Source organism: Haliotis rufescens, unplaced genomic scaffold (assembly GCF_023055435.1).
Source record: "Haliotis rufescens isolate VD_foot unplaced genomic scaffold, xgHalRufe1.0.p SCAF_1, whole genome shotgun sequence".
Lineage (NCBI taxonomy): Eukaryota > Metazoa > Mollusca > Gastropoda > Lepetellida > Haliotidae > Haliotis > Haliotis rufescens.
The window spans coordinates 48,820,955-48,881,902 of record NW_025963779.1 but is presented as its reverse complement, the minus strand read 5'-3'; the positions used below and the strand labels follow the sequence as shown (position 1 = coordinate 48,881,902).

The following is a 60,948-nucleotide window of genomic DNA, read 5'->3' as shown; positions in this document are numbered from 1 at the left end:
CTCTCTCTCTCTCTCTCTCTCTCTCCATCGGATTGTGTTTAAAACAACGCCTTTATTGTGACCCTGTCTCTGAAGTCTAGATCATGCCTCTGCCATTAACGTTGATGACTGAAATCGTGATGCTGATGGCGACTTGGTTTCTCATGACATTGATAGGGGTTGTGGTCCTACTGCTATTGCCTCGAGTTGAGCTCTGGGGGAAAATCTGGGAACAGGATTGCCCAGAAACTGTTTGTTGGGTGTTATGTTTCTAGTGAATGCTGTAACGGTCCTTGCGAATATCCAATGATTACCATCTGGCATTAACGGCTTGGCAAATGGCCATTCGTCCTCGTCGTCAAACCGAGACGGTAACCTGTTGAAAAAGAACTGCGTGATTGGAAACCTCATTAAGTTGTAAAAGTGATAGCAGGACCTATGTAAAGCTAGACAGTCAGGTCAGTACTAACAAAGTATAATGTCAGCTTAAGGGCTCCCCTCACTCAATCAGATGCATTCAATGCTTATATTGTCATTTTGACCAAATTAATTACATCCATTATTTAAGCAAAACTATACAATAGATAAGCCTGAACTTGAGGACAGAGAAAACTAACCGTGCCGTAAAAGGTCGATGGTGAACCAGCATGTTGCGAACATGGCTACCACTGAGTCAGCCCCCCTACCCCACATAAAGTCAAACTTAGGTTTCTTTCCGCTTTGACAGCCTGGATTTAGTTATTTCCTGCTGCTCATGTTCATCCTCCTCAGCAGTTTAGAGTGGCTGGTTTCCAGTGTTAAGCGTTCCCTTTCCAAAGCCCGTGTGTGAGTTTCTGTAAAATAATGTACGTGTATAACATGCATAAGCATGTTGTTTGAATCAAGATAATTAGAACAGTCAGGTGTGATGGTTGAATGCCAATTAAGGCTGCAGTCAACCTATTTATTGCACGTGGATATGTTGTTGGAACTTCGAGTCGACGGACATGGTGGACACGGGGTCATTGTATATTTTGTTTAAAGTTATGAGTCTGAATTTGTTTAAGATAGACACCTTGCAACAATGTCATCTTTGTGGCATCAGTCCGGATAAGTACAAGCAGCCACGCACGTGCTTGCTCGTCGCTATATATATAAGGGCAACAATCTTGACGTTAAATCCCATTGCAACTAGCCCCCTACCCCAAATGAAATTTCAGGGCACCAAATACACGACAACACCAGCAATTCTGAAAACATGTCTATCTCATAAATGGCACATTTAATGGATGTAATACATACAGTAGAAACGTAACGACGTCCAAAGTTCGCAGGTTACAATTACATACAATCAGAACATCGACAGTTCACATGCACATCCATCGGGGATACCTAAACTTTCAGGTTTTGTATACTGATAGAAATATTAACTGTTAGAAGGAACACATAGCCAGTCTTCATCGACCGATTTGTTGTTTAACTTTGCGTCGAACTTTGATGTGGTGAGAATATAGGTCCCAAGCAAACCATGCATGTCGTAAGAGGCGACAAAGTGAACAATGTGGTATGCTTCGGTCACTTCGTTGATTGCGTATCGAATCCCAATTCCAGACTTGTCGATTATTGACAGCACGCTAGAATATTGCTTAAGTACGGCGTTAAACAACAAACAAACAAACTAAGGACCTTGATTATCTGAAACATTTCAACCGAAATTACGTTCTGTACATTGTATAAATTAAGTTATCACATAATGTCTCCCTGTGATCTCGAGACTTGCAACATGTACCCAAATAACACGAAAATGTTACAAAACATTTTCCGAAATGTTCCATTTTTAAATATCTTTTAAATATCTTTTTTTTAATGGTTCCATCAACGTGTTCTGTTAACATTTGATAATATTTTTTTAAATATTTCGAAACGGGTGCCTGATATCACTGTTCAAGTTTTAAGAACATTTCAAAAACATTTCTTTTTTTACATTTTTATCGGACATCACTTTTCAACAACGTTTTAAAAGATTTGAACACCATGTCATGTAACAGAAACATAAGCTTGTAAATAAGCGCGAGGTTGTTTGACAGACGATTTATTGAAGACTATTACTGATTTATCCAATAGGTAAACATTTTTTGTGAAAAAAAATTATTGGTTGATTAGGTTTCTCATTTTCATCGAAGCAATTGCGCCATATTTGAACGGGCTGGCATATATCTGCATTCACAATGTTTTCACAAAATGAAAATTACATTTCGTAACAGCAATCGTTTTCATTATAATGACGTTATGCAATGGTTTATAACGTGTTATACAATGATGGCCTTGAATAACATTTTAAAAACATCTCAAAACCATTTTGCATAGAAGTGAAATATTTCTAGAACATTTAGCAACGTAAGGGCGACATTGCTATAGAATTCTATACTGGAAACTAAGGAAATACTTGGAAATGTTAAGGATGTATTTGTTTCTGGGATCTTTTTTAATAAAGTAATCTGTTCCCGAAATGCTGAAAATAAATGTCCTTACGTTTTACAAAATAAAAGAGTTCGTGACACATGACATGTTTTGAAAATTAATGCGAATATTTGTCCAAAACATGTTTTGTTCACCATTCAGAAAAAAAGAGTGTTTGAATTGAATTTCCTATTGAAGTAATGGGTGGTTCGTACCATTGACATATCTGAACTCGCAGTTTTCTTTTAAAACATGGCAATAACATTTCATGAAACATCTGAAATTACAGCTCAGCGACCTTTACAAAACATTTTAATAACATGATATGAAATAGTTTTGAACATGTTTTGGTGTGATGATCAGGAATAACATTTAATGATATTTTGAAACATTTTTGTGGCGATTATGATTTCGAAAAAAACAACTATATGAAACCTCAGTTAAATGTTCTTTAGAATTTATTCAATAGCTGAACATTAAAAAAATCGTCCCCTTTTGGGGCATTTGCGTCTTAGTTTAGGTAACTATATTAGTTTTCGCAACCACGACGACAGCATTTCATAAAATATGACGTCGTTTCAATGAACGTTTTCAAAACATATTTATTACTAATGAAATTTGTTTCGAAAATATTTAAGTTATAATATGATCTTTTATAACATTTAAAAATATTTCAATTACATTTTGCAAAGAAGTAAAACATTTTTAAAAGTCATGAAAATTATTGTTATGGCGAAACTGTTATGAAACCTAAGCACACAAAATGTTTTGAAAATGTGTTACAAGGGGTATACCTAAGCATACTTTTAATGTCTGTGTTTATGAAATAATGCATGCACACTTGTGCAATTTAGTCATGAAGGAAGTGAATAATGTCTTAACTATTTGAGTTGCATTTTATTGCTCGCGTTTCCTGGTCAACAGGGCGGCCCGATCATCTAATTTGCTGTGCAGAGTTGCGTCCCTTAGCAACGCCAGAAACCAATGATTGTGTGTTCGAATCCCGGTTCGCCCCGATTACGTTTCTAGGTGTGTCAGCACCATACCCGTGCTCGTGGGTTTCGTCGAAGTGGTAAACGTCTAAGACCTGCATTACTTCGGGCTTTCCTCCCACATTAAGCAGACATGCATGCCTTGAAATAACTGGAATACTTGTAACAGTGGCGTTAAACCCATCTCACGCACTGACTCCTGCTCAATACCCGTGAAGATCCGGGTTAGAATAGGTCTTCAGCAACCCATGCTTGCCGTAAAAGGCGACCACCGTATTTCCTCTATTAGACGCCCGGGCTTCTATTTATTTCGGACAAGCCTTTGACCCGGCGTCAATTAGAGGCCCGGCTTCTATTAATACCCCCATTTCACTATGACCACGAATGTCCCGAATCGTCACGAAATGGAAATATTTGGTGTTCGTAGATATCCGTAGATATATCGACCCGGCGTCTATTACAGGCCCGGGGCGGTCGGGTAGCCTAGTGGTTAAAGCGTTCGCTCGTCACGCCGAAGACCCGGGTTCGATTCCCGCCATGGGTACAATGTGTGAAGCCCATTTCTGGTGTCCCCCGCCGTGATATTGCTGGAATATTGCTAAAAGCGGCGTAAAACCAAACTCACTCACTCACTCACTATTACAGGCCCGGTTTCTATTTTTTGCACTGAACAATTGACCCGGCTTCTATTAGAGGCCGGCGTCTATTAGAGGAAATACGGTATGCTTGTCGTAAGAGGCGACTAACAGGATCGGGTGGTCAGGCTCGCTGACTTGGTTGATGCAAGTCATCGATCCCAATTGCGTGGATAGATGCTTATGTTATCAATCACTGGATTGTCTGGTCCAGACTCGATTATTTACAGACCGCCGTCATATAGCTGGAATATTGCTGAGTGCAGCGTTAAACAACAACAAAAATCAAATCACACCTGGTGTGGCGCCAAGTCGACGCAGTGTCCGTCAGCGTGTTTGTACAAAGCTCCACAGCGTGACAACGCACAGTTACGCTGTAAGGAGGAGGAGTAGGGACAGATAACTCTGATGACTGAGGCGCACAAATACAGACTGATACAAACTTGACAACAATGTACGATAGATGTGGTAATAGTTAAAGGATGTAAATTTGTCTACTCATATCTAACGACAAGTAGAGTTAATGCATGCTGGTGCTATACTGATTACGAAACTAGAACTGACTATGTCAAATTATGCTTAGAATTTAATCTTTCAATTAATGTTTACTCGCCGGTTGACGGCATATGTTCATCGAAGCACTTTGCAACGGCACAATAAACAATGCTGATATGTTATGACTGTCAAACTTCAACTTGAATATAATTAGCTAACATTTTGTCAAAATTGTTGATTGTGCGAAATTGGCCTTGTGACCTACGCTGACGAGTCGACTCCTTGAATTTGCTTGGCCAGTTGACTGATGCACGAGTGCTACATGAACTAGGCTATATGGACTGTGTAACGTGTGTTCATTCTTTGTATTTACCGCAGCATCTGTATTAGAAAGTATTGTCAGAACGGATACCTCTGTAGTGGAAGTAGCCCATGGTCTGAATGAGACAGACACATTACAGATAGCGGATAGCTGTGTGACGGTAGCAATCAACACGATGGATCATGTTTGTCTGCAGTGGTTGTTAAGATGACTTGAATATAGATAAAATCATGAACTTCGGGCATGAAGACTGGGGGTAGGATTTGCATCAAGGAACTTACACGTGAAGCCCTTTCTTGATGTTACCCACCATGGTATGGTATGAATATTGCCCATAGACAATTACAAATTGTTAGCTAGCAGTATTGTCTTATTATAAGACAATACTGTAAGCTCATGCTTTGGAGGAGAACATGCTGCCTTGGTGAAACACCTAGATGTTTCTGAGAGCATACTGTCTTGATCAATTTCCTAATTTGGGCAGAGAGGTTGCTGTCATGATCAAAGATGAAGCACCTAGATTTGGAGGACACTAAGCTGTTTTGATCATTTGACGAAACACCTAGGTTTGGTAAAGAGCATGCTGTCTTGACCAAACACCTAGATTTGGAGGAGAGCATGCTGTCTTGATCAAACACCTAGATTTGGAGGATAGCATGCTGTCTTGATCAAACACCTAGATTTGGAGGAGAGCATGCTGTTGTGATCAAACACCTAGATTTGGAGGAGAGCATACTGTCTTGATCAAACACCTAGATTTGGAGGAGAGCATACTGTTGTGGTCAAACACCTAGATTTGGAGGAGAGCATACTGTTGTGATCAAACACCTAGATTTGGAGGAGAGCATGCTGTCTTGACCAAACACCTAGATTTGGAGGAGAGCATACTGTCTTTGTCAAACACCTGGATTTGGAGGAGAGCATAATGTTGTGATCAAACACCTAGATTTGGAGGAGAGCATGCTGTTGTGATCAAACACCTAGGTTTGGAGGAGAGCATGCTGTTGTGATTAAACACCTAGATTTGGAGGAGAGCATGCTGTCTTGATCAAACACCTAGATTTGGAGGAGAGCATGCTGTTGTGATCAAACACCTAGATTTGGAGGAGAGCATACTGTCTTGATCAAACACCTAGATTTGGAGGAGAGCATACTGTTGTGATCAAACACCTAGATTTGGAGGAGAGCATTCTGTCTTGACCAAACACCTAGATTTGGAGGAGAGCATACTGTCTTTGTCAAACACCTGAATTTGGAGGAGAGCATACTGTTGTGATCAAACACCTAGATTTGGAGGAGGGCATGCTGTTGTGATCAAACACCTAGATTTGGAGGAGAGCATGCTGTCTTGATCAAACACATGGATTTGGAGGAGAGCATGCTGTCTTGATCAAACACCTAGATTTGGAGGAGAGCATGCTGTTGTGATCAAACACCTAGATTTGGAGGAGAGCATACTGTCTTGATCAAACACCTAGATTTGGAGGAGAGCATACTGTTGTGGTCAAACACCTAGATTTGGAGGAGAGCATACTGTTGTGATCAAACACCTAGATTTGGAGGAGAGCATGCTGTCTTGACCAAACACCTAGATTTGGAGGAGAGCATACTGTCTTTGTCAAACACCTGGATTTGGAGGAGAGCATACTGTTGTGATCAAACACCTAGATTTGGAGGAGAGCATGCTGTTGTGATCAAACACCTAGGTTTGGAGGAGAGCATGCTGTTGTGATTAAACACCTAGATTTGGAGGAGAGCATGCTGTCTTGATCAAACACCTAGATTTGGAGGAGAGCATGCTGTTGTGATCAAACACCTAGATTTGGAGGAGAGCATACTGTCTTGATCAAACACCTAGATTTGGAGGAGAGCATACTGTTGTGATCAAACACCTAGATTTGGAGGAGAGCATGCTGTCTTGACCAAACACCTAGATTTGGAGGAGAGCATACTGTCTTTGTCAAACACCTGAATTTGGAGGAGAGCATACTGTTGTGATCAAACACCTAGATTTGGAGGAGGGCATGCTGTTGTGACCAAACACCTAGATTTGGAGGAGAGCATGCTGTCTTGATCAAACACATGGATTTGGAGGAGAGCATGCTGTCTTGATCAAACACCTAGATTTGGAGGAGAGCATGCTGTTGTGATCAAACACCTAGATTTGGAGGAGAGCATACTGTCTTGATCAAACACCTAGATTTGGAGGAGAGCATACTGTTGTGATCAAACACCTAGATTTGGAGGAGAGCATACTGTTGTGATCAAACACCTAGATTTGGAGGAGAGCATGCTGTCTTGACCAAACACCTAGATTTGGAGGAGAGCATACTGTCTTTGTCAAACACCTGAATTTGGAGGAGAGCATACTGTTGTGATCAAACACCTAGATTTGGAGGAGGGCATGCTGTTGTGATCAAACACCTAGATTTGGAGGAGAGCATGCTGTCTTGATCAAACACCTAGATTTGGAGGAGAGCATGCTGTTGTGATCAAACACCTAGATTTGGAGGAGAGCATGCTGGATTGATCAAACACCTAGATTTGGAGGAGAGCATGCTGTTGTGATCAAACACCTAGATTTGGAGGAGAGCATGCTGGATTGATCAAACACCTAGATTTGGAGGAGGGCATGCTGTCTTGACCAAACACCTAGATTTGGAGGAGAGCATGCTGTCTTGATCAAACACCTAGATTTGGAGGAGAGCATGCTGTTGTGATCAAATACCTAGATTTGGAGGAGAGCATGCTGTTGTGATCAAACACCTAGATTTGGAGGAGGGCATGCTGTCTTGACCAAACACCTAGATTTGAAGGAGAGCATGCTGTTATGATCAACCACTGAGGTTTGGAGGAGAGCTAGCTGTCATGTTTTTCTTACAGGAACAATGTTCAGCAGCTTCTGCAAGTCTTTTCTCATATGATTCTGTACACGCGCTATGCATATGTGAGTTTGATATTAATATAAAGATATTAACAAAATATAATACTACAATAATTGTCTTATACATTTTCACTGATACACATTATTATGATTATACAATAATATTTGCTTCTTAATCATTTTGCACAGATTTCCATCCCGATACATTCATTTCATCATGGATGCAGAATCTGATGAAGTAAAGAAATATGTGGACAAGGTGTTCTCCGAGGATCCAGAAAGGTTTGCTGAATTTGAAGAAGACATCAGAAGGAAGACGGAGCTGTGTAAGGGACAGGAGGAGAAGATAGCGGCATTGCCAATGGAAGACACAATCTGGTTTATTAAAGAAATGGAAACAGGTACAGTAACAATCTTAGGATGATGACTAAACTCACAAGATTTAGATAAGCTATGAATTATTTCTTTACTGTATGTTAATAAGGAAAGAGTCAGTGTAAATCTGCAATGTTTTAGAAAAGAAATGTGTATGAAGCAGGGGGTGCAGTGTATTAAAGGACTCCAACATTTCCAAACTGGGCTTCAGTTACCTTGGTTATGTTAGAGTCCTCTGGAATGTTCAACCTGTAGTCTTAATATGAGTTGTCTTTAAAATTTGAAATCAGTTCTGAACCTTACATTTTGAATAATTGGTATCATTAAGTCAGGTGGATAAAGTGTGACATGCACCCAAGTTCTACTGGGGACCATGCTTAGGAAATACACGACAAGTGGGGGTTGTTTATCTTACAATAAAACACTGCTAGGAGAATAAACCATAAGGGCGCAGCCCCTAGTTAATAAAATGTACAAGCCTTAAAAATATTTACCCGTATTTAAAAAAAGTCCATTTTATGAACACAGGGGTTAAGTTTGGTATTTCCCGGGTATTCTCACAATTTTCACATCGATTATCTGTACCTTTTCTCCCAATACCAATTGTGATGTCTCACCCACATTCTGATGCGATCATTCGGCCCAAGTGATTATCAGCGTTGTCCAGCAACATCTACATAGATTCCAGACACTTCCCTCTCCAAAATAATATCATCTGATTTACGACATCAAGATGTGAGCGTATGTTCGAATAACCAGAAATGATGTCATAATAGAACAATGTTTTATCGTGAAATAAACCACGCTTCCCTCATCATTGTTCTTTGCGATTTATCACGTAGCTATCTTATATACTGTAATAATACCATCCTTTCTGTAGCACATAGTGTCAACTAACCCTCTTATAGTCTATAGACCCGTGAAGATACGGGGTAGAATAGGTCTTCAGCAACCCATGCTTGCCGTAAAAGGCGACTATGCTTGTCGTAAAAGGCGACAAATGGGATCGGGTGGTCAGGCTCGCTGACTTGGTTGATGCATGTCATTGATCCAAATTGCGTGGATCCATGTTCATGATGTCAATCACTGGATTGTCTGGTCAAGACTCGATTATTTACAGACCGCCGTCATATAGCTGGAATATTGCTGAGTGCGGCATAAAACAACAAACCAAATTTTATAGTCTATAACTGTTGCATTTGCATATCCTTGAGTGATATCTGTGTATGCCATGTACCTTGTGGGTATGCAGTAACTGTGGAATTGCACTTATTCTCATTAACATGATTTAGGGAGGAAACAAAATCTATACACAAGGCTCCTTCAAGCTCCAACTTGAGTATTGTTTTGTGGAGGACCCATTCACTGTATGCTGTGATTCAGTGTCTTTCTTCAACATTTCAAACATTGCATAAGTAACTCCGTCTCCAGTAACACAAGATGATGGCATCACATACCGCTACCTGTGCATGGTGGACCGGGCCGGGATGGGGATTGGCGTGACACACACGAATGTGTCCATCTGTTCCATCTCACAACACAGCTATGACCTCCTCTGTTTCTGTACACTGTTTCCCATGACGAGACAGGCACGACGACCCAGGATGGTCACATATATGGACAAGGCTCTGGCAAAGTAAGCCATTTGCTTCCACAGGAATCAAAGTTATTTATATCAGTATGCTAATCTTAGAAAGAAAGTAATAGTATAAATTCATAAAAGTACCATTATCAAGAATCCTTTCTTTGTTAGTGCCAACCTGTGAAGATGCGGGGTAGAATAGGTCTTCAGCAACCAATGCTTGCCATAAAATGTGACTATGCTTGTCGTAAGAGGCGACTAATGGGATCAGTGGTCGGACTCACTGACTTGGTTGGTGCATGTCGCTGTATGCCAACTGCATAGATTGATGTGCATGATGTCAATCACTTGATTGTCTGGTCCAGGTTCACTTATTTACAGACCACCGGCTTTAAACAAAAATCAATCAATCTTTATGCCAATGAGATTATCAGTTGACAATGGGCCTAAAACATAAATGTTGTGGCTTTATCTATAAGAATATCTTAATAAGGGTTGGATATTGGCTACTTAGTTTATTTCTATATGATGAGTAACAAAATGTACTTGCTATATTAGTAATATATAGCAGTCATTTTGATCATTATCTGTAAGTGTGAGACAGTGTTTATGAAATGTAGTTTTTAATAATCCTTCTTTCAGGTTCATAAGAGCTAAACAAAATCCACAATATACATTAACTGTTTAAACAAATATTATTGTGAAATGGTATGAGTATCTCCAGTCAAGAGTATTAGTACTCGCTGAACAGCGTTGTCTCCCTGTGTGATGAGGTCAGAAGATCTGCTTGTCAATCTAGCATATAAACATTATAAAGGGGGAATATAATGTTACATTAGAAACTTGTTTTGGCATAGATGGATTTTGCTACCACTGAGAAATGGTAGTTGTTGCCAATGTACACAATGATGCGGTGCTACCTTCCAAATGGTAAGTTTCTTGCCTTAGGATGATGATGTGTTGTGTATCTTGTGTTTTCACTTGTCATTGAAAAACACATTGAGTTGCAAAGGCTGAGCATACTGTATCATTGGCTTGCAGGGACAATGCTTTAGATGTGAAAAGACTTGGTATTAAGTTTGTGTCTCCTGGCCTGAGTTCTGAACATATGACGGACATAGAGACCCCCTGGATGAGGGAGTGCAGTATCTGTAGAAGGAGGGGCACGGCAGACCTCTTCAAGACATGGTGAGTAATTCACTTCAGCAGGTCCATTGTACAAGAGCCCCAAGTGAGAGTTAAGCACTGGTATCTTAGTTTTACCCCTGAAGAACCTATAGGAAATTTGACCTAATTATTTTCTTCATATTTAAATCAGAAGTGTGTCCACAGTATCTCATGCTTGTGAACTATCAGTTTTAGTCCACTAGTCCTTATAATGATAACATAGAGCAGAACCCTTAAGAAGATGCAAATGTCTACTTGTCCTTATGATACCTTAACTGTTGTAACATGTGTAAGAATTGACCAAACTCCAGATGGGGTGGCAGTATGAAGATGACCACTCTGTTGGATGGTGACCTCGCAGCTCGACCTTGCATCCCAATGATGTCCCTGCCTGCTCACACTGATGGTCGTGGACTTTCTTTGCTCTAGGTCAAGGTCAATTATGGTTACTGCATGGAGTGTTGAATTTCAGTTCTTCCTGCCAGGCAGTGATCTACTGTAGTCGGGATTGTCAGAAGAAAGGCTGGTCCTTGCAGGGCGATATGAAGGAACACAGTCATAAAGTGTGGTGTGCCAAGATGAAACACTTCATGTCCAAGACAGCAGAACTCACCCGACTGCCCTTCACCTTCGCACCAGGTACATCCTCCACGCTTGTGTTGCAGGGGTGGTTCATAACGTGAAATGTCAATCAATCAATCACCCTGTAATAAAATATAACATGATATACTATACATACTTTAGCATTTAAAGATATGACTGTATATTAATTATATCGTAGTTTTGAGCAGTCACATTAGTCCATACATGCAACACACACAGTTACACGTTACCAGTTAGTTCATTGTAGATTGTATATTATGTACAATGTAACTTTCAAATCAGTAATACAGATATTAAATGTCTCTTATCATAACTGAGTATATTAGTTACACACTATAAAGTTAGAAGAATACAAGTAGTCGTAGGGCGTCATAAATATATACTTATTATCACTAAGAGTAGGAATATATAAAATGCTACATTATGACGCATAGATAATACATGTAAATTCATTCATAAGTGAGTGATAAATATAGGATTTTTACATACCAGTACCCTGTGGGTGACACTAGGGTGTGTCTATAAATCCACATCATAAGTATAGGATTATGGCAATCCTATAAAAAGTAAATATAACATGTAATTATCATGCCTGAATTTATACATACTTATCAATCATGGCAACAATTTCCTTAAATTCCAGAAAACCAACTTCTAATTCAATCCTTATATTCAAAACTACCAATCAAATCATGCTCTCACACATTATTACATGTTAAACACTTTATACTGATAAAATAAATAGAAGATATCTTGGTTATTTGATATAATAGATAAGCATTTACAATACTTTACATTATTGATAACATATTAAATAGATATGTTAGAATTCTATTTAGGAAAAGATGATATAAATAACTAACCTGAGCTACATGAAGTCTATGTCTTGCCTGTGTAAACTTATTAGCACAGTGACTAAAAAGTGTGCAAATGTGAGGGAAGAAAGCTGTAGTTATAATATATATAGATAATGTTAATCAGCTAGGGAGCTGAAAGCTATTGTATTGACAAGCTAGAGACTGCGACAGAGGAACAAGAATAGACTAACCTGTCCACCCTTCAATAAAATAGACCAACCGCTTGGACTCTTAACCCAAGCATATACATCTTACACTACAACCAATGAAGATATATAAACCTACTTGAAATGAAAAAGCTAAAACTATATTCCTAAAAACTATATATACAATATTGTGTTACACATGCAAGGCCTCAGTTTTTGGTAGCACAAGCATATGTTTCTCAACATTGAGATCATATCCTGGAGTGGATGGGGTTTCAGCGAGAATGTTTTGCCTGTCCTAACACATATACATCATTAGTTCAGCCAGTGCTAGTCCACTGGAATATGTGCAGTTGTGTGTGGTCCTTCCTATTTGGTGTTAGAATTAACAAGATATGCAAATATTGATGCATATGCTTGTATCCCCATGGGGATTCCAGGTAATAATATATATAGGTTCCCAGGAGCCTATGCTTGTATCCCCATGGGGATTCCAGGTAAGAATATATATAGGTTCCCAGCAACCTATGCTTGTATCCCCATGGGGATTCCAGGTAAGAATATATATAGGTTCCCAGCAACCTATGCTTGTATCTCCATGGGGATTCTAGGTAAGAATATACAGGGTATATAGGTACCCAGGAACCTATGCTTGTATCCCCATGAGGATTCCAGGTAAGAATATATATAGGTTCCCAGGAACCTATGCTTGTATCCCCATGGGGATTCCAGGTAAGAATATATATAGGTTCCCAGCAACCTATGCTGGTCATAAGAGGCAACTAAATGGTGTTGGTTGTGGGGCGCGCCGACTTGAGTGATTGCATGTCCATGGTCCAGGCTTAATGATGTTAGACCACATTCATATAGATGGGATATTGCTGTGTGCAGCATTAAACGGCAAACAAAAAATCAGAACAAAGAGTGACCATTATAAGCACATCATCATGTAGACAGTATAGGGGAGATAACTCTATGAATATGGAGGACTGAGTCTCTGCACAGATCCTTTGATGCAGTTTCTGTCTCCATTGTAGAGACAACAGCTTTCGCGTTCAACATCATCCGTTGTGAGAAGTTCCTGGAGGAGAGAGGTGTGTACAACCAGGGCCTGTGGCGGAGAGAATGTACAACATGGGCCACACCCGGACACTTCATCCCGTTTGGTGAATACACTTTCTTCTACATCTGTATCAATCTGGTTACCGTTATCTTTCAGCTTCGCCATGTTTAACTCACTATCGACATGTGACACCATAGGCTGAATAACATGATATAATATAAACACATCATAAAAGTCACAGTACGTTTTCAAATTCTTTGTGGATCAGGCGGGTGTTTAGTAGTGTGTTAAACTGGGAATTAGAAGATAATGTCATTATTTAAGGTAGATTGTTCCAGAGATTCGGGGCTGCAACTGAGAAAGCCTGATCACCTGTTATTATTTTGCTGTTTGGTAGTGTCAGCAGGTGCTGGTCCACAGAACGGAGAGAAGAACCAGGTTTATGTTGACTGATCAGATGATTCTAGTGAGGGCATGTGTTGTCGCCGTAGATACATTTCTGGGCAAGAAGCAGAATTGTTTAATTGTATCTGTTGTTTGACAGGCATCCAATGGAGGGTTTAGAGAACAGGTGAAATGTGTTCTGTGTGCCAATATGAGTAACAGCCCTATGTGCTGCATTTTGAATTCTTTGCAATTTAGTAAGGAGTAAGTAAGGATGATGAAATGTTGTTGAAGCAAATGGAGTTGCAATTGTCAGGTCTCATATTGGCTAATTTATCTTGAATGTTTGAATATTGTGTATATGACTCAGGTGAGCTTCCCCCATGTGATGACCCCGTAGTTCTGCCTGTGGAGAGCTGTACGCTGGACGACCCTCCTGCCAACACACCACCTGACCCTTCACAGCCATTCACTGACTGGGAATCATACTACGAGTGGCGAGGACTCCGGCTAGACTCACCAGTAGCTGTACTGCTCAACTTCCCCCTCACCCTGTATTACATACTGACAACATGTCTGCCTAGAGACTGTGAGTCCCTTGTGTTATATACTGACAACATGTCTGCCAAGAGACTGTGAGTCCCTTGTATTACTGACAACTTGTCTGCCTAGAGACTGTGAGTCCCTTGTGTTTTTATACCGACAAAGTGTTTGCCTAGAGACTGTGAGACCCTTGTGTTATATGCTGACATATCTGCCTAGAGGCTGTGAGTCCCTTGTGTTATATACTGACAACATGTATGCCCATAGACTGTGAGTCCCTTGTGTCATATACTGACATGTCTGCCTAGTGACTGTGAGACCCTTGTGTTATATTCTGACATGTCTGCCTGGAGACTGTCCCTTGTGTTATATACTGACATGTCTGCCTAGAGACTGTCCCTTGTGTTATATACTGACATGTCTGCCAAGAGACATTTCTTTTATTATATTCTGACATGTCTGCCTGGAGACTGTCCCTTGTGTTATATTCTGACATTTCTGCCTAGAGACTGTCCCTTGTGTTATATACTGACATGTCTGCCTAGAGACTGTCCCTTGTGTTATATACTGACAACATGTCAGCCCAGAGACTGTGAGTCCCTTGTGTTATATACTGACATGTCTGCCTGGAGATTGTTCCTTGTGTTATATACTGACAACATGTCTGCCCAGAGACTGTGAGTCCCTTGTGGTATATACTGACATGTCTGCCTGGAGACTACTTGTGTTATATACTGACAACATGTCTGCCTGGAGACTGTGAGTCCCTTGTGTCATATACTGACATGTCTGCCTAGAGACTGTGAGACCCTTGTGTTATATGCTGACATGTCTGCCTAGAGGCTGTGAGTCCCTTGTGTTATATACTGACAACATGTCTGCCCAGAGACTGTGAGTCCCTTGTGTCATATACTGACATGTCTGCGTAGTGACTGTGGGACCCTTGTGTTATATTCTGACATGTCTGCCTGGAGACTGTCCCTTGTGTTATATACTGACATGTCTGCCTAGGGACTGTCCCTTGTGTTATATACTGACATGTCTGCCTAGAGACTGTCCCTTGTGTTATATACTGACATGTCTGCCTAGAGACTGTCCCTTGTGTCATATACTGACATGTCTGCGTAGTGACTGTGGGACCCTTGTGTTATATACTGACATGTCTGCCTAGAGACTGTCCCTTGTGTCATATACTGACATGTCTGCCTAGTGACTGTGAGACCCTTGTGTTATATTCTGACATGTCTGCCTAGAGACTGTCCCTTGTGTTATATACTGACATGTCTGCCTAGAGACTGTCCCTTGTGTTATATACTGACATGTCTGCCAAGAGACATTTCTTTTATTTTATTCTGACATGTCTGCCTGGAGACTGTCCCTTGTGTTATATTCTGACAACATGTCAGCCCAGAGACTGTGAGTCCCTTGTGTTATATACTGACAACATGTCAGCCCAGAGACTGTGAGTTCCTTGTGGTATATACTGACAACATGTCTGCCTAGAGACTGTCCCTTGTGTTATATACTGACAACATGTCAGCCCAGAGACTGTGAGTCCCTTGTGTTATATACTGACAACATGTCTGCCTAGAGACTGTCCCTTGTGTTATATACTGACAACATGTCAGCCCAGAGACTGTGAGTCCCTTGTGTTATATACTGACAACATGTCAGCCCAGAGACTGTGAGTTCCTTGTGGTATATACTGACAACATGTCTGCCTAGAGACTGTCCCTTGTGTTATATACTGACAACATGTCAGCCCAGAGACTGTGAGTCCCTTGTGTTATATACTGACAACATGTCTGCCTAGAGACTGTCCCTTGTGTTATATACTGACAACATGTCAGCCCAGAGACTGTGAGTCCCTTGTGTTATATACTGACAACATGTCTGCCTAGAGACTGTCCCTTGTGTTATATACTGACAACATGTCAGCCCAGAGACTGTGAGTCCCTTGTGTTATATACTGACAACATGTCTGCCTAGAGACTGTCCCTTGTGCTATATACTGACAACATGTCAGCCCAGAGACTGTGCGTTCCTTGTGTTATATACTGACAACATGTCTGCCTAGAGACTGTCCCTTGTGTTATATACTGACAACATGTCAGCCCAGAGACTGTGCGTTCCTTGTGGTATATACTGACAACATGTCTGCCCAGAGACTGACAACTTACCCAACACATATATGTATATATACTATTTGAGTAAGGTGTTATGTATATGTGGACAGGTGAAGCACATGCTAATTCTCTATGCTCTTCCAGATCCGGGTATGAAGGTGTGTGCAGGAAGGCAGTATGTCATCGACCTGGTGGGTGTGGAGAAGGAGGTGGAGATGCTGCAGATCTTCAAGGTAACAGGCACATGTTGGTTGTAGAAGGGAGGGGATACTTTGTGAACCTTGTAGCAGGGAGGGGATACATTGTGAACCTTGTAGCAGGGGGGGGGGAAACATTATGAACCTTGTAGCAGGGAGGGGATACTTTGTGAACCTTGTAGCAGGGAGGGGATACTTTGTGAACCTTGTAGCAGGGAGGGGATACATTGTGAACCTTGTAGCAGGGAGGGGATACTTTGTGAACCTTGTAGCAGGGAGGGGATACATTGTGAACCTTGTAGCAGGGAGGGGATACATTGTGAACCTTGTAGCAGGGAGGGGATACATTGTGAACCTTGTAGCAGGGAGGGGATACTTTGTGAACCTTGTAGCAGGGAGGGGATACATTGTGAACCTTGTAGCAGGGAGGGGATACTTTGTGAACCTTGTAGCAGGGAGGGGATACTTTGTGAACCTTGTAGCAGGGGGGGGGGGGGGGGGATACATTGTGAACCTTGTATAGCAGGGGGGGGGATACATTGTGAACCTTGTATAGCAGGGAGGGGATACATTGTGAACCTTGTAGCAGGGAGGGGGTACATTGTGAACCTTGTAGCAGGGAGGGGATACATTGTGAACCTTGTAGCAGGGAGGGGATACTTTGTGAACCTTGTAGCAGGGAGGGGATACATTGTGAACCTTGTAGCAGGGAGGGGATACTTTGTGAACCTTGTAGCAGGGAGGGGAAACATTATGAACCTTGTAGCAAGGAGGGGATACTTTGTGAACCTTGTAGCAGGGAGGGGATACATTGTGAACCTTGTAGCAGGGAGGGGATACATTGTGAACCTTGTAGCAGGGAGGGGATACATTGTGAACCTTGTATAGCAGGGAGGGGATACATTGTGAACCTTGTAGCAGGGAGGGGGTACATTGTGAACCTTGTAGCAGGGAGGGGATACATTGTGAACCTTGTAGCAGGGAGGGGATACTTTGTGAACCTTGTAGCAGGGAGGGGATACATTGTGAACCTTGTAGCAGGGAGGGGATACATTGTGAACCTTGTAGCAGGGAGGGTAATGATCTGTGTTTTGGTACGTGTTTTAATATGAGGTACATTTATCTGTAGGAGTTTGGTCGGTTGCTACCAGACATCAGGTTTATGATCAACATGGTCGGAACAGAAATATCAAAGAGTGTGGATTTGAAGACATACAAAGAAGAGAATGTGTCAGTTACGATACACCGATCACTCTATCACAAGTACAAGGGACCACATCCACATCTAGTGCTAGGTGAGCTATGTAGTCTGTCACAAGTATACTGTGCCAAACCCACATTTAGTGCCAGCTATGGACCAAGAATCACACCGATATCTACTTTAAATTAACAATTAGCTCACCTGATTGTCAACCCAGTTAAAGTATCAAGGATGAAGCCTGCTGTCATTTTGTCTTCAAGGCAATATTTTAACAAACTGTGATGATGCTTAACAAAATCTGCGTTGTGGATAGTTCTTTATGAAAAACAAATTAATTTCGATATTTGTAGGTTAATGTAATCACAAAAGAAAAGTATGGGATATTTAAAAATAACATGATTACAGAAATACAAAGATGTATCGATTGATGGTAATGGATGGATAAGAAAGGGAAGGACTAAGTGTAACATGACAATCAACAGAACATGTTGGTGGCTTATTGTCAGGATTCAAACTCCCAACATGACAGATGATTTGATCAATTATGGGTCATTCCATCTTATTCCCCTTCTACTGTGTCATGATAACCAAGCTGGTCAGTATTATGTGGTCAAGGTGATCAAAATCAAATACTTCTTCACTTGATACTCTATTACCACAGGTTTTAATGCAGGCGTGGGGGCATACATGACTTGGGCAGCTTCTCTCAAGAAAATGAAGGTTTGTGTTCAGTGAACTCACCTAACTCCTTTCACTTGATAAATCTTTATGCAGTTTTAGGTAACATTAGAATCCTTACATTGTTTATAGTTTAATGCTGGCATTCATCTTGCTGAAACCATGGATAGCTAGATTTATTGTGTATTTAGAGATAAAATACGTTATTATCTGAAAATGTCTCTAACACCTGTCAAAATACACGAATTTGCCAGTACCCCCATAAAAACCGAGATTCTGTTCATTAATTGAACTTTCTGCACCTGTGCATTAATGTTGAGTAGTGCAACAAGCCTTGATACATTCCACAAAGTAAAACAGTTTGTAGTGTAATTGTAAAAAGGTGCTGTTATTATATGTGAGGTGTGAGTCTCCCCTGAGTCTGCAGTCTGTGTTCCAGGTGAACAATGTGGCCGCCTACTTCACCGACTACTGTCAGTACAGCTGTGACTGTGCCCGCCTCGCCATGGAAGGAGTCAAGCTCGGAACATGCACCACACCTGAGATTAACCCGTTCCGCAGTCCATTTCGCAAGGTGTGTGAAGAGAACAATATGCCATGGTACAGCAATGGCTTCATCTACAGACTGGTGTATGAGGACATCTAGCTCCATGATGACGACCTGGCATGGTACAGCAAAGGCTCCATCTACAGACTGGTGTATGAGGACATCTAGCTCCATGATGACGGCCTGGCATTGTACAGCAAAGGCTCCATCTACAGACTGGTGTATGAGGACATCTAGCTTCATGATGACGGCCTGGCATGGTACAATAATGGCTTCATCTACAGACTGGTGTATGAGGACATTTAGCTCCATGATGACGGCCTGGCATAGTACAGCAAAGGCTCCATCTACAGACTGGTGTATGAGGACATCTAGCTCCATGATGACGGCCTGGCATTGTACAGCAAAGGCTCCATCTACAGACTTGTGTATGAGGACATCTAGCTCCATGATGACGGCCTGGCATTGTACAGCAAAGGCTCCATCTACAGACTGATGTAAAAAGGCATTTAGCACCTTAATGATGGCCTGGTATATCAATGGCTTCATCTACAGACTGGTGTATGAGGACATCTAGCTCCATGATGACGGCCTGGCATTGTACAGCAAAGGCTCCATCTACAGACTGGTGTATGAGGACATCTAGCTCCATGATGACGGCCTGGCATGGTACAATAATGGCTTCATCTACAGACTGGTGTATGAGGACATCTAGCTCCATGATGACGGCCTGGCATTGTACAGCAAAGGCTCCATCTACAGACTGGTGTATGAGGACATCTAGCTCCATGATGACGGCCTGGCATGGTACAGCAAAGGCTCCATCTACAGACTGGTGTATGAGGACATCTAGCTCCATGATGATGGCCTGGCATTGTACAATAATGGCTCCATCTACAGACTGGTGTAAAAGGGCATTTAGCACCTTAATGATGGCCTGGTATATCAATGGCTCCATCTACTGACTGGTGTATGAGGATATCTAGCTCCTTGATGATGGCCTGGTATATCAAAGGCTCCATCTACAGACTGGTGTATGAGGATATCTAGCTCCTTGATGATGGCCTGGTATATCAATGGCTCCATCTACAGATTGGTGTATGAGGATATCTAGCTCAATGATGATGGCCTGGTATATCAATGGCTCCATCTACAGACTGGTGTATGAGGATATCTAGCTCCTTGATGATGGCCTGGTATATCAATGGCTCCATCTACAGATTGGTGTATGAGGATATCTAGCTCCTTGATGATGGCCTGGTATATCAATGGCTTCATCTACAGACTGCTGTATGAGGGCATCTTGCTCCATGGTGTCCAAAGATGTTTATTGAGATGATGGTCTTCTTCAACAAACACAGAGACAGAAAGATATTCCATAAAGTGCTTTCGTCTTCATTAATTTTCCTTTTTAGCAATGTAGATTTTTAGTAGGATGCTTGTTTACTATTATTTAAATCTTCTTGTCAGTTTAAGTCAAGTATTGCTTGTGGATCAGCCAAACATTCTGGTAATGAATATGATATGTGACTGATCAGGTTTTTATTTATCATATCATGTTTAACCTTACCTGACGCTACAGAGTGCTTTAGTTTCCCTACCTCATACAAACAGACAGTACTGGAACAAAGAGACAGTTGAAACAGACTACGGCCTGTGCCTTGGCATCCACAAGTTATCCCCCTTGGCCCCAAACTCCCACATATTCTTCAACTTACTGTGTTCAACTTACCTTGTATCGTCATCAATCTTTGTGGTTTATGGCATGTTTTTTCATTTTTGTGCATTGCCCCGTAACTTAGCATGTTTCGCGCCTTGGTTGCCATTTTAACATTCTGTGTGTCTCATGTTTACCTGTTCCTTCTCTTGTCGTGCTTCTAGGATATAAAACTTGAGGTGTGACACAACAAGCACCTGTCTTGACCATATTGACAAGTGCTTGTGTACACAGTTAGATCTGTTTTCCAATACCTTCATGCAGTAATCAATAAATGTATGTGATCACATAGATGGAAAGATAATATTGATCATTTACCTGCCTCCTATAAGTGTCCGTGTAGATGGCGATGTGAGACAGTAGGGGTGCTACCCAGTCTTTCAGTGTAGGTTCTAACACCGTTACTAAGCAAGTGCTTGACAACCGTGTAAGGACCTACACCGAAACATCGCTCTTAATTGTAATAAAGAAGTTGTTCATCCATAAATTCTTATCCTTACTTAGTACTCCAATTTCTAAATGCCTATCAAAGAAGTGTTTTCTGTAATCCGTTATTGTTTTACGATTCCATGGTATATCTAACATATCTCGCTCTTTCCTTGATAAGGAAGTGTGACTGAATGACAATACTCACAAGGCCTGTACAGTACCTGCCCCATGCCATGAAGCTGGGTTGTGAGAATCAATCGTGTGACTGGAGGGCTACCCTTTGTCAACAGTGTACACATCAATTGGTTGTTAACTGTTTGATTGGTATTCAAGTTGTTTTTTTGTTCAGTAAGAATGTGTGTGTGAGTGTGTGTGTGTTTGAAGAATGAAAGTACATAATTCTTGTTGTTTGTTTTGGTTAAAAATAAACAATTTACAGTAAAAAGTGATCTTGGAATTGATTTATTACAAGGGAAAATATACTGGCTCTACAGCTCATTACAGGGGAAATATTCTGGCTCTACAGCTCATTCCAGGGAGAAATGTATTGGCTCTACAGTTCATTACAGGGGAAATATACTGGCTCTACAGCTCATTACAGGAGGGAATATATTTACACTACAGCTCATTACAGGGGAAAATATACTGGCTCTACTGTTCATTACAGGGGAAATATATTGGCGCTACAGCTCATTACAGGGAGAAATATGTTGGCTCTACAATTCATTACAGGGGAAATATACTGGCTTTACAGCTTATTACAGGGGGAAATGTATTGGCTCTACGGTTCATTACAGGGGAAATATACTGGCTCTACAGCTCATTACAGGGGGGAATATATTTACACTACAGCTCATTACAGGGGAAAATATACTGGCTCTACTGTTCATTACAGGGGAAATATATTGGCGCTACAGCTCATTACAGGGAGAAATGTGTTGGCTCTACAGTTCGTTACAGGGGAAATATACTGGCTTTACAGCTCATTCCAGGGAGAAATGTATTGGCTCTACAGTTCATTACAGGGAGAAATATGCTGGCTCTACTTTTCATTACAGGGGGAAATATACTGTCTACTGTTCATAACAGGGGGAAATATATTTACACTACAGCTCATTACAGGGGGGAATATACTGGCTCTACGGCTCATTATAGGGGGAAATATATTAGCTCTACTGTTCATTACAGGGAAAATATACTGGCTCTACAGCTACAGGGGGAAATGTACTGGCTCTACTGTTCATTACAGGGGGAAATATACTGGCTCTACTTTTCATTACAGGGGGAAATATACTGTCTACTGTTCATTACAGGGGGAAATATATTTATACTTCAGCTCATTACAGGGGGGAATATACTGGCTCTACAGCTCATTCTAGGCGAAATATATTAGCTCTATTGTTCATTACAGGGGGAAATATATTGACACTACAGTTCATTACAGGGGGGAATATACTGGCTCTACAGCTCATTACAGGGGGAAATATACTGGTTCTATAGCTCATTACAGGGGGAAATATACTGGTTCAACAGCTGCAGGGGGGAATATACTGGCTCTACTGTTCATTACAGGGGGAAATATACTGGCTCTTCTGTTCATTACAGGAGGAAATATATTGACTCTACAGTTCATTACAGGGGGAAATATACTGGTTCTATAGCTCATTACAGGGGGGAATATACTGGTTCTACAGCTCATTACAGGGGGGAATATACTGGTTCTGTAGCTCATTGCAGGGGGGAATATACTGGTTCTGTAGCTCATTGCAGGGGGAAATATACTGGTTCTGTAGCTCATTACAGGGGGAATATACTTGTTCTGTAGCTCATTACAGGAGGAAATATACTGGTTCTGTAGCTCATTACAGGGGGGAATATACTGGTTCTGTAGCTCATTACAGGGGGAATATACTGGTTCTGTAGCTCATTGCAGGGGGAAATATACTGGTTCTGTAGCTCATTACAGGAGGAAATATACTGGTTCTGTAGCTCATTACAGGGGGAATATACTGGCTCTACTGTTCATTAGAAGGAAAATATACTGGTTCTTTTGTTCACTACAATGGGAAATATACTGGTACTACAGTTCAATACTTAGAGGTTATATGTGAGTGTGTGATATGAAAACTCACATCTAATAACATGTTTGCTTGTGAATGCAATATATTTTCACCTTGTTTGGAAGACATTGTCACTGGAACGCTAGACGAGCAGACGACACACAAAGGGACGTGACTCTTCTTTCTTACCACCCGGGTTGATATCGATCGCCCATTGAAGATGCGTTGACAAGCCATATCAGTCCTGCGCGGGGTGTTGTAGGGTTCTGGTTATTACGCCCTGTGATTTGACTGTCTCTGTAGGCTCTATCGCACATGCAAAATGCCTCATATCAGTGATAGGTATATAGTAAAAGTGGGTTCTACTGGTTCTACAGCTCAGACTGGAAGGCAACTTGATGTACTCTCGTGACTAGAATTAACTGTTCTTAATCTCAAAAGCTCATCTGCTTTTTCATTTGTTAGATGAGTTCAATTTATTTCATCAGTCGAAAGTGATGATAACGACAATAGCATCATTTCTACCCTGTTCCAGAACATTGAAATCTGTAACTGATGTTGAACTAAATTAATCAGGTTTATCCATTTAAGTATTATGTAGCAGTAATATATTTCCTTCAACTTAACTGAGGGGAAGTCGAGACACTGTTGGCTACGTGTTCGGCTCAAATGAAACTTTATTGGTCTACGCACGCATCTAATTCCTTCGCCCCGTGAACATCCGGGTTTGAATAGGTCTTCAGCAAGTCATGTTTTTCGTGAGGGGCGACAAATGGGATCAGGTTGTCAAGCTCGCTGATTTGTTTTATGCATATCATCGTATCCCATTTGTGTGGGTCGATGGTCATGACATCAATCACAGTATTGTCTGGTACAGACTCTATCATTTACAGGCCGCCGTCATGACTGGAATATTACTGAGTGCGGCGTTAAACAACAAACAAACAAACAAACAAACACTACTTCATTCGTATATTTACAGTGACTTTTACGTTGAATGTCCCAGGATGTCTCTATGTTTTCGCCTTCAGATGTGTCTCAACCACTCAACCAACATGAGACCCGTGAAGATCCGAGGTAGCATAGGTCTTCAGCAACCCATGCTTACCGTGAAAGGCGACTATGCTTGTCGTAAGAGGCGACTAACGGGATCGGTTGGTCAGACTCGCTGACTTGGTTGATGCATGCCATCGATCCCAATTGCATGGATCGATGTTTATGATGTTAATCACTGGGTTGTCTGGCCCAGACTCGATTATTTACAGACCGCTTTTATATACTGGAATATTGCTGAGTGTGGCGTTAAAAAACAAACAAACCAACATGTATCTAATAGTGTGGGTTCCAATCCCGAATTGGATTGTACGAATTTGTACTTCACTGAGAAAGTGTAATCCCTAACAACATATGTTGATACTTGTAATTTTCCAGATATACACTGTAACCGGACATTGACCTTTTGTGTTTTGCGTTGTTTGAGTGGCATTTGGTTGCGTCATGAGTCAAACCCTTCACTCGCTTGTTGAGTGAAGAAATGACATAACAGAACAAAATAGAGCTGACATTTGACGTGTATTGTGGTCATCAAGTGAATCTTGAGAGCATTCTTTTGGTTTTTGAGGTACACATATAGGCCACATGCAATTTATGAGGTCAGTCTCAGATCACAATACAAAAAAATGAATTTTATGAAATGCTTTAGTGTGAAAAACTGAGTTTTCTGAAGTTGAGAAAGGTGATAATCCTTCATTGCAGTGAGCATAACACTTGATATTTCACAGCAGTGAACTAAGACTTCTTACGCCACTCGTGGAAATATCTATTTTCCCCCGTCACTCGATGAGAGAAACCTTCACTCGACACATGAAATATCCTGTGTACTATTTACAACATCTAATCACTACCTAAGCATTCGAGAAACATCGTAGTAAGATGCAAGAAACATTTAAACGGTTGACCCTTTCTGCGGGTAACCTCAACCGGACGAAATTAACTCCACTATTAAGAACGGCGTCAGTCACTTTCATAGCCTTTCATGAAGGAGGCCCTGGCGAATAGCCTCTGTCAATGTATACGCGTTTTGTACCTCGACTGAATTCATTAAACACGTCGACAAACAGATGAAGGCGACACAAAGTACACAAAGTACACAAAGTATGTATTTGGAGTTTTAATATTCCACTAAAAAGCAGTCAACAACCGTCCGATTCTTTCACATTACGATAGTTAATCTCCCTGCCATGACAGATGAACTGTAGATGTATGAAAGAGTCTGGTGGTCCTTAACTTCTTTTCAGTAGTATACTAAGATGAGACATTGTGGTCACCTTCAAGAAAAAATAACAGCCTGGTAACGTGATTCAACCTGAGAGCCGTTGATCAGTGTTTGTAAAAACACGGCAATACATGGGTATGATCTGCCGATGTAGCTTCTGTCTAATGCCAATGTTGGGGCTGTGGAGTCACTCCTAATTAGACTGTATATGTTGTCACAAGTCTACTTCGTCAGGTGTTTCAGACGCGAATACTGTTATGAAGTTGGTATGCTTCCGTTGGATAGAAACGTCCCTTGACCATGTCTACTTTGGGTTACTATAAACGTTATAATTTAAAAGGAACTATTCTGTGAATGTGTATGAAAGTTACGTTATTGTTTTGAATCGTAACAATGTGATGGGTCACCCAGATGAACCAGTACCCAGCGATTGTTTCGTGAAAAAAATTAAGCTTAAATTATTATCACGCTCAATTATTATAAGATAAAATATGCTTCTTAATATCTTAGTAGGTTATGCAAGAAAGACACACGCTTGTGTGAAGAGTCATATTAAATAGACACGTTATGTCACAGAAACTTGATGATTAAAATAAGAACAAAATTCATAAAACTTTGTCATGTGGTTAAAATACGACAAGGTGCCCCACACCTGGTGTGGAAGAATAGATTACGTAACAGAGTTGTCTATCAACTCATTCGTAGGTTTAAGGATGCATGTTTGTGTTAAAGAGTAAACAAAGAGAAGGGACATCTCAGATGTATCACTTGTATCACTGTTACTGGTGTCATCCACTGTGTTACCAAGTCGACTGTGATGGCGTCAGGGAGGCAATCTTCGTAAGGTATCGACGTAGCATGGAACAAATGAGAGTAAACGCATCAACTATTACATCTTGATAATTTTCTTGTCTTTAAGAGCTTCATTTGTTTGGGTGATATTTTGTGATCATGAAGCTAAAAAGGGTGACTTTTTGGGGATAGGCGTCATCATGGTCATATATTTGGAATGCCTTGTTCCTGAAAAGACCTGATACAAGATGGCGGACAAGATAGGATTTAGCTGGGTTGAGCGCTGTCATGTTTCCCCAAATTCTCCGTCTGTAATCCAAAACTTATGGATTTGTTACAAATATGCTTTAAAAAACCTGTAACATCAAATCTTGTATCTTGTTAAATGCATATGTTGTCATCTGCACTGATTCTGTGTTTTTTATTGTACGAACGACAAAACGAGCTGACGGTGACACGTCGACCAAGATGGATGACCCCCTACCACGAAGTAAAGTGGAGTGAAGAAACAGTTGGGACGTCCACCACTTGATCAGCCTGAGTAACAGAGTTTCACAAGCTCACTCACCATTACCAGAAACAACGATGTCTGTATCGGAGGAATTATTATCTGTTGTCAAAAGTGAGTCGTTCAACACTTTGGTTCCCGCTCTAGTCCCCCCTTTGTTTCTTACTAAATTGGTTAAAGATTCGGATCCTCCAAACAACATGGCCACGATTGAAGCTAGGACAGCCAAAGCCAACCTCGATGTCGACGACTTAGAACAGTAAAGTAGGCGTCACGCGCTTCGAGTCATTGAATATTCCTGTCAGGGATAAAGATACAAAATAGAGATTTTATCGTCCCCACTTTGTAAGCAAACAGCTGTGGGGCATGGCTCATACCATCAAGTTCATCTCGTACAATGTCAGAGCCCAAATCTATGCATCAAAGAGAGGCGGTGGGGTAGCCTAGTGGTGAAAGCGTCCCTCGTCACGCCGTTGACCCGGGTTCGATTCTCCACATGGGTACAATGTGTGAGGCCCATTTCTGGTGTCCCCCGCCGGAATATTGCTAAAAGCGGCGTAAACCCGTACTCACTCACTATGCATCAAAGGGTACGCTGAATGGCAATACAACCAAGACATTCATAACTGAAGACCTGACACGTTCATCAATCTTCGAAATTCGAAAGGCAATCCGTCGGCCTGGACTCGGGGTGGACGGGTATTTGCAACGGTCTAGCAGAGTGGCGACATGGCTCGCACTGAAACTGTAAATGGTGTTGCCCAAATGCTTTCCGCCTGAATGTCAGAAGTATTCGCTACAAACTCACACAAATTCATAATGATTTATCTGACTGTTGGATTGGCATTCCAGAAGTTGATGAGTAATTAAGAAAAAATACAACCATCAAGCTAGAGTGACTACAACCAAGCAATGCGAGGTCACACACGTGACATGTTGTAATAAGCAGCAGATTCACAACAACAGGTAATGGATAACAAAATGTTAGTCTGCTGTATATCACAACATATCATGTATATAACCTCTCATTTCTTGGTTGTAGTCTCCCATTTGTATTTTCCTGTAGTTTCACATAGTATAAAAGATGGAGGATCGACATGTAGTCCCCCGCTTTACATGCTACCTCAAATATACCCCCAGCGTTTACTGACACTGATAAAACTGAAGTTCTAAATGATTATGTTGTTTCTATAATTCATGTGGAAGCTAATACTGTTGTCATAAATTTCTTGCTCTTGTTTGGTGGGTGATCTTATCAATCTTTACCATGTAATAATTCCAGTGGTCCTGAGAACATTAATCAAAGATTATTAAAGTCACTAGTTGATACAATTCCAATAAATCAGTAAATCTCTACAGTCATCTACATTTCCATTTGACATAAAATAAGCTCATCTCATGCCGTTGTATAAGAAAGGAAGGAAATCTCTTCTGTCGAATTAGAGACCAATATAATATCTATACTTGAGACGTTATGGAAGAGACTTGTTTTGAAACATTTACACAATCAGCTTTTACAAAAGTTCCAATTGGCATTTGTTTCAAGCCACTCCACTGTCTGACAATTACTTCAAATATTTAATAACTTTGTTATATCTGTTGACAAGCACGATTGTTTTTGTATGATATTCTGTGAGCGTGTGATCGAATTTGGCATAGAGGCTTACTATAAATAACTTGAAAAATATGGTATTGATGGTAAACTCTCATCAAGGTAAACAGATTACATTTCTAGTCGGAAACAAAACGTATTTGTAAATGCCTATCCGGACTAAAATAATCTTCATGTGGGGTACCCCTAGGGTGTGTACTGGGTCCCTATTTATTCTTTGTATACATACATGATTTGGCTGATAATTTCAATATTTCAACTCGTTTCTTTGCTGATAACACGTCTATCGGTGCATCGTATGTTAGAATTAATCACTTGGAAGAAACATTGATCTATCGTACCTCTACAACTGGGTGTATAATTGGCTTGTATAATTTAATCCCAACAAAACAACACACGTATTAGTCACTTCATCACTCAGGTACTCATAAACACCACGGAAGATAGAAAATGGTCTGCCCATATTGACGATATAAGCAACTCTGCGTTTAACAAGATATGTTCTTTACGAAAACTGAAAATGTGTACTCACTAGACCAACATTATCTATACCCTGTTCTCGAACACGCACCTGAAATCTGGGATAACTGTACCTATCTCAACCCGAAAAGATTCAACTGGAAGTAGCTAGATTAGCTACTAGTCTTCCAAAATAAGTATCTTGAATTAGGTTATATCATGAAACAGGATGGGAGACACTATCAAGCAGACGTGAAACTCAACAACTACAGTAAACTACGGTTATAACGAACTCAAAGGGACTACTAATTTTAGTTTGTTATAACCGTAGTTCGTTATAAGCATATATACAACATAACTACAGCAAATAGTCGGGACCAAAAAGTAAGTTCGTTATATCCGTCAGTTCGTTATAAGCGTGTTCGTTTTAACCGTAGTCTACTGTATGTACTTTATATAAAATTAACAACTTATGTCCAGCATGCTTGAATGACCTTCACCACCAAGAGTGGCCAGCATTAGTCAAATCTAAAAAAATAGAAAGAATATTAGTATTCCACATGCTCGAATTGTTACTTGCCAGCATTCCTTAACACCAGACCCACTCAAATTATGGATGAACCTTTCTCGGGAATTTAGACTTTCTTCTACACTTAATATGTAGTGTTAAATCAGACATACATTTACCCCCTTGATACTCCTTTTCTAGGGACTGAAGAGCAAATATACTTCATACTCATTTAAGAGAGTCCTGTAGTTCCCTCAATGCAGATTTATTTACAAAAAATCTTATGCCAGTAAAACGTCTCTCACTTTTTTCTTGAATGTAATTCCATTAGAACTTCATTATATAACAATATTGTATCAGTTGGAGATAATTTCACGATCCAGACAATTGTCGATGGTGATATTTCTTGTTTATTTAAAAGTGTGCAAAAATGTTATGTCAACGAGAGATTTGATTAACATATTTACATATTACAATGTATTCCCATATACATCTCGTATTTTTACAATTGTGGTTCTACCATTTACATCCTCTCACCAGAAGATTTGTATACATGATTATCGAAGAAAAGGTTGCATAAGTTTATTGATTACAAATGTTACTATTTCCATGGAAATATTGCACTTTGTATGCACGTTATTTATTCCTATGTTTATTATTTACACTATTTCCGTTTTCTGCGGAGTCGGACAACTTTCGCCTTATCCATTCAATCTTTTAATTGCCAATGAAATGCCAAATGCCAAAGTAATATATAGTAATAATATATAATATATATATAGTAGTAATAATATAAGTGGAGTACGTGACTGTAACTATATGTTTCTACTTCATGTCCGTTATTCAGTTATGGCCTGATGAGACTCGTGTGTACGAGTTGAAAGCGCTAGCCAATTAAAACTGTGTTCAATCTTACTCCATTTATGTAATTATTACTATATGGTGCCTGAGAGTTAGAACTTTGTGCTCTCTCTCTCTCTCTCTCTCTCTCTCTCTCTCTCTCTCTCTCTCTCTCTCTCTCTCTCTCTCTCTCTCAATATATATATATATATATATAACGGCAGAGTCCCGCATTAAATATTTATCATTAACATCTGCCTCTATTTGGGTCTTTTGGGTGCATTTTGCCTTCAGCGTCAAAAACTATTTATATGAAAGTTATTCTCCTTTGATGAAATATGTCTTATTAACAGACAATGATTGGTTATAAATATTGCAGGATGAGCTTGCCACTTCTCCTCCGGTCCCACCGCCTATCCTCGAGCAAGTCTGCAGTCATGACCACACATTTCGTCAACGATGACACCGCCCCCGTACAGCGTACGGCCAACCTCTCACGGATACATGCCGACCCCACTCCCCGAAAACACGAAGTAGCGGATATTACCCTTAACACATACATAACTAATGGAATATTATATGTTAATGTTTTAAATGTTGTTTTTTTTGTTTTTTTTATCCAAACACGTTTAAGTTACAGGATCCGTGGTCTTGTGGTAGAGCGTCCGCCCGGAGAGCGGAAGGTCCAGGGTTCGATCCCGGGCCGCGTCATACAAAAAGACGTTAAAAGATTGTACTTGTTGTTACCCTGTCTGGCGCTCGGCATTAAGGGGCTAAAACAAGGACTGGTCGGCTCGGAGTCAGTATACTGTGTCTGAGTGGGGTATTCATGTTAAACTGCGGCATGGTATCTCAGTGAGCTAGCACTATAAATCGGCATCAGTCCGGACTAGTACAAGCAGCCACACACACACATACACGTGCATGCACGTCGCTATATAAGTGCAATAATCTTGGACGCGACGTTAAACCCAATTTCACCTCACCTTAAGTTACAGGATGGGTTTTGGGGTGTGTTCAGAATCTGGATACCTCTATAGACGTTAAGGAAAACTAAGACCCCATTGAACATTTTTTACGAAGGGAAAAATCAATAGTACACGATGGTCGTTGACGGGTATCACATCGGTAAAGTTTTGATGTCAAACCGAAGATCATTATCAGGACCCGAACCAACGACCATCCTTAGAGCTGTGTTATTCTAATCGGAGATACTATCATCTGTCAAGTACATGGAATTTGTACAGTTGGTATTTGGTTTTCACTTATAGATACTTAATATTGTCTTGCGTCCCCTCTCTACTCACACCCGCACAACCAGACAATCCACTCTGATTTTGAAAACAAGTTTAGTTTTGCTAATATATGTACATGTAAACTACATCTACTGCTGTGTGCTTTAACGTGTTATTTAGGAGTTTCACGCTTTAGTCTACACGAACAATCAATGGAATCCAGTTCATGGTGGTAAAACACTCTGGAAAGCACACAATTAAACCGTATTTCAGTTTTGTAAATATTTGAAACTCCCAAAACAACATATGTGCGTCATAGCTGTTAATGAGCACGTTGATAACGAAGTTTAGAGACAAGTCATGAAATAAATGTGACCAAATTGACGTATAAGCGAAATGTTTTACAATGACATTGTACATTGGGTGAACTTTCAACATCCAGCTCGCATATTTTGTGATACGGTAACATGACATCACGTCCTAGGTACATGCACCTGATAAGATGGCACAGTGGGAAAATTGTCAAAGTAACACAAGATCAACAAAGGCCTACAGAAACATCCGTTCTTGGCTTAAACACATTTAGGGTATTGAGATGTGTGGCACTCGTCTATGAGTACTGGGTATGGGTGGGGTTGTCTCTTAGACACAAAGGGCATAAGGCTAGTACGATGTGATTGTGCTCTGATTAGGATTTTGTTTCAGTATTTCAAAAATGATATCGTCATCATTTTGTGACGATTATTCGTATTGTCATTGGTTGCATCTGATCATTTGTTTAACCAGACTCAAGCTTCCTCTTCATAAAGCTCTGGTGTTATTGTAATCTTTTGCAGCTTTCTAAAACATTTGGGGTTTTATTGTTACATCGAACCAAGAGATATGAACAGCATGATCATTATACCAGGTATCCATGCAAGAATTCCTAATGCCTGTAAGACCGCCTCCATAGTCTAGTGGGAGAGTGTCTGCCCGGAGAGCGAAAGATCGGGGGTTCGATCCCCGGCCATGTCATACATAAACATAAAAGATGGTATTTGTTGTTACCCTGACTGGCGCTTGGTATTAAGGGGCTACAACAAGGACTGGTCGGCTCAGAGTCAGTAAACTGTACCTGAGTGGGGTATTTATGTTAAACTGCGGCATGATACCTCAGTGAGCTAGTACTATAACATCCACATTAGTCCGGACTCGTACAAGCAGACACACACACACACACACACACACACACACACACACACACACACACGCGCGACGTTAAGCCCCATTTCACCTCACCTAATGTCTGCATTTGATTTTACATGTGAGGGACATCAATCCCCGCCTTGCAGTTGTCACACAGCCCGCGGTGTCTTAGCGACCATGATGTACGGTACAACACTGATGTCAATTGCTGAGAAATCTCCTGTCAACGACAGACATTAGCTCTTCCTATTCAAACACTATTAAATAAATAAGTCTCCGGGCTTATAATCCATCTGCGACATAGTATAATAATGAACATACGAAAACCGGTGCATCGTGAAATAGAGTGAGCTCGGTTAAAGTAATAAATTGTATGATGCAACCATAATTGCTATAATTACCTTTAGCGTTGTACGACATATAACCGATGGCAGTGAAGAAAGACGAATAGTACAATCTCAAGTAGGTGCTCAATCTCCCCGTGACCTTCTTGACGCTGCAGTTAGTTACATCGACAGAGATAGGTGCCCAAACCTGTTGAAGACACCGATAGTTCATAAAACATGTGCACCATGACTGCAGGCTGCAGAAGCAACTGGTGTATGTAATTTTACTCCAATATATGTCATATTTCATGGTGTAGACGTATTTGATATACTTAGTGTATATTTCATAGGTTCATAGACCAGTGCTCGCGCACCTGCCTATAGACAAATTACCAAAGCGTATTTTGAACGGAAGAGACTATAACAGGATTGATAAATACTGTTTGGACTGTACAGGTTCTCTATCTGCAGCTTCACAAGAGTTGATGTGAAGACGTTAATTTATATATATATGTTAAGTCGCCCTTCTTTGAGAACATACTGTTGCTTCGATCTTTTCATCTGGAAGACGAATGTCAACACGCAAGTATATTCAGCTGAAAGGACTCTGAAGTTTGGGCTCTCTGCCGTTGTCAGTAGCTGAACTTCGTAACACGGCTGTGTAATGGCACTGTATAGGCTTGTGGGCATATGTTAATGCAGTTTGGCCAACACTACACACGAAATGAAATAACGCTTTTAGGAAACTAACACTTATAAAGTGTTTAACTCGAATTATATGTTTTATCGTTACATATCCCCATCCTCTTTAATCACTTTCAAAACGACACAGTGAGTTGAGGACGTTCTCCTGTAGCTGTAAATTCCCCCTTTTCACACTACCCAATGTTTACTGTTAGCACAAAGCAATAAGATTGTATTTTTCTCTCACTGTATATCCTACCTTTATCTGCTGTGCCGTTGCTAGGTTTTCTCCTATAATGTTTGGTATGTTCCAAGTACCGCCCTCGGAAAGTGATGGCAAACACTACCATATCCTGGAGTTAGTTGATAAAACACAAAATTCTTCTTCGGAGTAAAGTGCGATATGTAAGATTGTTTCCAGGAATGTAATTACTTTCTTTTGCATGTTTGCAAAGAAGAATGTATTTGAAGCATTCACAGCGGCGAACTATCATCAATATCAATAGGGGAGATGTTCAATATGTTTACACCTGTGTAACTACATGTGTTTTATGGATGATGGTATCTCCAAAAGATACGTCATGTCAGCGGGGATAGATTATGGTATGGCTGTGGTATATTGATTTGACAGGTTAACGATGTAAAGTATAATCTTTGAACATATGTTCATAACCGTTATATAGAAATTAAATCATTTTGACATAAAGGCTTTTTACTAAATGCTTTATATTATGGACCTGTGCACTCAGAGTTTCTATGAATAAATTCTCTATTTACCTACTCTTCTGTAGTACACAACAGTCTTAAGTATCGGGTCCCTCCATATTAGCGCAGTGAGATAGCATCATATGGTAATTAAGAGTCCGATACGAATTTCATAATCGTGTGTCTATATTCAATTTAACTACTCAGCCAAACAAGAAGTGTAAAACACGTTCCGTACGTCTGTCTTGTGATGACTGTTACACCACGTATTGTCAGGCGGTGAGTGTGTGTGTGTATGTGCGTGTGTGTCTGTGTGTGTTTTGTCCGTACTAAAGCCGGAAATATAGTCCCAGCCCACTGCGAGCACACCAACGCCCAGCCGACCAGTCCTAACCCCCTTAATGCCGAGCACCAGGCAGGGTAACAAGAACCCTCGTTTAATATATTTTGGTTTGACGCGCCCAGGAATCGAACCACAGACCTTCCGCTCTCCGCCAAACGCCCTATTCACTGGATCACAAAGACGGTCACAGAATGATTCATTTATGTTTTTTTGGTGTGTTGGGTGTACATATATTCCAATATGAGCAGTGAGCTGATAATCGGCATACACAGGGCCACATGCAGCACCGTGTTGTATCCATACAGTTCCAATTCCCACCCCGTTTTATAAACGCATGTAAATTACATATTTATATTAAAATTATTTTGATCAGATACCATAACTGTCTCTTAGCTTGTATACATTTATTGTTGTGTCTTGGTTGCATTCGAGTGAGTTAGTGAGTTGAAATGCATCAGCATTATTTCAGTTCTTTAGCATTTGAACGATTTCACTTTTGTAAATGAATTAAATATGAGGATATTACAATTCAACGTAAAGAATACATGCATTAATTACAACAGGTGGCAACGTCCGTCCAAACAGAAGCCAATTAATTGTATTACACAAGATACACAAATACGAAATTATTTTTCACATACGCATCAAGGAAGTTCCTTAACCAATAGTGTTTGCATTTTCAGAATCGTGTGTATTTATATGTTGTACGAGTTGAAATCCTGGTTACAATCCTACCAATCCCACCCACCTACGATATAGTAATATATTTATCTACATCTATTGGCGCGTGCACCCTTGTCACTCATACACCGCCGTGACGTCACCAAGAGACTACAAACGCCCCTCGGCTATAAAAGGAACGGTAATCACTGGGTGACAGTGTATGGGCAAACACAGCGCGCACCTTTGAAGCAGACGACCAGAAATAAGCCAAGCAGACGACATATTTCTGATTTATCTGAATTTACAGCTTTATCAAGACAGTACCGACATTTCACGTTCACTTGTCGCGAGCGAACATGAGGCAGTCGATGCTGTTAGTCGTGTTGAGTGTGCTGACTATTGTCAGGGGGAGTCTTCAGTCCCAGTGTATTCAGGGTATAAACTGTCAACTACCAAACTGCTTCTGCAGTACGTCGCGACTAAATATGGACTTGGAGGAGATTCCTCAAATTGTGTACTTTGGGTTTGATGACGCTTTGAATGTGGAAATGGCCAGTCACTACCGACGCCTGTTTTCACCCGACAGAAAGAACCCCAACGGATGTCCAATAACTATGAGTCTGTACGTCCAAGATCAATACACGGACTACCGATTGGTGCATGAGTTTTACAACAAGGGGATGGAGATCGGAGTCCACAGTGTCACACACACCTCAATCAGCACTGGGGACAAACTCAGGTACGAGGCGGGTCAGCAGAGAAAGAACCTGGCCACCCTAGGACGAATTCCAATTGAAGACATCGTCGGATGGCGTAGCCCCAATCTGAAGACAGCTGGGGATGTACAACCAGATATTCTTAAGTCTTTGGGCTACACTTATGACATATCTTTGACTTACACTCGAAGCAAGTTAGGGATGGCACGCCCATGGCCCTACACCCTGGACTATGGGTATCCGTTTAGCTGCATGGTACGCCCGTGTCCCAAACCTGAATCTCGCCACCCTGGATTCTGGGAAGTACCCGTCAATTCTTTAGTGGACTACAAGAACGCCTACGCTTGCGCGTATGTTGATGGCTGCTTCAACCGGCCAGATACAGAGGAAGATGCTTTTAAATATTTATGGCAAAACTTTTTAGATTATTATAATAGTTCACGGACACCGTTCGGTTTTAATATGCATGCCGCTTGGTTCTGGTCCGAGCATAATCTAAATGCTATGAACAGGTTTATTGAGCAGGTGCGAGAGCTGAAAAATGTTTATATTGTTAGTGTGAAGCAGATGCTGGACTGGATGAAGGAACCTACTCCCATTTCTCAACTACAGACTTTACCTTCATGGAGATGTGCCGCAGTGCATGTGTCAAGCAATGCCACAGTACCAACTACGTCAGTTTCAACACCAACTACGCCTTCAACAACCACGACTACACCGCCAACAACATCCACTACGACGACAACTACAACCACAACACCTACTACTACTACTACTACTACTACTACTACTTCTACTACGATGAAGCCCACTACAAATATTCGATTTCCTTCGACGACAACTCCTAAAGACACCAAAAGCACTAAGTTTATTACAAAGGTGCATCCGTCGCAGACATTTGTGTCAGGCACTCGTCCGACAGAACTTGCACAATCGTCTCCTCAAGTGTCTCACAAACATAAGTCATCAACGCCCAAGCTTTCCTTCCCGACAGCTGTCAGCAAACTATTGACAACAGCAGCAAAAAACGGGGGAGCGACACGAGTACTGAGCTCAGCACAAATGCAGTTCCTGCAGTCAACTGCATCATCTGGACTCCCATCTCACTCGCGCTCTTCGTCATCATTGCCGTGTATTCAAGGCTGGAACTGTAGGCTACCTGGCTGTATGTGCAGAACAACCCACCCGCCAGGGGGTTTAGCGGAGACAGAAACCCCTCAGATGGTGTATTTCACTTTCGATGGCCCAGTCAACGTGAACTCGTACATGAACCTCGTGCATCTCTTTGATTCTGACAGAACGAATCCCAATAACTGTTCCATCTCAGCGACAATGTTCGTGTCTAAGAGTGGTAACTACATGACTTACCTCAAACGTCTGGCAGGCATGGGAATGGAAGTTGGGCTAAGAGGGGACGACATGGACGCATATCGACGATCCAACTCGTTAGAGACAGACCTGAACAACGAGATCAACTATCTCCAAGCCAAGCTTCCCGTCAGAAACCTCAAAGGGTGGAGAAGCCCCGCTTTGAAACCTCTTGGAGACGCCCAGTTCAAGATCCTCAAGTCTCAAAACCTCCTGTATGATAGCACTCTGTCTCTACCAAACCCTCAGACCAAAGGGGACTTCGCTTGGCCTTACACGCTCGACTTTCGCTGGAGGGATACATGTGATATTAGTGGCTGTCCCACTGAGGCGTATCCTGGATTATGGGAGGTCCCCATTGTACCTCTTCTGGACTACACACAACGCTATCCCTGCACGTACGCTGACGGCTGCATGTTCAACCCACCAACAGCAGACGATACCTTCAACTTCTTGTGGCGGAACTTCAAGGAGCATTACGATGGCAACCGAGCCCCTTTCGGTGTAACACTGAGACAACAGTGGTTCTCCCACTTCATCTATAAACCCAACTTGGCAGGACTCGACAGATTCATAATGACTTTAGTGTCCATGCAAGATGTCTATGTTGTATCCATTGAACAGGTTCTGGACTGGATGAAGAACCCAACTCCGCTGGGGGAACTTGGCACCTTCCTACCATGGCAGTGCTAGTACATTGGACTTCAAATCTATGTACATCCCTGTGGTAAAAACATCATGTATATAGTTTTTTGGAGGGTTCCAGATAACTGACAAGCATATTGTGATAGAAATGTGCACTGTGTCATTTGAAAGTGTTGTTGTAATTAAAAACAAACAGACGCATCCATCGCAGGGAACTTATTTGAAAACCTATTGTTTTCATTTGAATTAAGTCACGGGAGTCACATGTTATTTCTATGATATTTTAACTGTCATTGATACACTAAAGAGTAACCAAGCATTCCATTACAAAATGAATTACTTTTGATATTTATCATTTATGTTTGAAACACCATGCATTTGTCATGGTTTCCCCTAACGGCGTATTTTTATCATATGTCTTTATTCATATTCGATTATCAATGTTTTTGTGAGCTCGTAATTGGAAAGGTCCCGTGTGAATCTGTGATTGTATACCGAATTTGTTGTACGAATGCTAAAGCGATAAAGACTTGACACATTGTAATTGTTGAATAAGTATTTATAGCTATATTATTTAAATCTAATATGTCTTGTCTATCATTATTTATGTACAGTAAATTGACTTGCCGGTTTGATATAAACTATTTTTGTGCACTAATACATCCATGATTATATTTATGTTGCTTTAATTATATAGTCGCTGAAATAAAATATAACATCCTACATTTGTGTTTTTATGTCACGGTTTGGTATTTTTTAACATGTACAACTGTTTAGTTTTAGCTATATCGTAATGAGATTACACTTACCATAATTATCACAAAGCAATAACCGAACGTGTTATGTTTGTCTTGTGATCATTGTGACGGTACATTTACGAACCGAGTGTTAACGAAACAGAACAGCCCGTTAAGTTATGAACGGACACTACAGAAAGGACAGTGTTCCTCTTGTTCCCAATTAAGACAAACTTGCATGTCCATGAATAATTATCCATACCTGAGACATCATCACGAGCCCGACACAAAGAACGTTCCCTGTTTTCACTTCCTTGACAAGCTGTCATAGATGATGATCGATGCTTTGTGCAATGGTTTATTTCATGTAGACAGTTGCATGACATGGACAGGGAGGTAACTATGCTATTTCTTCTCTAAAGCACTGCGAAGAGTGCACTCATTTCAACCAAAGAATCAACCAGAATGTGTATTCTTTCTTTGTTTGATTTACAATATTGTGTTTAACTAATCACAACGTTAAAAAAGGATTGATAAATGAGAGCGTTTTTCTTTCTTGCTACTAAAGCTAATTTAGCTTTCTATGGCGTTGAGAGAATCTTATTCATCTCGCCGATTAGGGTTTGCTATCCATCATTCTTGTCATTCAGAGTATAATATTTGTATAATGCTAATGTGCAATCAAGCATACGTAATACGTATACCCACTTTGCCGGATGTGTTTAAGGGGTTGATAGACACGGTACATCGATTACACCCTTCTAACAAATATACACCGTCCACGCTTTTGTACACACTTGTGTATGCCCTATTGTCAGTTTGACGACAATGTACCTATGTAGAATTCTTGGATCGGGTGGTCAGGCTTGCTGACTTGGTTGATGCATGTCATCGATTCCAATTGCGTGGATTGATGCTCGTGATGTCTATCACTGGATTGTCTGGTCCAATTCGAATATATTTACAGACCGCCTTCATATAGCTGGAATATTGCTGAGTGCGGCGTTAAACAACAACAAACAAACATCACCTCCCTGAAGCAGAATGCCACTGCCCATGACGTCAACCTACAGCCAACCACCATCTTCACAGATGTCGAGACAGAAGCCAAGAACGCAAGCCCATGCAGTGTTCCAGTGCCAAATGAATGGTCTGCATGTTCCATCAACGACAAGCCATCTGTAAATGTGTGATGGACTACGTGGGGCCTACACGAACAGCGACAGCGACTTTTTATCAGATGTCCCTTTTGTCATTGGCGAGACTGTGCAACGTTGAGGAATCCGGTTGTATGCCCTTGTGCTGGTGAGCCTAGTCTGTGCCCCAGACCCTAGAGAACATATTAAGAAATAAACCCAACTCAAATCTAGAATGATTTGGCAAGTCTAGATTGCCTCAGTTTTAGGCCTGAAACCGAGCATTGTTTGTATTCATGTTTAAACTGACGCATGGTATCTCAATGGGCTAGTACTATAAAATCGGCATGAGTCCGGCCTAGTACAAGCAGGCACACACTCATGCACGTCGCTAAAGAGTGAAGTAATCGTGGACGCGGCGTTGAACCCTATTTCAACTCAACTCACTAAATTCATATACGAATATATCATGTATCATGTGCATTACTTATAGTGCTATAATTTATATGTGTGTAGCCAAAATTTACTTGCACGAATAGCGCTACAATTTATGTATAATAAGGGATTAATATAAGTGCCTAAAAAGGCAATGCCATAAAATGTCCTGATAGAGTTTACCAAGGTTGTTTCTGTATGCTGTACGTCCCGGGAGAGCCACATCTGCTAATGAGGAGGATAACTCTATTGCTGTGGGGCTTATTACGCGCCTGTGGGTACAATGCTACAACAATAGCGTCAGGCAACCCGCCGAGTCGTCCCCTAACAATATAATAAGTTCATATTACAGAATAATTCAGACTAAACCTTACAGAGTGAATACTGGAATATCAGACAAGTACTGTCCGTGTGGGGATGTCTAACTATCAGTCTGTGTGGGGGACAAATACTGTATCTGTTGGTGTGTCATAGTGTCAGTCTGTGTGGGGGACAAACACTGTATCTGTTGGTGTGTCATAGTGTCAGTCTGTGTGGGGGACAAATACTGTATCTGTTGGTGTGTCATAGTGTCAGTCTGTGTGGGGGACAAACACTGTATCTGTTGGTGTGTCATGGTGTCAGTCTGTGTGGGGGACAAACACTGTATCTGTTGGTGTGTCATAGTGTCAGTCTGTGTGGGGGACAAACACTGTATCTGTTGGTGTGTCATAGTGTCAGTTTGTGTGAGGGACAAACACTGTATCTGTTGGTGTGTCAAAGTGTCAGTATGTATGGCGAACAAACACTGTATCTGTTTGTGTGTCAAAGTATGAGTCTATATGGGGAACAAACACTGTATCTGTTGGTGTGACACTGACACCTGTATTATGAAGCAAGCGTGTATCGGGGATCGCCACAATTAATGTTAACAACGTGAGTCTTATTCAAGGGGTTTGTTTGCTCTCTTAAGACTACTATCTCTACAGCAGATACACTTAATTTATTAGTGAACATTTAATTAAAAGACGCATTTCAAACCCCTAAGATTAGAGATGATCTTCAACGTTTGGTGTGGGTATGTGACGAGCGATACACATGCTTGCTCATCAGGTCAGGTCAGAGACATAATAATTTTCTGATGGTTTGTGGTCAGACCGGGCAAATGATGGCCCGGAGGGTATAACAAAGAAGTTTATTGTACATAAAGCCCTCCGGCCCATACACAAGAGAGAGTAACGCATGTAGATACAATCATACATGTTACACATTGGGATATACACGTTGTTTGATGAATTCATTTCTTTTGGCTAATGCATGCTTAATATATAGAGAAAGATTTAATATAGATACGTTCTTTGTCGTCAGAATAACTACAAAGGCGTTTATCGATGACAATAAATATTTTCTTATATATTTCTTTCGAAGATCATTGTAAAATGGACAGACAAACACAAAATGAATTTCATTTTCTAACTCTAGATTACATAATGGACAAATTCTCTTCAGTTTTTCAATGGGCAGTTTTCTTCCTTCATTGACAAATAGGTCTAGTAAACCAAGTCGATATTTAATGAAATGTTTTCTTAAGTTTTTCTGTAGTGAGTACTGATAAATATATTTCTAGTTGAAGTAATGTCTTGAAAGTTTTCATAACGTGAACTATCCTCTAAAGTGGAAGGTCATTCTTGGTAGAACATATTTATAGACCGATTTCGCAATTCATTAAGAAACATATTTACATTTCCAACTGACTGACATAGCCATATAAAACCAAAACCATGCGAAAATAAAAGATTCCTTATATGCGATGTCCAAGTATTCTTTCCCATGTTATCTAAATGTGGAAGCATGCTATAAGCTAATTTAGTGAGACGTTGTTCATGCATATGAAAGATTTTAAACCAGCATTTTAAACATCTCATCTGAGAGTTAATATATAATGGGTATCTACCACATTCACCGTAAACCATACAATGTTGTGTAGAAGACCCGACACAAAGAAACCTTTTACATGCTAACAAGTGAACCTTCTCTAAACAGTCATAACGTTGAAATCCCCATACTTCAAAACCATACGATAAAATTGGTTGTATTTGGGTATCAAAAAGCTATATTAGAAGATATTAGGTGAGATCATTCCAACTTTATGAGCAATAGACATTACACTTATTAAAGCTTTCTTTGCACGCAAGGACAAGACAAGGGCATATTTTTTTTCAGTTCATTGTGTGTGAGAACCAGATTCATAAATATGAATAGTGAGCTACTATATTGACTGACTGACCATCGATTTATCATCTTTCTTTCGACGCTATTGGACCACCTTTTCTAAAGATCACAAGTTTAGTTTTTTCCCTTATTCACTGATAATTTCCATTCTTTCATGTGTGTACTTAAAATATTGCCTTTGTGAACCAACAACAGTATCTGACACTAATTGACATCGTAGCATTAATATTTCTATCAAACCTGGAAACATTTGGATACCATGTTTACCATTGACAGCTATTTCGTCATATAATTCATAAATGGAATATGAAAATAAGATCAGACTCAAAATACAGCCTTGGCTTAGGCCCAAAGGACAATCAAAAATATCTGTTACACCATCCCCACAACGAACACATGATCTCACATTAGAATACATTGATTTTAGAATAGTAAACATTTTCCAACGTAAACAAGCTTTTCGTAAACGTCCATAATTTAAAGCGATTAACCGAACCAAAAGAGTTTTTGAAATCTACAAATGATACATACAAATTATGCTTACGCCGTGACAAGTTTTTTTTGAATAAGTGCATAAAGTGTAAATATATGATCTGAGGAAGAATATATTTTCCTGAAGCCAGCTTGAATCTTATCACGCATGTTCACCCATTTAGAAATTCTTTTGTTTAATATTGTAGTAAATACTTTTCCTAAAATGTCAGACAGGGAGGTGGGGTAGTCAGACAGGGTGGTGGGGTAGTCGGACAGGGTTGTGGGGTAGTCGGAGAGTGTGGTGGGGTAGTCGGAAAGGGTGGTATGGTTGTCAGACAGGGTGGTGGGGTAGTCAGACGGGGTGGTTGGGTAGTCAGACAGGGTGGTGGGGAAGTCAGATAGGGTGGTATGGTAGTCAGACATGGTGGTTGGGTAGTCGGACAGTGTGAATGGGTTGTCAGACAGGGTGGTGGAGTATTTTGAGGTGGTGACACAATTGTACCCAACTGTACACCAATGTACCCCACCGCTCGTACACATCCCTGTGTGTATACATACACTCGCACAATGGATACAGAATACGGATAGCCACGGCGAAATCGAAAGTAAGTGTTAAAGATGCCAAGCACACGGTGGGTGAATTGAAAAAGATAAGGATGTACCAGGTGAACTGTGACACACCAGGAAGAGACGGGGGCACCATCCCACATGTCTGATTCGCCTAGAAACATCAGTCTTGATTAAAATCCACCAGAGTACGAGAGAACTGCATGTCGAGCTACTTCTCGAATGTCAAATAAAACATCTCCAAATCATAAACGATATCTTCTCACGAGTGTCACGTGTATCACATAGTCAGTTATTGTAGATTATAGCTAAAATGGATACAATTATCATTAAACCGTCCGCATGTTATCAAAAATGAGCGGGCCACTGTAACTTGATAATGCCCTCATAGTGCTTGACGACGGGCCATTATCACGCCCGTTGTTGGGTGACGTCATAGGATAGAGATAGGTGACGTCACGTTCAATATTGACGTCATCTGGTTTGTTCTATGACGTTTCCATATTTGTAAAAGTGGGTCAGTGACATTCGTGTTAATTGCAGTAATTGTTTCAAAACCGATATTGTTGTTTCTTGATATTTGATAGCAAATTCCATCCATTAATAACGGTAACGCTATTTTTCAGGGCATTATCATTTGCAGAAGCCCTCGGTCTTTTCAACTGCCCTCCTTTGTCGGGAAGTTAATCGCAGACCTCGGAAACTGCAGGTAAATGTGATGATTTAAACTTTCATTTGGGTATGTATACATTCCAATTATATGTGTCTAAATTTCTATTATAGATAATCATGTATGCTGTTGATCTTACGTATGCATATCACACATTATGCTTCAGACACAAATACATAATTATGTATACTATCGGCTAACGTATGTTTATCACACATAATGCCATCATATACACGTTTAACAGATTAAACATCAAGAGGCTTTCATTATACTGAGAGCCCTAAAACAACTCTCTTGAATCCTTAAATAATGCCATGGTGTATAGTTGCTGGGGGACATATATGGACATAAACATAAAAGGATCAATAGATAGCTACAGGTATATCTTTCAGGTCAAGTTCCAATATACCGGCCGATCATAGAGTAACCACACCATAAGCCTTATACCTTTACCCAAGTACTAGTATGTGTAGCTTATTTGTTGAAGATTCGATCACACAAACTGTAGACACACTGAGGAACCCTTGACGGGAGGCTACAGATGATGATATTAATCACATTATCTACAAGTAAGGAAGCTGACAGAGGCTATCTATGTGTAAATATTCCGTTATTTACATGAACATAACCCGCGCACAAACATTAATTATGATAATATACCAGGAAATAAGTATGACATATATGTTATACGAAGGTCAAAGACATTCAGAACGCATAAACAAAATGACGCTGTGTGGCCTGACATATAAATGCTTCTTGTTCCTCTATCATCTATTATATTTTAATGTAAACTGTTGTATCTCTAATGTTAAATACGTATCTCGCATATGAATTATAAGTGCGATGGTGGCTCTCCACATCTGATCATGTGCAGTGTAAGAATAAACGTACGTATTCACATGAAGTTAGAGACGGCAGTTCATATTGTCTGTAAGTCGGTAAGTTTGCACTTTATCAATCACTGGGCTTAGTTGTATTAAAAAGGTGGAACTTCTCATTCGTGAACCAACTGTGTTTTCCGGTGACTGAACGTTATGTTTTGTTGTAAGTATTTCACAACACAATATACAGCTGTCTTTGTTCAGATATGTAATTCGAAGTAACTTGAGAGAACCGTGTAGGTACTATAAACATGTTTAGGAAATGTTCCGTGATTTCGGATGTTTTATATATAGTGAGTGAGTGAGTATGGTTTTACGCCGCTTTTAGCAATATTCCAGCAATATCACGGCGGGTGTTTTATATATAAATGGGATAGTTCTTTAAATTGTAGTTATGAAGGAGCATTCTTATTCGTTATATAAAAACAATCTCATTTGATATTAAATGGATTGGTAACTTTGTGTAAATGTAGAACCACTAGAGTAAGACTGCTCAGTTAGTATTGTGTTATCTGTTGAAAAGTAAAATGAAATTTCAAAACGCATTGATTCGATTCGTTATACATATAATCAGGGCCCCGTTCCACAAAGCCATCTTAGCGCTAAGGTGATCGTAACTCCCATACTTTAACACTGGCTTACGATAGTCATAGCGCTAAAATCGCTTTGTGGAACAATGTCCAGATCATTTACTGAAATACATTTTCAGCACCATTTGTACAGTTATAAATGCTTAGAATAATCTCTGAAGCAGTATTTCCCATAGCCACTATCTAAATTACTCGTAATGAGAGTTTTTCTGACCTATCATACTTAATTTTAAATACTGTTGGAATGTTAACAATGAAGTAAACCATCTTATGCGGGAATTACTGATCAAACGCATATCTTTTTCCTAAAGAAACCTACGGTCGTCAACCATTATCGTTAACGTTTTCTAGCTCCTCAAATCCCACTTCCGTCTACAGGATTATCTGTTATATATGTTCCTTGCACAGTGCTGGTTGGTGGTTGGGTTGCTTCACCCTAAGTGTACACACACTATCCACCCCACTTGGCCGTGTGGCAACCATGGCTTCTGCAAACACCACATCGCTGGGTGGCCTTCATCAGCGTCATCCGCCACAAACACTACTTAGTGAGCTGGACAGCTCATTGTGACGTAAAGCGGATTACACCCTCCTGTGAGATAATAGATGTCTCATGTAAAGTAGTAAATGACCGGTGTGTTACTATCGCTGTCCTATACTGTAGTATTGACGCTTGATGACAGCGTATAAACACGACTGAGAATACTGCCGGGGTGTATGTATCTGGACTGCGGAAGTGTATGTATGTGGACTCTACCAAGTAAACCGAAGACTGCGAGAGTATGTCGATATCGGATAGAGTAATAAGGATGACATCCTGCCCACGTCATGTGGACCACGGGGTCGGTACAGTTACGTGTATAGGTTACAGTTAAGATTAAAATTCGGGTAATAATTCTTGGAAATATGCCATAATTTCAAGAATGTTTCAATCACTCATGACTGATATTCTGAATCCGGTGTCTGGATATGACGGACTGACACATATATACTGGTACACGTCCTAAAAATGTTCAGACAAAAAAGGTATAAGCTGACAATGGCAAATTACCTAATTATACGTATTCATTTGAACATGTTCACACCTTCTAGAAATATACGTACGTGAATCCAATTAAACACGCCGAGTTCTCCTTACGTACGGGTCCCTTCCCATGGTACATGCACGTGCAAACCGCTCCCCCTGCCTTCCAACACTCTGGCTCTGCAGTGGAAAATGCAGTACCTGCATTCATCTGAGAAGGCGATGGCCAATGGCGATGATTCGTGCCAATGGAATGAAGAGCTGTTTCCGTTATTCTAGCAATTCGGTCGTAGAAGTGTTGGCACTCTATGTGGCAATCCTGTCGTGGCGTTGTGACCCTGGGGCGACCACTGCGTGGTCTGTCGTTGATGCTGTTGGTGGTGTTGTATTGCTGCCTCAGACGTTGTATAGTGCGAACAGTGCAATTGGAGACATTTGCAATGACCCGAGGTCGATGACCGGCGTTCAGACGTTCAATGGTTTATCACGTTGAGTCGCGGAAAGGCTGCTGTGTCATAAAAAACAACTGGCAGTCTGTGTCTTTTCGGTGTCTTTAATACCCAGCGCGACCATGAGCGTGCTTTTTCAGTTTGTTTGCAAACACCTCACACGACCCTCATGACAGGGCAATTGAACACTTGTCATGACGTAATCATCCGGGCATTTAGACGAATTGCCATATCAGAGGTACAATATGATGTCACATGACATATTCCCGATAGAAGCTACATATTGCATCTTTTTGTCGAAGTGTCATCAACATCTGACAAAACGACGTTTCTTATGCGGTTCAGTATAGTTGACTGAAGTCTATCTTTATGCTGACAGCCGCCAATCTCACGTGACAGGTTACAACAATCTATGGCATGAGCGTCACGCCATTGACTTTTATAACTTCATGTGTGCAGTGCATTTAATCTCAAAGGTATGTATTGTCTATGTGAACCTAAAATGTTTAAAATGGGCGTTTCACGCCTTACAAGATCTATCATGTTACTTGACAAGAAAGATGAACAACATCCAACTAGATGTGAGTGAGTGAGTTTGAGCAATATTCCAGCAATATCACGGCGGGGGACACCAAAAATGGGCTCCACACATTGTACCCATGTCGGGAATCGAATTCGGATCGAACCCGGGTCTTCGGCGTGACAAGCGAACGCTTTAACCACTAGACTACCCGACCGCCCCCAACTATATGTGGCTGTATGTGCACTTTAAACTAAATGTCACGTCTGAAGAAGAGGGGGAAACGAGGGGTAGGAGGAGTCCGCTGTTTGTGTCCCAGGGACCAAACAATAGCAGTTTTGTTTCGTCAACTCCATGGAGATACCTTTAGCCGAAGTATATGTATTTTTCTATAACCCTGAGGTAGTCACGACTCTGAATCGTATAGATTACGAACTACAGAAGCACATCTACAATGCTACTGACCAGTACTTCTCACTTGGATGTCTATACAGTAAACTACGGTCATAACGAATTCAAGGGAGGGGGGGTCAATAATGTTAGCTCGTAATAGCCGTAGTTCGTTATAAGCATGTATACAGCATTTTTCAACAAATGCCCGGGACTAAAGCATAAATTCGTTATATCAGTCAGTTCGTTATAAGCGTGTTCGTTGTTAATGTAGTTTACTGTATATGGTAATTCTCTGTTCAAATAACTAAACTGGTGTGTTAAAGAGAGGAGCAACCATTCTTTCACACAAAATAGTGCTGTAAACCGTATCGTGTTCTCATCCACAGCTGTACATAATTGTAGGTTCACCTTTGTCAACGATAATTCGTCCGCACTGTGGACCTGCAGATGTAGCACGAAGCATGAGTCAATCTCGTCCGCTCCCCTAGAAACAGCTATAAGCCACAAGTCAGATGCGATCTCCACATCACCCGGGGATTGGGAGTAACTTGTTACGAATTATGCGCGCCTGTTATACGTAAATAACAGCAATTTGGACTAAATACGCAAGTACAAACTGGGTCAGTCTTGACCAGATATCACTAGCAGGCTTGAGTGATTATTCGACTCTTGGCAACAAGTTAGAGACTATATCCATTTATAACCTGGCACGACTGTCTCGTCATCTCCATGTCTTTGCCCTCGGCTACACGTCAGTGCAAAAAACACCTGCCTACCTATTCCAATCCATCAGCTTAATACATAAACTTACATTCACAATGGTGTCATTTCACGGTGGTTAGTGATGTCGCTTCACCATTAGCTATACGTGTAAGTGTATTCCGTCACAATGACAACACCTGAGGGGTTCCAGATCAGGACAAGAGCCCAGGACATGTCGCAAGAGGCGACTGACATCGGGATCGGCCGGTGAGCTCTGTCGTGCTGATTGCGTGTCATCGTACCTGACTTGATTGGAGATGTGACGTCAGCCAGCTGAGACTGTACATGTGGACACACAGTTGCACCAACTACAGCATACATCTAGGCTCTTTGTTCAAGCAGGAATGTACAGGAAATGATATGTAACAATTCTCTGTGTACTCATTACATGTTTGGGTGTTATCAGTTCTGCGTTCTGAGATACAGTGATGTAAGTATCTACTACAATTAGTTATAATACATGCATATAATTAAAAAATAATATATAATTAACTCTCTGATGGAATGTGTGGTGTCAATCATTCGATCGTGTAAGAACCGTAAAATGTATGACTAGACGAATCAACTATTCATTCCCGATGCAAAGAAAAAATAGCCAAATTTGATTGACAGTGTCTATTACATGAAAAGTGAAAATTGAATGAGCAGATAACAAATTAATCAAAACTGTCAATAAACTGAAAAGCAGATGTATCGGAGACACCCCAAGTAACGTTGAGTTACCAAGATTTACTCATTGCTACGAGTATTACAATTCAAAATACCTGTTACATATTTCAGAGGAAAGGGTATACACACAAGAATTGTTTTGCTTTCGTGTGTGAATGCACTTAATACTTGGCACCTTCTTTCTCGGCTTCATAACCTGAATTTAGCATACCCCATGTCAGAATGATGAGATCTGATTGGTCCATGTGATCCTGATACAATACTGTGTAACCCGCCTTGGAGGGTAATACATTTCTCAGTGGGGAATAAATCTCGTATACCCCGCCACGAGTAATACATGCTTCACGTGGATTTCTGAGAGGCAGAATAAATCACTTATACCCCGCTTCAAACCAAAAAGCCACACGCTTTTTCCGAGTCAATGGAAGTCACGTGGCATAGCACAAGTTAACCTCTGCTCAATCGAACAGCTGTTTTCTATCAATTTTGATTTGTTAATTCTTTTACAATGTCATATTAAAACATGTCGGTAAGATAAATTCGTTGTAGCAGTATCACTCGGTGTACGTGGGGTTTTATGCGTCCCTCATTTGGTTTTATACCACTAGCCTCCGTCACTCGGGGTATATGGAGGTATTTTATCCCCCCATTGAAAATGCAACAACTTACATTGCAATGTGTATATGGAAGCATACGTATAACATGAAAAAACACTTGCTATTCTTCAGTGTACAACAACTCAAAACAGTCAAACAAGTTTGTGTTGTTTATGCAATATCCTATCCTGGGGAACCGCTTGTGCACAGGCAAGTTGCTTCGTACAATGTTGTTTTTATCAAAATCTATTTCAATTTGTTTTCACCGTTTTCTCTATCCCCTTTTATGCATGTTTATTTTAAAATCTTTTTGCTCATGTCAGTGTCCCCAAATCTCGTGTATCATAAAACGTTAATGTTTCTCCTTCCTAATCTAGCGTTATAACATTTCAGATCATAGCCATCATCTAATACGCAACGGTGTTTAGTCATGTGTGTAGCAACGTGTGCAACAACCTGTGGACGTCATGCTTAGTCACGTATGTAGCAACATGTGCAACAACCTGTGGACGTCGTGCTTAGTCACGTATGTAGCAACGTGTGCAGCAAACTTTGGACGTCATTCTTAGTCACGTATGTAGCAACGTGTGCAACAACCTGTGGACGTCGTGCTTAGTCACGTATGTAGCAACGTGTGCAACAACCTGTGGACGTCGTGCTTAGTCACGTATGTAGCAACGTGTGCAGCAAACTTTGGACGTCATTCTTAGTCACGTATGTAGCAACGTGTGCAACAACCTGTGGACGTCGTGCTTAGTCACGTATGTAGCAACGTGTGCAACAACCTGTGGACGTCGTGCTTAGTCACGTATGTAGCAACGTGTGCAACAACCTGTGGACGCCATGCTTAGTTACGTATGTAGCAACGTGTGCAACAACCTGTGGACGTCGTTCTTAGTCACGTATGTAGCAACGTGTCAGCAAACTGTGGACGTCATTCTTAGTCACGTATGTAGCAACGTTTGCAACAACCTGTGGACGTCGTTCTGATTCACGTATGTAGCAACGTGTGCAGCAACCTGTGGACGTCATGCTTAGTCACGTATGTAGCAACGTGCACAAAAACCTTCGGACGTCGTTCTTAGTCACGTATGTAGCAACGTGTGCAGCAACCTGTGGACGCCATGCTTAGTCACGTATGTAGCAACGTGTGCAACAACCTATGGACGCCATGCGTGGTCACGTATGTAGCAACGTGTGCAGCAGCCTGTGGACGTCATGCTTAGTCACGTATGTAGCAACGGGTGCAGCAGCCTGTGGACGTCATGCTTAGTCACGTATGTAGCAACGGGTGCAGCAGCCTGTGGACGTCGTGCTTAGTCACGTATGTAGCAACGTGTGCAACAACCTGTGGACGTCATTCTTAGTCACGTATGTAGCAACGTGTGCAACAACCTGTGGACGTCATGCTTTATAATGTATGAAGCAACGTGTGCAACAACCTATGGATGCCGTGCTTGTCGCATAATTACTGACAATGTTTTCAATTTTTGCTCCAAGTGTTTGTATTCTGAAGTAGCAACGTGCTCATGAAGTCGGCATGAATTATTGATGGCTGACGTTTGTTATACTCGTACGTTTCTGGCATTTGTTAGTTGTTATACATGCCAGCTCCACTGAGGGACAGTTTCTTACATGCTTGGGTGTTTAGAAGCCGGGGACATAAATCCCAGTTGAAAGCATATTCATCAGATGAAATGTCACCTTTACTTGTGTTTGATCATTTCTGTCAATGTCATATAACATTACTTTGTATAGGTGTAAAGGTTTCACCGATTGTGATTAATGCGAATGAAGGCAACTGTTTGTGTTACTCGTAGCAATGTTTAGGGGTGATACTCTAATAATACCTGACTGTTAGTAATGGGCCAGTGAATATCACTTTACGTCACATCCAGCAGTATTAACATTGAATTCATAGCAGCCTGTTACTTATTGGAGGTACAATGACACACAATCTGTCAGATGTCAATCACACACCGTGGCAGCAGTTTTGTATGCAAAACTAATCAATAGTATATAAGCTTTTAAAATATTTAACAACCTGTCGATAAATGGTAGATCGAGAAGAAAACATAATAAGTTTATATGTTTGTATGCAAACTAGTATCCGATATTCCACTGAGGTCGTCACATGCTGCTATGGCGTCACGAAACGAGGTTACAAAGGACTGAATCTTAGATTGAAGAAGTTCACCGTGCTACCTGCAGCAATACTGGCATCAGTTTGTCTACGATCCTCAGCTGCACTGCTTCCTATTGGCGATAGATGTGTATTTGCCGTTAAAGGGCTCCCGATAAGGACAGTAAGAGTTGCGCAGCGATCACACAAACAGCAGACATCCTTAATAATGGGGGTCTGAGGACATACCTTGGCCTGTTTCCTGTGTTTTAGGTTAACTTTATGGTCTTATACAGATGGATCCATCTCATCCCGCATATACACCCGGAGCCTTTAGACAACATTCTGAATTAGACAATGCAAATCATATTAACGTGATTGATAACGTGTGGTATTCATGTTAAACTGCGGCATGGTATCTCAGTGGGCTAGGACTATGAACTCGACATCAGTCCGGACTAGTACAAGCAGCCACACACACCCCGCTCAAATTCCGTTTAACCTCAGCTCATGCAGGGATACATTTGGTCCCGGTGAATCCAGAGGTCATGTATCTACACTGATGTCGCCTGTTATGACTGCCAAGCCATACACTTTAATGGAACAACTACATATTAAGAGGCCTGTAAGTTCGGAATGAGGCCACTTTTAAGCCGCCGAACAACTGAAGTGTTTTATCATATCCCCCTTTGAAGTTAGGGGTTGAGTGCAATACGATGACGAAGTTTTCCCTACTTGTACTTCGCCAACTGTGTGTGACATACTGAGGCAGGTGTGCCTATGGGTGGCCGGAATACACAATGTCATCAAAATAAAATCAGGTCAAAACTGCTAAAATAATGGCATGAAAGGTACACAAGCGCAAGCGATTTCGTTTTATGCCACGGGTGGATTTCATCTGTTAAATGGTAAATGCGAATCAATGTTTTGGACATTAAATCTCAGTGTTGAGAAGTCTCTTTAAGACGCGTGTAGGAACACGTAGAAATTGGTGAAGAAATATGTTGCAAGACACATAGCACAATGCGTTAGTGTTGATGTATGAGGGCGCATTCTTTGATTATTTCAATGACATGTCTTGACACTAAAGGATGATATATGTTACACATGGTAGAGGGTTTGCATACCTGAATAACATACCTTTGCTGTGGCTGTCAGTGTAATTATAAATACACGCCATGTCCCACATCGTAGATCACGTAGAAACCAGTCATCTACGTTCTACATTCCATGTAGGTAGTCAAAGTATTGTTCCAAGAAATGGAAATGCAGGCAGAGTAACAACACCCGACTGAAAGGGCAAAAGGAAGGCACGTATAGCCTCGTTATACAGACTATGACTCTGGACAAGTAAAATATAATCGTACAGGTGTCCTCCATGCACACGACCTGTGGTAACTGTTGCCTTGGCCTGATGTCAACGCGGGTGTAGATGACCACACGGTCAACATGTGAGTCGCCTCACGGATAGGATATCATGTGACCCCTGCTATTTCCAAATGCTGTTAACTAAATGACAAGTGCACATTACCTGCTTGGTGTATTGAAAGTTTAAACGTTAGTATGTGTTCAAAAGTTGTATGATACATATGTGGAAGACATTTCAAAATTTGACCAATCAGTGACCTGAATGATGTCCGATGCAATTCCTTATTTTAACATATGTTCCCGTTATTTTTACAGGTGAACAACTGCTTGGCCTTTGCATGTGTTTGTGACGGGTGTCACGGGTGGGGCAGGATAAGTTCACCTTTTTGCGAACACCTGGAATCATCACTATTTGGTCGTGATTCATAAACACATCCTCAAAACATAGTCGGAATCGTACAATCGACTCTGCTTTTGGAAGAGATTTCTCGTGAATAATTTTATGGAAAAGTGTTTTGTCGTTTTATTGTCTTTATATATGTATCTTTGTTTCTCAAAATCATAATACACTGAGTGTGTTTGTCATAAAGTTATTCAATGTAACAATATTACATTAACCGCTTTGTTTTATTTGACCGATACGAACGTGATCTCTCGGTGACATTGCGAAGATGGTTGTGAAACTAATGACAAGATACAGTACCCACTTCTTTAACAATAAAGACGGACATGTTCAGGAAACATATCTCTACAAACACGCCCTGAAGAGAGCCCGATCAGTATACATGCACATTAAAAACGTCGGTTAGTTCAAACGCTTAAGTTAAACTGAAAAAAGTTAATTTTGTGTTCTTAATGTCTCAAAGTCGCGGCCGGTGGACGTAGTGTCTGCTTAGGTTGGCGCCAGTCGTGCTGTTGAATATCGCATTTGTCTCTATCCTGATTAACGTAAGATCAAGTAATCAGTTTCATCAAGAACCTTCTAACGGCGTTGATTAACAATGTCCATCGCGCCTTTAGTGTATTAAGTCCAAGGGTCGGAGCAAAGAACTAACATTTTCACTCGGACAAATACCGGCGATAATCTGTAGTTGATAAAACCACAAAGAGATTATCAACCTGTGCGCCTCCTAATCCAGCGGCGATTAATCTTATTAACTATGGCGATACTTCAAACAACCCGCCACAGGCGAGTGAAGTGTGTGAGTGGGTCATCAGACAACCCGAGACAGGCTGCATGCGCCGTTATCCAGATTGAAAGTTGACGTAAACTACATCAAATAGGATCAGGCCCTCAACAAAGAGGTATTATTTTTTTCGGAATGCAGCATTATCTGAAGATCCAGGAAATATTTGAGAACAATCAGCAAACTATTGATGATGATTTTCAACAATTTGTTAGACAGGAATTGGAGAAAGATGACATAATTAACAAGTGATATATTTGGGATAACACTTTCTTGGAAAAGTACAGATTCTCGTATTTTTGGGGGTGAGGGGTTGGGGGTTGAGTCCCGTCCGGGATTCGAACCAACACCGCCAGAGTGAGGCACCTAATCGCCAGCACACAAAATCTGCGATCTAACCCACTCAGTTACCGTGTGCTTGCTCCAGATGTTGTCCGTGTCAATACGTTTAGCTCTGCTTCTCATCAACGACTCAGAGATGTGCGCCTTCAGAAATGGAAATCTAATATTCGTTATCATAAACTAGAAGTAAACAGTCAACTTAAAACATCTCTACATATAGCATTTTATCTCTCCAACATATTAAAAATGCTTCAAATTCAAAAAGGTATTTTGTAGATTTAGAGGGGAAACACATAGAGAGAGAGAGAGAGTGAGTGAGTATTGTTTTTACACCGCATCAGCAATTTTCCAGCTATTCGCGGCGAGTACACACAGAGACGGAGAGGTGGGGAAATATTCCAAGGGAAGAGCGACTTTGTCGTTATTGTCATTCAACAGCAGATATCTCCGTTGTGGAAGATTAAAAACATTTTCTGTTTGTTTGTCCAGTGTATAACAGTTTCAGGGGAAAATAACTACAGACACCTAACATTTACTGATGTATCAATACTGTATTAAATAGAGAATCACACCCGAGTGTCTTTTTATATCAAATATATCAACGAGTGTTGATATATTTGATATCAAAAGACACGAGGGTGAGATTTTATTTATCATCCAACATCATTCTTCTAACTGTTTGTGGACAGTAATAAGCAGTGTCTTAAGAGTCAAAAGTACTGCAAACAGATTCAGTAGCAGAACCATTAGTGATGTCATTTGATTGTGACGTCATGGTAATTAACCAAAGCGTTGTGATGCAATTTCATTGCAGCAATATGTACAATATAGATATCGCTTGATCTCACCCAAGTGATATCTCCTGTTGGAGCCAGTTTTGGAGGATAAACATGTGCAACAGAGAAACGGAAGCCTGGAAAGTAGGAGCTTTTTTATATTTCAGTTTTATCCAAAGGAAGAATTGGAGAGATAAACGTTTTTGAATGTATTTACTGAGGGTGAATTCGTTTCATGTTTGTGAATGCTGTTTCAAACATAGCATATCACTGTAAGCCACTTGAATCTGTTAAGGTATCTATAAATGTAAACATAATGCAATGTAAGCACTGGGGACAGGTTACTGCCGAGAGGTCAGCAGTATGTTGGATTTTGTTTATACGCATCTGTAATGATAATTACGATAATGTATTATTACTTATCACATAAACGGCTAGTACTGAGAATTATGGGCCGAGAGGCCTACATTCTGTATAAAATAATGTTAATTTAATCTGAAAATCCTAGTACCGGTTTACATGAATGTGTATTAGCAGACATTTTAAGGACGCTTGTGACGAGTCGGACCCTTCATTCATGTGTGGATCGAAATATCACATGAATGTTTGTTTATCAAAATACACTTGGTTTTAGAATAATGCACAAAGTTCACGTAATACCTGAGGTGTTTAAAACTGATGACTCGACTTACAGCAACAAAGGATAAAATCAAATCCCATATTTGTATTCATGAAATATTAGGATAAATATGCAAGTGACGTAAGTTACTCTAACCAAGGTGTGGCAAACAACTCAGTGGCACTGTATTATGTGTTGCTGGAACTGTTTTTCTTTCAATTAATGTGACATGTTTAATAAAATATTCAGTGTGGGAAATTAGCATTGCACAGCCATGATTGAGTGGTTTATGAACATACAGTTAGATTAGAATGACAAACTGGATTAAGATAAATTTACTAGATATAAATAGACGCACTATTCTACATGTTATAAATGAATGATTAACAGATTACGACGTAACAAACATATTTATTACTGACAGCTGGGTTGAGATTTATTACTGTAGTGTCTGCATCCTGCGGGCATTTACATTGTACTGGGTGTACAAAACAGGAGTGTCGGTTTCTCTCCGGGCGCCTCTGTCACTTCAATGTTTAACTTTAGAATATGTTTGGTAATTAATCAAATCTAATACTAAATATACTTTCCAGTCAACATTTCACTTACAAAACTTCCTATTATTTCCAAACTTTTCCAAAATTTATTTTACATATGTATTCATCTACTGTAGCACTATTGTGCTGTTAACCGTTGTGTATGTTTTCTTGTCAGAGCATGGACGCTGATTTTATCTGTGCTTCTATAAAATAAAATATCTGCATGGCTACTTAAGAAATAAAGGACGAGTGAGAGTTGTTTTTCGCACACATAAAACACTGCAGAAGGAATACACAATTAGGGGTGCAGTCCACATACCTCGCCAACTGTGTAATTATAAGGGTAAAAAAGATCAATAAAACCCTGTCAATTATAGAGGTATTACTCTAACATCTTGCCTTAGTAAGCTTTTTGAGAAAATTCTCCTAGAAAGATTAGAAACGTGGACATCCCGAAATGCCTGTAATTTCCCCGATATGTTGCAGCTTGGCTTTAGGAAGGAGCACGGTGTTGTCATGTGGCTGTTTACCCTCATCGAATATGTTCAAAGTTATGTTAACAGGGGATCATGTATCTACACAGCATTTCTAGATAACGAGAAATCCTTTGATCGAATATGGCACTCGGGTCTCTTCATAAAACTCTATCATCTTGGTATTGGAGGTAAAATGTGGTCTCTGTTACATCACTGTTATACTTCCATGTATGCGTGTGTTCAGTATAAGGGCGAACAATCTGATGCATTTGCTGTTAGACAAGGTATAGGTCAGGGTAGAGTTATCTTAGCTTGGCTTTTTCTTGTGTACATAAATGACCTCATGACTGAGCTTCGGGAGTTACATACAGGAATATGTAGATGTAATGTTAGTTTACCATGCGTGTTAGTTGCTGATGATACTACTCCTATCAGTTTACAGCCCTAAAGGTCTACAGACAGCCTTAGATACAGTTGTTGATTACGCATCCAAATGGCGATTAGCTTACAACGCATAGAAAAGTGAAATTGTTGTGTTTCATAAAAAGAAACAATTATTGTGTAGGCATGCTTATCATTTTGGAGTTCATGACATACCTTTGTTTCATAATGTAAAATATGCGGGTGTTGTTCTACAAAGTATTTTTTCTTTCAAATTATATATTGAAGAGAACTAGACAAAAGCAAGGCTTACTATTAATTCTCTCCTCTCTGTTGGTCTAAATAGTAGTGACTTACATCAGTATGCAAGTATTAAGATATGGAAAAGAATGATCGTAACAAGTTTTTATGGATGTGAATTATTACCTCCTCTGCATGGTAAAGATCTTGAGTGAGCTGAAAGCACCCAGCGTTACTTTGCAAGGATTGTACAAGGGTTTGACAAACGTTCCCCCACTGATGCCACTATTGCTTATCTGGGACTTTTGAGCATGGTTGGCTATATAGATAAATGTAGACTACAGCTGCTGGGGCGGTAATGCAACAACTCATGTGTCTCAACTTGTAAAACTGTTTTCTGCGCATCTACGTCACTCTATCATTTTCATAATAATTTACACATTTTATGTGGGGTATTGCTTTCAACAGCTGAGAAAAATAACCTATTTCATCATGTATTTCATTCCGTTTGCAAGGGGGAACTCCCCGCGAAGATTAAGTTGAGACAGATTGTGTTAAATGAAATAACTACCCACGATGAAGAAGTATGGAAATATAAATTATCATGTAGAGCTGACCTGTTTTGATATTCTAAAATTCACACAACACTTACTCCTCATGTGTATTGTAATGCTATGTCCAGAATTGAGAGAAGAAATACAGTATGTAATAAGGATTGGATCCAGAAGCAAAATATCAAAAGAATGTACAAAAAATGTAATACTTTTGCAAATGATTATTATCATCATGTCATCTTAAACTGTGAATGTCTACTTTCAGAGAGAGATGTATTCTTTTCCACTCTAATTGATAATCTTGATGTTGAAACGTATGTTAAAATAGAGATGATGGAAGACCATGATATGTTAGCATTTTTCTTGGTGCAGATAACAATGTCATTGATGAAATATATACATATATTTGTTTGATTATTTTGTTATTTAATTACATAATCTTGATGTTTTGAGAATCTTCGGATTTATTTATCTGGAGGAAATAAAGACGTTCGTTGGTTGGTTCGTTTGTTTGTTTGTTGGTTGGTTGGTTCGTTGGTTCGTTGGTTCGTTCGTTCGTTCGTTCTGGGTGAGATGGTGAGATTAGGGTTGTGTTAAGCAGTAGTTGAATGGTTTGTAGCGTTTACTCCACACACCAGCATCACGAAGGCTCCATGTAAGCCAGTCTGAACACAAACTATGACCGCATCTACTCTTTGACATGACAAACTGTCAGCCAGGTCACACATAGTGCCCCTCTCAATCTTCAGTTTAGTCGTTATTGTCTACAAGAATGGGACACTGGAATTTACGCAAATTAAAGGAACATTAGTGGTTCCGAGTTAAGTGGCTTATTCCGCTGTGTCCATGTATATGATATATGCATGCAATGCGCTACACGACACCGAGGTGCACAAGGCATTCATTTATTACGTCTTTATTCGTCTGCAATCAATGACCGTTTTGGAAGACATTTAAAACGTAATTCGTCACATTCAACTTTCATTGCGTACTGGAGACCTATGTTTCAATTGATGTCTTTATTTTTTACCGAATGATCACCTATACTAGTCAATATGATACATGAACATAGCACACCCCACTTGGTTGAAGAGTGTACTTTGTTGATATTTTAGATTTGTGAAAATTGATATTGAATTTATATATATATATATGAGTAAATGTTCACTCGGTATACATGTAATATATAATAAAATAATAAAGTCCACGTTAGTCCATCATCAGTTTCAGACATAGTACTTTCGCTGTCTCATGAATATATATATATGAACATTTTTTGTTCAGTATAGAATATATATATTCTATACTGAACAAAAATGTTCTTGTATTGAGAGAGTTGAAGTTGTCACAGACAGATCATGTCCAGTTTGTTCTAGTGCAATGCAAAATAATTAAACATGAAACATACAAAGTGCCTTTTCTTAATTCACAAATTTAAATTGTATTTACTGTGCAATTAGTGTGACATGTATTTACGAAACAGATGTGTATCTGCCAGAAATTAGTATTATTTGACTTCTGAATTGAAGTGAATTCTTCTAGATTCGCAATATTGGAAATGAAAACATGAAAATGTTCCCTTGGTGTTTGTTAACTGGTCAGGTATAAACACAATGCTTGTTTTCACTGAACACTTCGGTTCAGTCGTGCTCGTGGGATTACAAGGTAGGACTCGTCACCGGCAACCAATCAGATGGCAGGATTCTGATCAGTCTCTTCTCTGGGATTGATGTGCCAATTAGGCTTAATTAAGTAGACAATAGCTGGTTTTAATTGCCTTTATTGGGCTGAGAGTTGTAGTTTTAGTGGATTATGTGTAGTGTATATAATAATGGTGGAATGACCAATAGACACATTAACTATTCGATATCTCTCAGTGTCGAAGCATCAACCAACAGACTTCACTATGTCGGCCACCAACACGAGTGTTCCTGGTATAGATATG

General features: G+C 40.4%; 3 protein-coding genes across 4 annotated transcripts in view; all 3 read left to right on the top strand.

Moving 5' to 3' along the window:
• The first annotated feature begins 4,412 nt into the window (after positions 1-4,412).
• LOC124131422 (zinc finger MYND domain-containing protein 15-like) lies at positions 4,413-20,830 on the top strand. Of its 2 annotated transcripts, none has more exons than XM_048397002.1 (11): positions 4,413-4,513; positions 7,936-8,147; positions 9,553-9,757; positions 10,745-10,891; positions 11,343-11,509; positions 13,514-13,642; positions 14,294-14,512; positions 16,737-16,825; positions 17,919-18,084; positions 18,652-18,710; positions 19,108-20,830. In XM_048397002.1, the coding sequence occupies exons 2-11, from the start codon at positions 7,964-7,966 to the stop codon at positions 19,312-19,314; spliced, it is 1,572 nt and encodes a 523-aa protein (XP_048252959.1). In that variant the 5' UTR covers positions 4,413-4,513; positions 7,936-7,963; the 3' UTR covers positions 19,315-20,830. The 2 variants fall into 2 exon arrangements, with proteins under 2 accessions (XP_048252959.1, XP_046350658.2); XM_046494702.2 differs by having other exon boundaries at positions 4,414-4,499.
• Positions 20,831-35,782: 14,952 nt separating this feature from the next.
• Positions 35,783-39,008, top strand: LOC124131423. The gene has a single exon (XM_046494703.2). It carries the CDS (start codon positions 35,913-35,915, stop codon positions 38,331-38,333), a length of 2,421 nt encoding a protein of 806 aa, XP_046350659.1. The 5' UTR covers positions 35,783-35,912; the 3' UTR covers positions 38,334-39,008.
• A 21,901-nt stretch (positions 39,009-60,909) lies between these two features.
• Positions 60,910-60,948, top strand: part of LOC124131466 (protein lin-31-like) — a 1,116-nt gene continuing 1,077 nt past the window's right edge. The window contains exon 1 of the mRNA XM_046494751.2: positions 60,910-60,948. This exon is cut by the window's right edge and continues 1,077 nt beyond it. Coding sequence (XP_046350707.2) covers positions 60,910-60,948 — 39 coding nt within the window.

Coding starts and splice junctions, on each gene's coding strand:
- LOC124131422 (XM_048397002.1), top strand. CDS start 7,964: ATGGATGCAGAATCTGATGAAGTAAAGAAATATGTGGACAAGGTGTTC. Junction 16,826..17,918: donor AGATGCTGCAGATCTTCAAG/GTAACAGGCACA, acceptor ATTTATCTGTAG/GAGTTTGGTCGGTTGCTACC. Junction 18,085..18,651: donor ACATCCACATCTAGTGCTAG/GTGAGCTATGTA, acceptor CTATTACCACAG/GTTTTAATGCAGGCGTGGGG.
- LOC124131423 (XM_046494703.2), top strand. CDS start 35,913: ATGAGGCAGTCGATGCTGTTAGTCGTGTTGAGTGTGCTGACTATTGTC.